Source organism: Urocitellus parryii, chromosome 9, assembly GCF_045843805.1.
Source record: "Urocitellus parryii isolate mUroPar1 chromosome 9, mUroPar1.hap1, whole genome shotgun sequence".
In the NCBI taxonomy this organism is placed as follows: domain Eukaryota; kingdom Metazoa; phylum Chordata; class Mammalia; order Rodentia; family Sciuridae; genus Urocitellus; species Urocitellus parryii.
Genome location: NC_135539.1, coordinates 38,034,549 through 38,091,008, shown reverse-complemented (window position 1 = coordinate 38,091,008; position 56,460 = coordinate 38,034,549). Strand labels below are relative to the sequence as shown.

Genomic DNA, 56,460 nt, shown 5'->3' with positions numbered 1-56,460 from the left:
AGGCAGCTCTGCTGCACAGTGGTTCCCCAACTGCCTGGCCCACAGCTCCCTGTGGATGGCTGGGGGTCCCACCAAGTTCACCCTGGAGCGCTTACAGGAGGCTTCCCCATCTCCAAGGCCACTCAGGCATCCTGGACAGCAAAGCTGGCTCTGGGCCCGGACAGGAGAGAGCGTGGAAGCCATGACACCCATGTTAAAGGGCCCCCCATTAATTAATTAGGCCCGATGCATAATGCAGGCCACCCTGGGTATATTAATAGCATATTTCGGTGGCGTGCTGAGGGTAGTATACTTTCTTGTCCGACGCTTCACAAATAATTCATGACCCTGCTCCTCCCGGCCGCCAGGAGAAGCTGGCCAGTGCTCGGGCTGGGGCTGCGGGTTGCTTCCAACAGCCAAATTTTACATTTCATTATAAATGGTTTTGCTGGGCCTGTCGGCAACTTTTACATTTCCATCCACTTTATTATTAATGGCTTTCCTGAACTGTAGCAGCCCAGCATCGCGCACAATGCGTTATAAATATTTGATCCGGCATCTATAGTCCGCCATTTATCATTTATAACGGGTTACAAAAACATTATAAAACATTTACCGCACATTTATAGATCATTTTCGGCTACCACGACGATGTGTTATAAATACATTATTAATCCTCCTCACGCCATTTATAGGAACCCCTTGTAATGGGGCCTGGCCTGTCACACTCCCAGTAAACAGAGCGCACAGGGCTGATGAAGGGGTCACCAGGCAACAGGACCCAGCGGATGGAAGCAGCTCAGCCTGCTCTGATTGCTGTGTGTCCTTGGCCAGATTACAGCGTCTCTCTGTTCATGTAATAATGGAGGCCAGGGCTGAGCAGTCCTCACAGCCACTATGCTAAAGCTCAGGTATTATCTTTATGCCCGTTTTACAGCTGCATAGGTGAACTGGCAAGCACCCTGGTGGCCTAGACTGTCTCGGGGTTGCCCACACCACTCTGACTTCAACCTGGCTGCCCCTCAGCTCCTGCAGCCATAGGCTTTGGCTGGAATCTGGACTGTGAGCCCCGGGGACACAGACGGTAAGTCAACCAGGGACCTAGCTCCCCCTCCATAGCACCTCCACTCCAGCTCAGCCTCCTAGGACCTGTGTCCTCAGGACTCGTGGCATCAGTAGGAGCCCAGGGCTAAGAGCTGCTGCTGGCCAGCTGGCCTGGGCTCTGCAACCAGAAGTTCTGCCCTGACTGCCCTGTGTGTGGCCTCAACCTCGCCCATTTTAGGAGTGCGTGGCTCCTCCCCGACTCCTGCCCCTCTGGACCCTGGTCTCCCCACCTGGAGCAGCTGGAGCCTGACCATTTGCTCCCTACTCACCTCTCAAGGTCCACGCCACTTCCTTGAGCAGCCTTTCCTGACTGCCCAGGCAGCGCTGGCACTTCCAGTGCCCAGACAGAGGCCTGTGGCATCCAACCTCTCTCCGTGGTCCCAGCTGGCCCTGGCACTGGGAAGGCGCCCTTTTGGGTCTGGACCCTTGAGGGGCTTGGGAAGACAACTAGGGCTTCTGGCTGCCCTGCCCGTCCTCCCCAGAGCTTCCTCACAGATCACCTCCCAGGAGGGCAGGGCCGAGGTCCCTGGTGGCCTCCAGCACACCCCACCCCAGACACCCAGAATGACCCCATGCCCCTAGCCAGCTCCTGCTAGGGTCAGAACTTTTGAGCTGCTTATGGGAAGAAAGGGGAGGGGCAGCATGGGACCTGGGACCCGCAGCCTCCCACCTGCTCCCCACCCCTCCTGTGACCCTGGGCCAAAGTGGGGGCCTCCCTGCCCTCATCTGCAATGTGGGACCAACGCCAGCCTCCTAGGGCATGTGCCAGGGAAATCTCATGGGTGAAGCTCAGGGCCATCTGCCTGGAGCGTTTGAAGTCCACCCAGGACTGAAAATGAAACCCAAAGGCCTACTCTGAGGCTGTGAGGGAGCCATGTGAGCCGTCAGGTGGCAACACCTCACCTGTCCCCCCCCACACACCTGAGGAAGCCCAGAGCTGGCCAGGCCACAGGGAGGGGCAGGCTGCAGTGCTGCCCTTGGGCCCCGCCTGTGCGCAGTTCAGCACCCACTGGCCTCCTCAGAATGCAGGGGACCCTGGGCTCTGCTGACCCATGTGAGGGGGACCTCGCCACAGCAGCACCACTGGAATATGCCATCCTGGAAGAGATGGCCACCTAATGCACCGGGGTCCTGTCGGGGGCCCCCATGGCTTGTGCTGGGGGTTCAGTGAGGGTGGCATGGGGAGGAGTTGGACAGGCAGAGGGTATGGACTGCACCAGCCTTGGCGGCCCTGGGCCTTCCCACATTCTGCATGACCATCCAGGGCTGGTGCCCTCTTACCACCTCCACACCTTGCCCTTGAAGCCCCCGCCACCCCACCCCCAACCAGATCTTCTGCTTACAGGTTTGAATCCACCATGGATTTGCCCACACAGGCTCAGAGCTCCCTTCCAGTCCTGCCCAGCCCTGCAGAGCCCTCCCCGCCTGAGACAGACCCTGAAGAGGCCTCCTCTTTGCTGTGGCCATGCTGGGCCATCCTCCAGGGGCTATCAAAGCTGTCCACCTGGTGTGAGTGCCAGGTGCCCTGTCTGCCCTGGGTACCATAAATGGGAGCATCAGCACCCTGGGAGCGGGGAGCACCTCTGGCAGGCACACTGTGTCCTTGCTCAGCACATGTGCTCCTCACCTGAGTGCCCATGGCCTGCCACCCTGCACCTGGCCTTTCACAGGGATGTCTTGGCTTAGCTGCCCCCTCTGCCTTGTCAGGCTGGTGTGCAGGCAGCGCATCCATGAGCGGGAAATGGACTCCAGAAAGGGAACTGAGACTAGTCCTCGGTCCTGAGCCTCCAGCCCCTTCTCCTCCCAGTGCATGGGTGCCATGAGCTGCTCTGAGCCAGGCTCAGCAGTGGCCCGTGGCTTGCCAAGGCTGCCCCTTCACCCACCAGCCCCAGGAGGCCCTGGAGCCAGCCTTGCTCCACCTCCTGGGGCAGCACACAAGCTATGCCAGCAGGTGACCAGGCTCTGAAGGAACCCCCCCCCCAGGGAGGGAAGGTCGAGTTTGGGTTTCAGTGGCAACAGGACTGGGGTGCTAAACAGGGAGAGAAGGCTCTGCTGGTGACACTCTTGGTACACACTGACCATCCCAGAGTCATGTTCTGGCCTGTGGGGCAAAGGCCCCAAGCTTAGGTCTGGGGGAGGCAGCCTGGCCACCAGGACTGGAATCTGGGCAAAGGGGACACAGTGGGCTCCAAGTTCACACCATCAGATGGGAGTGGACCACACCCCCCCAGCCAGGACTGGATACTTCTGTCCTGAGACTGGGTAAGTACAGGGACACTGAGGGGCACTCACTTCACATGCTGCCCACTGTTTGTGTGACACTGCACACACCCTAGGACTGGGAGGTGTCCGCATCACTGCCCAGCATGAGGCACAGATGGCCCCTCCCCTCAGCACAAGCCACCAGGCCCTGAGCCCAGCAGGACCAGTCCTGGGGCCTCTGGGCTCTTTCTCCCAATGCCAGGGGCAGCCCTGCCCTTCATCAGTTGGTGACCTGGCCCCACCCCCCACCTCCCTGTGCGACAGACACCAGCATGGCCTGGCCAGGTCTGAAGCAGCAGCGAGTGCTTCACGAGCACCTGCTTCGTGTCAGGCCTGCACAATGCCTGTGTCCACGGCCCCCGGCCCTCCCCTTCTGTCACACATGGAACACGTGCAGTAAGCCAGGAGCCAGGGGAGGCCAGGTCCAAGGTGGACCAGGACGAGGCCGGGCTGCTCCAGCCTTGGGATGTCTTCAGGCCTTGGTGGGATGCTGGCCTGCCCAGCGGGAGGCCCCAGCTTCCTGTCTCTGCTGCTGCCGCTACAGCCTGTTTCCCCCCTGCATGCCCATGGCATCAGGAGGGGTAAATGCTTTAGACAGAGTGATAGGGACACAGACGTGGGCTCCAACCTCAACTTCCCCACCACCATGGGCTCCAGCCTCAACTTCCCCACCACCATGTCCTCGCTGCCTTCTCAAGCTTCTGGGGACCTCTTCTCAGCCATAAGATGAAAACATGCCACCCACCCTGCCAGGTGGCTTGGTCCTGGGGGTAAGAGGACACGGCCATTATCCAAGTCCAGGGCAAAATGACGTGATGCAAAGGCAATGCCCAGCCACCAGGCTCGGGCCCTCCTTGGCAGGGCAGGAGGGCACAGGACATGGGTGGTCCGGGGAGGGGAACGGGTGGCCTCCCTGCCATGCAGCACAGGAAACCCCACCCTTCTCTGGTCTCCTCTGTACAGGGTGGGGCTGGCACTCCAATCCAGGGCAGCCGTGCCAGCCCCAGGCACCCTGGCCAGAGCCTCACAAGAATAGAGGTACCAGACAGGAAAGCCAAGAACAAGCACACACCAGAAGAGCCTGCTCCCCCCCCCAGCACGCCCATGGCTTCCAAGGGCAGCATGCAGGACTGGCAGGGCTTGGAGGGTGGACACCAGCAGCACCAGGGGCAGCCTGGCCCCCAAGTGTCACCTGGGCAGACTCTGAATGAGGCGAAGACTAAGTAGTTTGGAGCAGGAAGTGACCTCTCTACACCAGCCCCATGCCAAGTGAGCCCCCATCTTGTGGGAGGGGTGTCACCATCACCCCCAACTGTGGTGCCAGAGACCAGCTCCCACACTTGGCTGTGTAGGGGACCCTGCAGCACAGAGGGCAAGGCTGGTAGGAGGGAAACCCTGAGTGCTGGCAGTGGGGACCACTCAGCCTCTGGCCACTTGGTAGTTCTTATCCTTACTTCCTGGCCAACCTGGGTTTCCCAGAGCAACCTCCCTCCTCCAGAGCCCCAGCCCACCTCAGGTGAGCATGTTTGGGCACCCCAGACCTCAGACCCACATTGCCTTAGGAGACTCCAGAGGAGGGGTGGGCAGGCAGGTGCAATGGAGGCAGGCTAGAGGCCCTCAGGAAGTGGACATGGGAGGGAAGGCTAGGCCTGATGGCCTAACAGGATGGGCTGTGATCCTAAACCCATGTGACTGTCTTGGGACATCTCTGTGCACCTGGGTTGGGAAGGTCTCCAGACAGGACACCTCAAGAACCTCTGGCCTCTGCCAGCCAGGCTTGGGAGAGGGCCTGAGCTGCATTCTAGCCATAGCACCCCCTGGTGGCCTCAGACAGTAAACCTAAGTGGGAACCACACAGCCAGGTTGGATCTGCCTGAGTGCCGCCTGCCCTGCCCTGAGTGCTGGTGCCAAGGGGAGCCTTGGACTGGGCACACCCCTCTGGCACTCATGAGCTTCTGGCTGCTGAAGGGTGGAGGGCCGATGGCTTCAATCCTAACCCCGAAGGCAAGGAGACCACGTGGGAGAAATGCCAGGGGTACAGCTCTGAAACACAACTCTGTCATGTCCCCATACCAGCCCCACAGCCTCCCCCTGTGGACACTTGCTGAACCCCAGCTCCTCAGGCTCACTGATGAGGACAGGACAGGGCCACTGGCTATGTGGCTGCTCTGGCACCAGCTCCTTGCCCTCAGCTTCTGGAGACACACCCAAGATGAGGCTCTCAGGGCACCCCTCTGGGGCAAGAGGGGAGACTGCTCAGCTCCCTAGACCTTATGCAGCCCTGTGACCTGAAAAGGTTGATCCTGAGCACAAAACTCCAGCAGTCACACTACAGGAGGCCAAAGGCAGTGACTGGTGTGGACATATCCCCGCGGAACAGGCTGGACCATGGGGAGAGCTCTGGGGCCCAACCTTGCTCTTCACCTCCCAGGACCCTGCTCAACTGCCTGACACCTCAGTGGTGGAGAAACAAGGGCAGGGCACAGGCCCACGCTGGCCAGGGGCAACACAGGACATCAGTCAGCACACAAATTCAGAAAGCTTCATTTACAACCAGCCCTTGGAGTGCCTCGCCCAGACACTAGACTCTCCTTGGGCTGGCCCATGTCCCCTGTGGCTGTGCAGCAGAGCTATGACCTGGGAAGTGGTGTAGCCTCAGTGGACTGTCCCCAAAAGTCAGCTGCTAGCCCAACAGTGCTGCTCCAGCCCCTGCCCAGCCTTGGCCAGCTCCCAGATAAGACCACCAGTGGAGTGGGCTTCCTGAGCTTGGCCTCAGTTGCTCAGGTGCCAAGGGCACTAAGGCTGATGGACAGGTCAGGCTGCCGCAGGTTCACATCACAGCCTCCATGTGCAAGATCTTCAGGGCCTCGGAGATCTGGGCACTGGTGTCCATTTGGCCATACATGCCCACCAAAAAGGCCCGGTGCAACAACACAGCTGCATGCTCTGTAAGAGAGACATGGTCAGGCAGCTCTGGAAAAGTGAGGACTTGCCCAAGGACCTAGCATCTGGACGGGGGCACTCACCTTGGCAGAGCAGGGTGTACTCTGGCAGGTTCCTGAGAGCCGTCTGTACTACCTCAAAGTCCCGGCTGCCCAGACAGTACATAAAGGTGGGCAGGAAGTCAGCTGCAATGCTGCAAGAGATGCACTTGGCTGGGCACCTCCACTGTGCCAAGGAGCCTAGACTCTGCCTGGAGCTCCGTGGGCAGGCCCTGGCTAGACAGGGCAAACTGACCCGTCTGAAAGCCTAGTCCAACCACCAGGTGGGCCAAACGGACCTTGGCAGCAGCTTAATTCTGAAACCGTTGGGCTCACCTGGGGTTGTTCTGGATGGAGCGCAGCGCCAGGCTGAAGGCCAGGCTGCGACAGGACTCCTCAGCTGAGCTCATCAGTCGCTGCAGATTGGTCTGTACAAAGGCCAGGGTGGGGAAAGGACACAATGACCTGGGAGACCCTTGTCCAGGGCTTCCACCCTCAGCCCTCAGCCTTGGAACAGTGGCACAGCAGCCAGGGACTTCTTCCCAGGCTCCCAACACTGGATGGCAAGAGACACACATGGTCAGCAGGTCCAGCCTGGAGCAGAGGGTGGGCCCACTGTGGCCACCTGTCTATAATTGCTCAGGACAGGGACCCATCCCCGAGACCACAGGGCTCTGTGGAGCTCAAGCAGCAGAGTTCAGGGTGGCGTTCCTCCAGAGGCCCCTCCCCCTCTTCCTGGCCCTGCTGCAGTCCTGGCCCTACTCACCGAGAAAAAGCCCAGGATCTCAGGTCTCCTCCGGGACATATCGTCTATGTCACTCAGCGCCTCCAGCAGATCTAAGAGGGCACAGAGGGCCAGGCCAGGCATGCAGAAGAGCCCGTGAGGGCCAGGAGGAACTCCTTCCCCACTCCTGCACTCCTTCAAGCAATCCACAGGCAGGAGGGGACAAGTCCCCAAGCATCTCGGTTCCCTGGGAACCAAGCTCCCCAAGTGCACACCCTGAAATCTGATGGGGCCCAGGGATCTGCATCCATGCCATGCTGCACAGCTGTCCTCCACGGGACAATCCCCCAAGCTGGTGGACATTCAGCCTCATTCAGCTGGTGGGAACTGACCTCACTTCAGCTCAACACCTATGTCCAGGGTGCTCTAAGCACCACCAACCCCTTCTACCCCAGCCTTGGTTCCTTTCTAAGACTCCAGCCACCCTGCCAGCCTTACCCACCAGGCCTTTCTCCCTGGAACATCCCCTACACCTCAGGAGCCCCCAACATTCTGCTTTCCCTGGAGACTCATGCCCCAGCAGAACCTAGAGTAGAGCGGCACCCTCATGAGCACAGGACACCAAGCTGGTTTGGGAGGAGCAAGCCCCACTCACCCTCAACAGTCTGGCCCCGGGAAAGCCTCTTCATGTATGGGGCCATCTCGGCCGCCGTCAGCGGAGTGGAGAGGGAGACGCTGACCAGAGGCAGGGAGCCAGCCGAGCGCTCATCTGGAAAAGGCCCCAGTCAGTGATCAGGACAGGCTGGGGACACTGAGGCAGTGAAAATGAGGTGTCTTCCCAAGAGCATACCAGCCACTGCCCAGACCACTGAGCAGTGCTCAATAAGTGTGGGGGCACTGTGATGTTGAGGGGCTGATTTGGGGGATTCAGGACTTCCTTTTTTTTTTTTCCATTTTCCTTTTTTTTTCTTTTCTTTTTAATATTTGCTTTTTAGTTGTAGATGGACACAATATCTTTATTTAATTTTTTTTTCAAATGTGATGCTAATGATTGAATCCAGGGCCCCGCACGTGCTAGGTGAGCGCTCTACCACTGAGCCCCAGCCCCAGCCATCCATTTTCTTTCTTTTCTTTTCAGAGAAACCAAGAGATCTTTATTGCAGCAGTGTCTGATTAACAAGGAAGGAAGAGAAAAAGAGAAAGAGAACAAGGAAAGAGAAGAAAGAGCAGTGCGCGTGCGCGGGGGAGAGAGAGAGAGAGAGAGAGAGAGAGAGAGAGAGAGAGAGAGAGAGAGAGAGAGAAGAATCCACTTTCTCTCTCTCTCTCTCTCTTTTTTTTTGGTACTGGAGATCAAGCCCAAAGGCACTTTATCATCAAGCTATATCCCCTACCCTTCTTCTTCTTTTTTTTTTTCTTTTTGAGATAGGGTCTCACTAAGTTGCTTATCACCTTACATATAAGTACTGCACACTGATTGTGCCACGGGAGCTTCTGATTATGGCCTTACTAAGTTGCTAAGACTAGTCTCAAACTTGTGATCCTCCTGCCTCAGCCTCCTGAGTCACTGGGATTACAGGTGCACCTGGTGGGACTTCCGTTTCTTCACACTGCCTATAACCTGGCCCGACTAGAGCGTGCTCACTTTCTCCTCTCCCGTGGAGGTACTGCAGGAGCAGAGCTGTCCCCTCTGCAGCCCAAGGTCTGAGGCCTGCATGCCACATATGCTCAATTAACGTGCTTATGTGCCCAAGAACTGCCTAAGAGCTACTGAAAACAAGCTGGTACAACAGGGCCTGCAGAGTGGCTGTTACCAGCATCGCCAGCCTGGCTTCAGGGGCTCCTTGGAAGGGCTCTCATTTGCCACCCATCTGGTATATACTACCATTGGCCAGCAAAGCCACAGTTAGAGACGGGACAAGAACATCGAGAACCGAGGACAGCCCTGCCCAGCAAGGCTGGGGAAGTCTTCCAAGAAAATGACATCTGAGACCAGGTGACATTCTCCAAAGAGTGGGGTGCTGCTGCTCAGACCAGCTGTGGCATTAACCACACTTCAAATGTATAAAATAGGCAAGATCCCACAGCTCACTAAGTCCCACTGGACACCTTGGACCTCAACAGGACCTCCCTGCAGCCCATCCAAGATCCCAGCTGTCCACACTCACCCTCTCCCTCCTCATCCAGGCCCCGGTCAGCCCTGCCGTCCCGGCTGGGAAGGCTGAGTCCTGCAAGAAGGGACTTCAGCATCATCAGATCACTGTTGTCAAAGGATAGGTCACTGGAGAAAGAAAACATGGTTTCACCTTGGCAGAAACCTGGCAGGTAAAAGGCATGTTGATAGAGGGGAAGGTGGGAACCTGAGTGGCACAGGAGCCAGGATGCTAGGGAGGGGCAGGCAAAAGGAGTCTGTCACACACATGGAGTGAAGCCCACTGCTAGGGAGCCGACCCAAAGGCTCCCTATAGAGTAGAGGTGATGGCCGGAACCAGCCTTTGTGCCGGCCCCAGCACCCAGACAGGATCTGTTCTCAGTCGCCACCTCCCTTGGCTCTGGAGCCACAGACCTGCCCTGGTATGGCCCTCCCGGGTCCCTGCAAGTGCTCACTGGAGGGGCTCTGCGTGCTTCTGAAGAAAGGACACCGCAGCCGGGGCGCTGCAGGTTATGTACTTGTGGATGAACTGCACGAACTTGCTGATGAAGGGGGCCAGGTGGCGGGAGGACTTCCTGTAGTTCTGAAGATGGGTACAGTCACTCAGGGCTCTGCAGTCCTGGTCCCGGCCCCAACCACCCTCCCTGACCCTATTGCCATGTAGGTGTGTTAAGGGTCTGGGGTGGGCAGATTGGCTTTTGTCCTTCATGAGCTCAGCATAAATGACACATGGCAAGCTCAGCAGAGGGTCTGAGAAGTTTGACCTGGGCTTCTGAAGAACATGGGATTCCCAGGACTTGAGAAGCTGGGGAAAGGCAGGGGCCTCGCAGGGCAAGAGCTAGTTCCTGGGGCAGGAGAGGAGGCAGAAGCTATGGCACAGGTAGCCTGGCCTTGGATTGGTGCCAGGCTAAGCGGTTGGGCTCTCCCATTGCTCCTGGTTAGGAAAGACCAGGCCTGGCTTGGAAGCAGAAGGGAGATAACTGGGATGGGGGAATCTGAGCACTTCTGGGTGGGGAAGGGTCCCCACAGAATGTGCAGCCCAGGGATCCAAGGGAGACTCCAGCTGGGAGACTCCAGCTGGGACCCACCAGGAGCAACCGGATGAAAGAGAGCAGGCAGTCCCACAGCGCCCCCTGGTGCTCGCTCTGGAAGACCCGTGGCTGCAGCAGCTCCAGGATGCCCAGTACATGCATGAAGAAGGTCAGGTGGTTCTGCTGCCGGAATTCCTGGAAGTTGAGGTGCGTCCGGCCATGCAGGAGAGCAGCGATCATGGGCAGGTGTCTAGTGTGGGCAGAAGGGACCTCTGTGGTCTCTCTGCCTGGAACCAGATGTTCTTACTCCAAGAGCCCCAGCCAGACATCCAACATCCCAACTTCACACTCCCTTGTGACCCAACTCTGCACCAATGATGGCAAACCAGCCTGACTTCTGGCTCTCCTAGTGCTCGCCCACCAGCGAGGCACACTCCATGCTCACTGACCAGAAGGTGGCTGTATTTGCACCCCTGACAAGGTCCAGGTGATGCTGTCAGGGAGTGGCTTGGATCAGTGCACCAGGCTGCACCAGGTGGATCAGTGCAAGTCTGAGAGGAGCACTTCAACTATCTGTCTGAGGTCTACCCAGCTCCTCCCAACCCTCAGCCACAGGCCAGAGGTTCTTGTGCCAGACACTGAGACGGGGGCAGGGGCTGTTGTGTGCCAGCTTCCAGCTGCATATCCTTCTTAAACTCATGGCTTCAGAGGGCAGGGTTTGTAACACCCACCGAAGGACCTGCTCTGGTTCAGGAGTAGGGAAGGAAAGGGCCACACTTTGCCCTGTGGTACCTTCCAGAACACAGTCAGACCCCAGGCACCTTCCTCTCAGGCTGTCGGTGAAGAGTCTGGGCAATACCTTAGCAGTAGGATGGGGTGGGCCACAGCCAGCTTCCGACAGGCCATGTTGGCATCGGCCACTCGGCTCTCAGACGACCTGGAGTCACTGGTATCTGCGAGGAGCGTGATGAAGCGGTGAACAAGCCCATCCAGCTAAGGGGGGTGAGAAAGGGAGGCCTGAGGTTCAGGAGGTATGAACACAGCCTAACAGACTCTTGGTGATGGCTCCCACAGGCTCAAAGGGGACACATCCCAAAGGGCCCTCAACAGAAGAATGGATAACAGGTCTATCTACAGCAGACACCACTCAGCAGCAGCAAGGAACAGACTATTTATGCACACCCCACATAGACCACCTTGAAATTATGCTGGAGGACACCAAACAAGAGCACATGCTATGACCCTACTGACAGAACACTCTGGAAGATGCAAGCTAATGTATCCCGCCAGGGCGGAGAGGCACTGTGGGGAAGGGCAGGAGGAGGGCTCCAGGGACACTGTGGGGTGACGGGTGCTCCCAATCTTGCTTTGCAGGTATCACACGCCACACACACGTGCAACTTCCTGACAGTCACACCTCTGCAAGGCAGGAAAAGGTCAGGCAGATGGCTCTCCCATGCCACCGTCCAAAGGAGAGGTGAGACCAGAAAGACAGCAGAGAGGGCTCTGCCCTCAGCAAGATGGGGTTCAGGGTGCCCACACACCACATACCACTCCCTAACTTGGGATTCTACTTCGAAGTCAGTCACAGAATTCCTCATGGGGACCAGACTTCTTGGGAAAGCCAGCCTGCTAGACTGACAGCCTCTGTCCTCCCTTTCTGGTCAGGGCTGCTCAGGAAAGGCAGGGAGCAGGAAGCACCAGCTCACCTTGCAGATGCTGCTGCCAGTGGCCCCTTCACTCTGCAGCAGGACCTCAGGAACCGGTACCCGGAGCTCTGGCCGCTGCAGGTAGAGCTGCAGGAGCAGGTCTTGGCAGCGCTTGCCCAGCAAACTGGAAGAGATCAGGCAGGGTTTGCTGGGGCGTGTGAGGGCTAAGCCTGGGCCTGGGCCTGGGCCTGGACTCGCTCCATCACACCCCCAGGGCACACAGGGCTTCAGGCACCTGTCCCCCCACTGCTGGATGCAGCTTGTTAGGTACTCTGTCACTTTTCTGATGCTTTCGTCATCACCACGGCAGCAGCTGAGCAGCAGGGGCAGTCTGGCCTGGATAAGAGTCCAGGCAGTGGCATCCCCATCCTGGCTTCTGGTCTCCGCCTCAGCCAGAATCAGCTCCACCAGGCTTATGAGTTCTGGAGCCTGGACACGGAGTGCCAGCTCTTCCCGCCGCTTCTACAACCAAGTGCAAGCCAGTCAGCCCCAGGATACACCATCCCACCCTACCCCACAGGCTGGCTGCCCCCTATGGCCTACCTGTGGGGTGCGCTGGTCCCTTCCCTGCCAAATCCTTGGAACATGGATGCAGGCCCAGAGGAAATCCAGGGAGGCAGAGGGGTCAAACCTGAGAGGAAACCGAAATCCAGCTGAGCATGAGAAAATTCTGAAACCAACCAGGGAACATAGGGTAAGAGCTTCCAAGTAGAACCCCCATGGCCCTTCTGAAGAGACTGTTGGTCAGGGGCCAGTTGGTCAGAGGAGATGGCATCCCAACCTCTCCCTCCCATGGCCTTGAGCCAGGCATCCAAGAGCACATCCCACAGAGGGAACGTGAGCTCCCCCAGCCTACCCCACAGCTTTGCCAAGGGACCACCAGGCAGGCTGGGCTCTGGCACTGTGGGGTGCTACACCTCACAGACTTTTCATACCCCACTTTGGCAGCCCAGCCTGGACAAGTAACTTGGATTTTTCACAGATGAAGAACATGGTCCAAGGACAACACTTGAGGAGACTAGCCTGCCTGCATCCTTGGTAAGGGCAAGGTAGCCATGACAGCACGTTCGTGCCCCGTGGAGCAAGGGCAACTACAGAGGTGCTGCCCAGGCAAGGAGCAGGAATTCCAGCACTGGGTGTGGGGTGATGGCTAGACACCCCTGGGGCCCTCAGTGCAGAGCCTGGATCCACCTGAGGCAGCAGCAGAGTGCTGTACCTGGTGTAGCTGAGCTGACAGCTCTCAGCACAGGGATATCAGCACAAGCCCCACAGCCATCACATGGTGCCCGTGGAAGGGCCAAGGGGCCGCCCAGGGGGTACAAGGTCAAGATGCAGAAGGGCCTCACCTCTGTTCCCGGCTTTTACCCAACAGGACGCGGATGCACTGGTGCAGCGTGGACCAGCTGGACTGGTGTGTGAAGAGGGCCAGGAGGTAGGGGCGGAAGGACGGCACCTGGGGACCTGCAGGACCCTTGCCCTAGGGAAGAAGAATGAGATGGTCCCAACTGAGCTGAGACCAGCTGTTGGGTCAGATCAGCTGAGAAAGTCCTAAGAAGCCACCCAGGAACAGGCACAAGGACATTTCCAATAAGACCTGAAGCATTCCCAGGAAGCAGCCCTGAGCACCAGCCCAGGGAGCTCAGCAGACCCTGTAGGTGTGGGACTCTGTCCACTGCACAGGCCTGGTAAGGAGACAGGCCAAGCGACCCAACAGCATTGGCTATTCCTGCCAAAAAGACCACTGGCCACAGCACTTCAGGTGGCCGACTCCAGTGGTCATTGCCCACAAATAGATGAGTTGCACCATTTCCTTACTTCTCCGCACAGGAGAGCACTCAGGCTCCGTCACCCCTCACAGAGGGCCCTGGTCTCCCTGGGCTGTGCCGGGCTCCAGTTACACCAAGGAGTCCCACGCTGCTCCCCTTCTGCTGACCACAGATTCTCTGTGCTCCCCTGGAAAGACCTGGGCCCATTGGTCCACAAAGTCTGACAAGCCCCTCCCATCTGTCCTTGGAACCAGATCTGGTCACCAGTGTTGGCCTTGAGGGGACACGTGACCTGGTGTGGGACTAGAGGGTCAGGACTAGACCGACCACATCCCTCCTCTGGGGCTAAGTGGATGCAAGTTCTTGGAGTGGAGGGGCTGCTGGTGGCCACCTCACTGTTCCAGACCAGAATCTTTCCCCCATGCAATCAGGGAGTCCAGAGTACCCTCTGCCCTTGGACTGCCCTGTCACCTTCTTCCGTGAAAAGAGCAATTTCCGCTGTAGGTCGGGGCAGCTGCTGACCACCTCAGGGTCCAGCATCTCCAGCCAGTCTACCAGCAGCCCTGATGAGGGTCCCAGGCACACAGTCTCCAGGCTACAGGAAGGAAGAGACTCAGAAAAGGACCACCAGGGCTTCCTCACCCACTGGCCATGGTTCCTGGCTCACCTGTCATCTGTGTCCTGCTTCCCAGAAACAGGGGGCTCCTCCTCCTGCAGCAAGGAGCTCACCACCACGATGGCCTTGGAGGCTGGACTCGGACCAGTGGCACCCATGGTAGCTGAGAAGAGTGCTGTCAACAGCTCCTCCAGATAGGGGGATCTTACCTCGATGAGACCCTGAAGGACTGCATGAGGGACAGCAATGTCCTGTCTCACTCTGGCAGGCAGACCACTAAGTGGCAAGCCCAGGCGGGGTGTGAGTGAGCACATGCAGGACGTGCCCATGGCAAAGCACAAGTAGGCCTGGGGGGGCAGGGGTTCCTGGGGACACTATGCCATGTTGTCATTCTCCAGAGGCCCCACTTGGGCACTGGAAGAGGACTTCTATGGACACCTTCCAGGGATGACACCAAGTGATCACTACTGGTCTCCACCTGCAGCAAGGGGAGCCGTCCAGACAGGGTCTGCCCGTGGCTGGCAGCTGGAGGCTTGGGTGAGCATGTACCTTTGCTGATGAGCTCTGGCTCCACACTGCACTTCTCCCCAGATTTCAGGGTGGCAATGACAGCCCGCACAGTGGAGTTGATCACCTCTAAGTCACGACGGAAGCTCAGGGCCTCAGCCAGATGCAGGAGCCCGCTTCGCACTATAGGAGAGCCCATGTGAATACTGGGGATGTTTGACTTCTGTCCTGGCTCCTCCCAGGATCCCATCCAGGAGGCCCCCAAGCCGTGCAGGCTCAATCTTCCCTCAGGGAACCCACATTGCTCCCCAATAGCCTGGCCACATGTGTTCACACCAAGCCACCGCCAGGGATCTTGGGCGCCTGCCACTCCCTCCCACTCTTACCATCGCTGATCCTGCGTCTTGCTGAGTACTGGGTGGCGAACAGTTTGAGCTGAGCCTGGAGTGGCCCTTCCTCCACAGCAGGGCTGTCCAGCCACTGCAGGATCTGCATCAGCACTTTGAGGAAGAGGGAGGAGAAGCCAGTGTCCTGGGGCACACAGCGCTGGGGGAACAAAAGGCAACTTGTGGGTTACACTGGCCCAGGGACAACAGTGATCCTGCACAGGGCCAGGAACCCAAAGGAACCCAAAGCCCAGAAAAAGGGCCATGAAGCTGGGGCCAGGGTGGGGCCCACAGGAGTTGGTCCCTTGCAGCTGGCTCAACATCAACACATTTGCCACTCAGAATAGCGCATCTTGTCACGTGCCAGGATGACCTCGTGGGGCCTTACTTCTGCTGGCAACTTGTTTTCGTGGGATTCAGGGGAAAGGAATGGAAGTAAACATTCAGACATAAACGTGCGCACAGAGGCAGGCCAGCGAGACCACTGGGCCCGGGGGGACTGGGACTGGAAGTGTGCACAGGGGGCCATCACTGTTCCCTCATCTTCAGTAAGGAGAGGGGCCTCTGCCTCATGCCTTGGAGCGCCTGCTTTGTGCACACAGGAACCAGGAACAAAGCCCACACAGGCAGCCTCCAGATGTGCTGGGAGGGCATTGGGCCTCTAGCAGACCTGAGTGGGGCCTGGAGCTTCTATCTATTTGTCCTGCGACACTTGAGTCATCCCTCCCCTCACTCCATTGCCAGAAGCATCCACACCCGGGTACCTGATACTGGTAGAGCTGGCGCATCAGCGGACAGGACATGAAGTGGCTGCGGTGCATGGCCATGGCCAGGGCCCCACCGTGCGGGGAGCCTAGCAAGGTAGCCATGGCCTGCAGGAGGCGCACTGTGATGCCTGGCACCTCAGGGTCCCCCTGGCGGACTCGGGCCAGCTCCTGACCCAGAGCCTGCTGCAGCGCCAGGGCAAGAGGGCGGGGGCTAGAGCTCTGCCACCGGGGGTCTGGGCTCAGTGGGAAGATCTGGAATAGCAGGGGTGGGAGTCAGGAGGAGGAGCAGGTGGGACTGAGGACTCTCACAGGCTCCCGTGTCAGAGCCATGCCCTTAGTTGGATCCCTGTTTATGTGTGGCTCTATCTGTGCGCAGTGAGGGGCCCAAGCTCTTCAGGCCTGTGGAGAGGAACTCGACATCCCCAGGAGCTTCCCTTGGAGGACAATGGTATCCAGAGCCTGCCAAGTGCCCAAGGCTCTTCAGGGCTGGGGTGTGGCTCAGAGTGCTTGCCTAGCATGCACAAGCCCCTGTGTCCCACCCCCAGAGCACCTTCCTCCCAAAAAAAGGGAGGAGTAGACAGGTGGGAACCACACTGGGACACAGAACCAGCAGTGAGACCTCAGGTGAGTCCTGCAAACCTGGCTTCAAGAAGAAACCAGAGTGCTAGGCAGGGGGGAAGCTGCAAGGATGGCAGAAGCAGAGTGAGAACAGGGCTCCTCTTCCCTCTCCTCCTGCACATCTGAGCCCCAGAAATCTACCTGAGAGTGAAAGTAGAGGGCACGTGCATGTGAGAAGCACGTGTTGGGTGGGCACACACACACATCACTGAGTGAGGTGGTGAGGGACCCTCGCACAGTGGGGCCAGTACCTGTAGGAACATGCCAGCCAAGTCGTCCTCAGGGCCAAGTGCCCGGACCTGCATCCCAGCACGAGTGCAGCCCTGGCCTGGAGGGTGCTCAGGGCTGCTCTTTGGCTTTGGTGTCTCTGTGCTGTCTACAGGGAAGGGAACATCACGGCTGAAAACTTTATGACCAGCTGTAGCCAGGGATCCCTGCACACCAAGGCCAGTCCCACCCAGAGAACATCACCAGAAAGAAGAGCTGGCACCCAGGTCCCACAAAGATCCAAAACAGGGGCCCTATGCTGGCCAGAAGCCAGTGCTGACCAAGGAAGCAGTGTGGGAGTCTGTGGCCAGGAGGGACCAGTACCTCGCCTGGGAGGGAGGGAAGCCGTGAGCAGGGAATGGAAGGTCTGCCCTCCCGAGGCGCCTCTCTCGTGCTGCACTTCCACCAAGTGAGCCATGTAATCTGCAGAACAGAAATGGGTAAAATCCAGGCATGGACAGGAGCAAACACTGCCCTTTCCACAGGACTCTGGCTGGAGTTCTCATGTGAAGGCCCAGCAGGGTCCAGCAAGCAGCCTGAGGACTGCAAAAGTGAGCTATGAGATTTCCCACCAAAAGGTCAGTCAGTGTCCCCGGCAGCTCTCTAGCCTCAGAACAATTTCCAAGCGGTACCTGGTGCTGAGGCCAGAGCTCTCCTGCCACTCCAGCCTCACTGGGCTCCTGATCTAGCACCTGCTGTCCACATCCCACCTCCCGCAGCTCCCCAGTCCCTTAGTTGCCCACAGCCCCAGGGAACTCAATGAGGATCTGCTGACCAACAGGATCCTGATGCTTACTCTTGTCCATGATGTTCTGCTCCAGGGTCTGGGGGTCATGGGCCACTGCCTGGTCCAGATACTGGAGCAGTTTGCTCATGCTGGACACGGGGATGCCAAAGGACTGAACGAAGAGCAGCAGCTGTTGGGGCTCCAGGTCCTGCAGGGCTGTGGGATGCTCACTCAGCACCCCCTCTGTAAGCGTGGAGTCCTCCCGAACCCAGGCCCCCCACCCTGGAAGGCAGCTTGGAGGTGTGACTGGCAGATGCGGGAAAGGCTCGCAGCATCAGAGCCGGGTGCCCCCCACAACTGCAGGCAGGCCACTGGCTCAATCTTCATGCCACGGTGATGCAGTCACCAATATTCCCCAAGCTGACAGGAGTCCAAGGCTCCTCAGCATGTGTCTTTCAATGGGCTTCCTGAGCGAATTCACCAAAGTCCCTTTGCCCTGCCCAGGTCCCAGTCAATAGACCTGTGTTGGCCAGACCCTCGTCAGTCCCTGTTAGGGCCCTCCACTCTCCCCTGCAGTTTGCCTGATGCACACAAACCCTGCACCACCTTCCCTTCTCCCCTCCCAATCCCCAACTGCTTGGTTTCATTTCTTTCTCAGGACTGATTTCTGACCTTGTGGGCAGGGGCAGCCCAGAGCTGCGCCAGAGCTCAGTAAGCACCTGCTGGCCACAAGGACTCATGGGAGCCCTTCTGAAATCTGAGAGGCCCCTGGAGTATGCCAGGCTCACAGGCAGCAGGTGCGAGGCTGGACCCTAATTTGCTAGGCCTTCCCTCTCCAAGCCCAGCCTGCGCCCATACCAGCGTCCACCAGCCGAGGGACTTCTGAGCGGATCATCCGCAGCTTGAGCCAGTCAGGCAGCAGCAGTGCCTCCTCTGATGTGTCCACCAGGAAGGCAGTGGGCAGTGGCTTCTTCTCTGGAAACCAGATGTCCAACAGCTCGTAGAATTCGCCATCACCAGCTTCAGGAAAGACACGGGTAAGCAGCCTCCTCAACCAAAGAGCCCTGCCCTCAAGAAGGACCAAAGGCCAAGGCTGGACGAACGCCCGACCACCCAGGGTAGTTTTCCTTATGGGGAAACTGAGGCTCTGGGGGAACAGAGCAGATGAGCACAGTGCCAGACACTGGTGTGAATTAGCTGACTCAACCCTCCTGCCTGCTGCAGGGCCAGCATCCTGGCTTTATCCCACTCACAGGTAAGGAGACACATGCCAAGAAACAGCCCCACCACAGCCATGTCCTCACAGCACACCCATGCCCTCTGGGCTCAAGCTGCTTGGCTGAGCCAGTGCCATCTGACCTCAGCCTCCACAGAGCCCATGGGAACTATACAGGCTAGCCTTTCCTAAGGTGACACAGTGGCCATACACCTAGGGTAATTACCTCGCCCCCCTCCCAGTGGGTCACCATTCTGGCAGAGCCCATCACTACACACATGCAAGGGGGTCCTGTGCCCTTCAGGCATCATTAGGTATGTAATGGTGCAGTTGCGGCAGCCAGCCAGAGGTGTTAGACATGGGCTCTAGTCACAGGCTCTGCCCACGGCCAGCAAGTCCTCAGGCCACAAACATGGGCTCATGAGGACCCGGGCTCATTTGGGCAAACCAATGCTTGCACCTTTATGTAGAGAAACCCGGTTTCACTGGCTCAGCCTCCTAGCCCCTAGGGACAAGGCCTATGTCCAGGGTGGGGGAGTGGAAACTCTTGACAACAACACTCAGCACAGGCACTCATTCTCAGGGGCTCAGAGTTTCCAAGTACTGCCTGAGGACCCCGCCTGCTTCCACAGCATGCTCTAACACAAGTGGGAATGGCAGCAACATCTCCAATTTACAAAAAATATTGTGGCAAAGTGGTGAAGGGGATTTGCTCACAGTCACGGGTGGCACAGCAGTTCTTCCCACTCCCCATGAATTCTGACCAGAAGCAGAAAACCTTGGACAAATAGCCACTGGGTAAGGCTGTGAGCTGCCTGGACAGACCCATGCTGCCTCACTCACCTCGGGGCGGGCCCAGTGTCAGCAGGATGACCATGGCATGGACCACAAGGATGTGCATGGTAGCAGTCTCCCCGCTGGTCCAGCGCAGGAAAACCTGGTCCTGAGACTCTGACTGTGGGGAAAGGACAAGGAATGGGGACTGGTGGCTCAGAGGGTGGGGGGGACCAAGGCTGAGCACCACCTTACCCAGCTGTAGACCTCCTCGCCCTCCTTGCTCTTGCGCATGCGCCGCACGTAGCGGGAGAACACAGACAGCAGGGCACCCAGCACGGCGTCAGAGGCAGCGCTGCAGGACAGCTTCGAAAAGAGGTGTGCCATGATGGTGGAGCGCTCCACAACAAGCCGGGCCACATCCTGGCAAGACAACAGCCATCAGAGGTCCCACCTCCTTTCCCTTTCTCCCTGCACACCACCCAACAGCCAGAGGAAGGGCAGGCTTTTATAAACTGGCCACATCACTGAGTGACACTAGTCACATCGTGAGCCCCACCAGGAGCACTGCAGCCATCTTCAGTGATGCACCAGCTGGTGATGGCAAGAAGTGCAGCCCTCAGTGCCACAGGCCCTCACTCCACCACAGTGGGACACAGCACACAGAGCGCAGCAATGGGGAGGGAGAGCCACAAGAGCATGGCACTCAAAGAGGATGCCTTGGCCCTGAAAATGACATTATGGCCCTCAGTCTGCCACAGCATGGAGAGGAAGGGGCAGGGAGGAATGGGTCAAGGACACCACCCATGGAAGCAGAGACACGTACTTTCCATGGCCAAAAGGAAAAGGCCGTCACGACCCATCTAGACGCTCTGTGTACTTGTCAACAATGCCAAGAAGCCTGGCCGTGGGCCACGCAGCCAGACACTGGACCGGTCTCAGAGGACAAAGGCCTCAGAGGCTACTGGGCTGGCCAGGTCTGGGTTTTTAAGCCCCCTGCAAAGAACCCTGGCAGCAGAAGATCCACTGTCCCAGTGACCCTGCCACCTACTCACTGCTCATTCACTCATCTCACCAAGCCTCGGGCCTGTGACCCTGTGCTTAGGTTGCTTTACTAGGACAAGCAAAGTCAAGAAGAGATAATGGTTTAAGGAGGGCACAGGTGGCACCAAGGGCTCTGACAGTCCTCAGTGGGTGGTATGTGAGGTCGTCCTCCAACCACCAAGCCACCCCCAGAGCCTGGCACAGCAGGAGGCAACTCCTGGCTCCAGCCCCACCCCCACAACCAAGGCCCTGCTCAGTCTGGGAAAAAAATGCTCCATGGAGGGAGCAGGGACTACAGGGGACTGAGATAGCTGTGGTAACCACAAAGGCCATTCAGTGCCTCCACGTGGCACCAGGCCATGGGGAACAGGCTGGGTGTGGACACTTCAGACCCAGAGTTTGGCACCTCTGGCCCCGTCCTCTCACCAGGGCCAGGTCGCTATGTGGACCCTGCTCCTCCACCGGCGTGTGCTGGGACAGGTAGATCAGGTAGGCGCTGATAGTTTGGGGGTCGGTCTCCATGTGGATGGCCTGGGGAGGGAGGTGTGTGAGCCAGCTCCTGGGGCAGTGCTGCCGACCTCGCCCGCCCACTGCCAAGGCACAGCCCTCACCTGCTGCAGTGCCAGGGCTGTGGTGGTTCTGACGCTGTCAAACAGGGGCAACCTGGGCAAGTCCCGCAGCAGCCACTGGTAGCCCTGCAGCGCATCCACCTCCCCTGAGTCCTCCTCCATGGGAGGATCCTTCTCCTCCTTGTCCCGCAGACCACCCTCTGAGAGTACCAGCGACAGGCCCTGTGAACACACAGAGCTGGGTCAAACCATGTGCCAGCACCTGGTGGGCCCAGATACTCTCAGGCAGCACACATGTCCCTCAGAGCCCCACACAGAGAACACAGAACTTCAGGCTCAGTCAGGATTAAGGAAAGAAAAATAACTCCAGCTGGTTCCTTCAAAGCCTTTTTTCTTTTTTTTTTTTTTTAATTTTAAAACAGGGTCTCAATAAGTCATCCATGTTGACCTTGAACTTGCAATTCTGCTGCTTCAACATCTTGAGTAGCTGGGATTACAGGTGGGCACCACTGCACCAGCTCAAAACACTTTTGTTCAATACCTTTTTAAAAATACTGATGCTGGGGACGGAATCCAGGGCCCTGCACATGCTAGGCACTCGCTGCCTCTGAGCTCCGCCCCAGCCCCAGCTCAATACCTTTTAAAGACAAGAAGCTGTGGTTTGTTAAGTCACTCTGAGTTCTCCATGCCACCACCCAGAGAAGGAACACCAGAAGGCAACCGAGGCCCCATGGTTCTTCCAAACTGTGCTGGTGACATCTGTCCCTTCTACATGCAACCAGGAAAGGGTCTAGAAAGGGTGGGTAACGAGAATCAAGACCAGAGTAGGACAGTGACAGAGCCTGTGCGGAGACCAGAGGCCCTGGCCTGGCTCTCACCTTCATGGCCAGAACCCTGGAAGCCACCTGCGATGAGCCAAGACGCCGTAGGAAGTAGTCCAGCACCTCACATGTGGTCTGCTCATCAGCCTTTGGACCCAGCAGCAGGTCCTGTAGGCGGCCCAACAGCTGTCGCTGCTTCTGCTGCCTCTGAGGGACGAGAGGGCATCTCAGAGGACCCGGCTGACTGAAGAGCCTCAGTGGGGCACAGTGGGTAGGGACCTACCTGCCGCTTCTTGGCCTTCTGCTCCCTGCTCTCGCCCTCGTCCTCCTCCTCCCCAGAGGCGGGGTCGTCGGCAGCGTCGTGCAGCAGGAACTCACACAGGCACTGCACGGGCAGCACGTCCAGGGAGCCCTCGCTGGACTGCACCAGGTCGGCCAGCCAGGGCATGGACTGCGAGGAGGCCTGGGTGGACAAGAGCAGCCCACTCAACACCTTCGTGACCAAGCTTGGGCAACCCCTTCACTTATCCCACCAACACCCCAATTCCTAGAGCAGCCCCCTGGGGCCACAGGCAGACCTGCCAGGAGGCACAGCCGGCTCCAACCTGAAATCAGTGCCATCTGCTCACCTGGAATTCACATGCCTCTGAATCCCACATGCACCTGCTTCCCCTCTTCCGGCCATGACAGTCACTGCCAGGTACCACTGAGGCCTATCTTCCAAACCCACCCAGCTCTCCTCCCTCCAGGGCCTCCTGTTCCTCAGGGTAAGACTCACCTGCCTCTGGATGATGTTGAGGAGGAAGTCTGGGTTGCGGCTGCGACAAAGGAGGTGCCCGAGGCGCAGGGACTGGTTAAGACCCTTCACCTGGTCCAGGATGTGAGGAGGAGGCCTCCGAGGGGGCCCTCTGAAGGTGACAGGAACAAGAGTGTCAGAATGCTACATGTACAACGTGTCCCCAGCAACACTGATAGGTAAGGCAAGGAGCGCCCAGCCTCCCAGTCCCACTGCTGGGGGCAGCTGAGACCCTGGGACTGCTGTGACACCTCAACCCAGCTGTCCCTGGTCAGGCTCCCTCTGGAGCCTATGACATAGGAATGGATGCAGGGGGCATTTCAGTGGTGCGGTCGGCTCCACCAGCCCTCCAGCCTCTTCCCACCCAAGCTGCCCGCCTGCCCAGCAGAACAGACCACGCCAGGCCTGGGACACAGGGGTGGGGAGCGGGCCATACTGGGGATCCAGGCTTGTGAGCTGTGACAGGAGGAGGCTGCTGCTCTCAGTGATGGTCTGCTTGGTGGACGCAGCGGCCAGGTGCCCCTCAAATGCCAGGATCTCCTGTTTCTCCCGCTGGGAGATCTGCAGCTCCCGGTTAATCATCTCGGTCCGGGTTTCCTCATCCGTCAGGGTGCACGGCGGGTAGGAGTAGTTACTGGGGATCAAGAGAGGTCTTGCTGCCCTGCCCTGCCAGGCTCGCTTCTGCCAGACCATGCGTGCACACAGGGTGGACCCTCACGAGACCTGCACCTGAGAAACCACAGGCCCCAGCAGCCCACCCCCCACTTCACTGCAGCCCAAGAGCCATCTCAGCTCCAAGTCTAGCCCATGTCAGAATTCCATGGTCTCTTCCAGGACACCTACTCTGCCATGCCCTGCCATGCCAGGATCCTTGTTCAATACCAGGAACCAAACAGACTGGTATTCTAAGACCCTGGGAATCTCAGGTTGGGGGAGCACTTCCTGCTTCCAGAGGCAAGCACAGCTTTTGGGGAAGCACTAACTGTTCATCTCCTTTCATGTTTCAAAATCCATCTTCCTGTGTATCTCCTCCTGAGCTCGATCTACTCCCCACCCCTCACCACTCCCCACCTTCCGTCTACCGCTCAGTTTCAGCAGAAGACGAGAAGCTCGCCTTCCAGCTTAAGACCACACCCCCAGTCCCCACCACTCCAGTCACACACACACCCAGCCCCGGCCACAGCAAGGCCAGAGACACCCAGCTGCCCAAGGCCATGGCCACAAACATTCAGTCCACATGACACTAGAGCCAGAATCTAGCCCTACAGGCCACAGACAACCAGCCCCTACAAAATCATAGCCACGCACACCCAGCCCCCACCATATAAAACACGTACACCTGAGTCCCCCCCAACACATACACCCAGGTTCCTAAGCTGCCACAGCTCCACACACCCAGTGCCCATGCCACAGCAACATGCGCACACACACCCTACCTCCACACAGCAGTGACACGCAAAGCTAACTCCCACAATGCCTGGTTCCCTCAACACCAGTCACACGCCATAGTGCCTCCAGTGCCACAGACACACAGACACACACACACACACACACACACACACACACACACACACGTGCCAGGTCCCCACAATGCCACAGTGTCAGGCTCCATCCCAGCCTGGACAACTGCCCTTACAATATACACCTCACCCGGCTACACTGGACACCTGGCATGAGAAATACCTCACCCTGGCCTGTCTGGGCACCTTGGCTATAAAGGCACAACTCACACCGAGCTACAGTCCGTGCAGTGGCCGGCCCCTCCTGCTGACACTGTGTTGACTGTCCAGGGAGGAGGATGCCTGTGCTGACGCCAAGCACAGCCACGCTACAGCTGCCAAAACTCACCTGGTATGCCCAGTCCCTGCCTCCAATCTGCGTCCTTCCCAGTCACTGTCCACTGGTCTGACCGCTCTCTGCTCCCACTGGCAGAACACATGCTGCCCAGAATGTGCCAGGCAGGGCCCTGCCACCCTCCATGAAGGCTTCCCAGAAGCTGCCTGGCTCCGGAGCCACACTGCCACCCCATCCCTCCCCACCCCCAGTAAGGAAGAGACTAACGCGCAACAGACTTGGACTTGGAGTTCAGGGAATCACTAGCGGGTGCAGCAAGCTGGGGCAAGGCCGTGCAGCTCTGGAGTCCAGGCCCTGCTCCTCTGCTTGCCCTCCCCCAGCAAGATAAGCCCACTCACTTGGTCATCACCATCTCCATGAGCATCTTCAGGGTGGGGTACTCCTCCCAGGCAGCCAGGCCTATGGGCAAGGACACAGGTGTGGCCATCTCTGCTCCTCCTCTAGTCCCTCACAGGGCTCTAGCCCAAATCCCAACACAGATGCCCCAAAGGAAGAGCTGCCCACCCGCAGCCAGGTCTGCCCACAGCCAGGACAGCTCACCGATATTCTCCGGGTTGAATGCAGCCACAACCAGCAGCAGGGGCCATGCCTTCCAGTAGAGCGTGGAGATGGCCAGGTTCGGGGGCTGATACCTGGAAGGAGGATGGCGTCAGAGCGGCTTAGCTGCCTGAGCCCAGAGAAGAGAACTGGCCACACCAGGGCACCCCCGGCACAGCAGGCTGTGACCAACCAGCTGGGCACTGCTTTAGATGACATTGATGGTGGAGCCTCAAAAACTCCCCTCCAGGAATTCATACTCCAGCAGACCTGTCTACACCACAGGCCTGTGACCAAGCACACGCCACTACTCAGAGCCCACTGCAGGGCACACTAGGACCAAGCCCACTGTCTCTCGGCAGCTCTGAGCCCCTGGGCCTTGGGACTTATCTAAGCCTCAGTTTCCCACCCATGTAATGGGAACAATGATGATGGAGCACACACACCACAGTCCAAGAAAGAGAGTGAGAGAAAAAGTCCACAGTCATAGGCTGGAAAAAAAAAAAAGAAAAAGAAAATCCCTAGGCACAAACTTCCAAGAAAAACACTTAAGGTTTATCTAAGGAGGGCTACAGAACATGATCGACAGAAATTAAAGACCTAGATAACAGGAACCCCACGTTCATGCAGGGGAAGACTGAGTACTGTTATTTTTTAGGCAGAAACTGATGAGCTGATCTTAAAAATCAAATGGAAATGTCACGACTCAGAACAGCCAAAACCACCTAGAAAAACAACAAAGCTGGAGGACAATGAAAGGACAAGCCATAGAATCAGAGAAAATATTTGCAAAGCACAGACCTGATGAAGGTCCAGAATCTAGAACAGATAAAGAACTCTTAAAACTCAACAGCCAATTAAAAAGTCAGAAAAGGATTTGAATAGACCTTCCTCCAAAGATCTACAAACAACCCGTAAACACATGAGAAGATGTTTAGTGTCATCACTGATCAGAAAAATACAGATGAAAACAGTAAGACGCCAACTCAAACCCACCAGGATGGCAAAGAATGACGGGCAGCCATGTTGGCCAGAGTGGAAAATTGGAGTGCTCACACAGAGGTGGTGGGAATGTCACATGATGCAGCTGCCGTGGAAAAGCCTGGCAGCTCCCCCACCAAGTCAAACGTGTGACCAGCAAGTGCACTGCCAGGTATGCAGTCACACAAAAACCTGCTCACTAACGTTCTCCTAGCATCCTCACAGCAGCCAAACAGTGAATACAATCCAAGTGTCCACCAGCCCATGACTGGACAATGTGGTACTCTCCATGCAATAGTATGTCATGTATAGAAAATACCAAGTACCAGTGCACGCTACAACATACATGAACCTTGAAAACATTATGCTGAAGGGTAAAGGAAATCAGTCACAGAAAGCATATAGTGTCTGGGCACAGTGGTGCACACCTGTAATCCCAGCCACTCGGAGTCTAAGGCAGGAGGATCTCAAGATCAAGATCAGCCTCAGCAATTAATGAGGCCCTACGCAACTCAGCAAGGCCCTGTCTCTAAATAAAATGTAAAAAGGGCTATGAATGTGGCTATGTGGTTAAGCACCCTGGGGTTCAATCCCCAGTACAAAAAAAAAAAAAAAAGGAAAAAACCACACATTATACAATTCCATTTACGTGAAGTACCCCAAAAGGAAACTGATAGGAGAGCAGATGGCTGGTTGCTGGGAGGAAATCTGGGGGACAGCTTCTCTGAGGGACAAAAATGTTCTAGTTAGATTGCAGCAAAGGATGCACAACCTGTGGACATGCTAAACACTTATCAATTCTTTAAGCACATGAAGTGCATGTGAACTGTGTCTCTGCGAAGCTGCTAGTAAGTGAAGCATGTTCACCATGAAGAAACAGTGACAAGTTTTTATGGATCAGTCAAAAAATAAATTTAAGCCAGACATGGTGGTGCACACTTGTAATCCCAGCAGCTCAGGAAGCTGAGACAGAAGGATCACAGTTCAAAGCCAGCCTCAGCATGTGAGGTGCTAAGCGACTGAGAGAGACCCTATCTCTAAATAAAATACAAAATAGGGCTGGGGATGTGGCTCAGAGGTCAAGTGCCCCTGAGTTCAATCCCCAGTACCCCCCACCAAAAAAGGAAAAATAATAAACTAAAAAAGCACAAACTCATTGCTGTCTAAGAAATAAAGCATTCACACATTAACACAAAAAAAGCAAGCATAAGAGACATTAAAGAGAATAACAGAATTTACCACCCACACCCAGCAATAATGGGAAAACCGAGGTGACCCCACCCCGCAGGTCTTGAGGACAGGCTTCCTGGGTGGGCTGGGCTGAGGGGGCTCCGGCTCTTACCCAGGAGGGAGCTGGATGTTCTCGGGGTGGTGGTAGGTGCACAGATTCAGGACGGCATCGATAAGCTGGATCCGTTCCACCTTCAGCACTTCCACATCTGAAACCCCAAGCCACACCCAGAAGCCCACTCGGTTCACGCTCTGGGCATCGGGCAAAGGACTCAGCCTTGGGGCATCAGAGTGAGAAGACAGGTCTTACTCTGGGTTGAGGGCGGGATGGGAGGTGACCCAGGTACCACATGACAGGACACAAGGTGCCTGGCTCAAGGAGGGGAAGGGAGGGTCAGGGCGTCACAGCTGGACCTGGGGAGCCAGGACTATCCTGGACAGCAGTGCAGCCTGCCCAGAGGGTGTGCAACCCAGGCAGAGCAGACTCGCTGCTGCAGGGCACAGGGATGTGCACTGGCATCCTTCACGGGCTCTTGCAGGGTGGGGGAGGAGTATAGTGTGGGGGCTGTCGCCTGTGGGGGCCCAGGACAAAGACCACAGAAAAGTCCAAGGGGCATTACCATCCGCCTGCACAGCTGCAGCCCGCTTCACCAGGTGGTCAGCAAGCTCCATGGCGTCTGCAGGGCCGAGCGGGAGCTCCCGGGACAGCCCAACGACCAGGATGCGCATCAGCGTGTCCTCAAGGATGGGCACCTCTGAGCAGAGGCGCAGGAAGAAGCTGTGGGCAGCAGAGGGAGACGCTGGGCTTAGTGGGGCCCAGCCCAAACCTGCAGAGGCCAGGCGTCAAGGCCTCAGGCCAGTGGGCAGCAGCCCACCCTCCCCAGCCCTGGCAGGGCAGGAGCTGCCGCTGGCGGGCTTGTCTGGACAGAAGAGAACAGGAAGCTACCCACCCTCCTCCAAGGCCTTGGCCGCCACCCACACTGCATGGTCCAGAGCATGCAGGGTGACCAGCAGCATGGAGGGGGACAGTCAGAACAGCTGAGTGAAGAAGGACAGTGGCTGTGGCTGTTTGGGAGCACCCAAGGGCAAAGAGTGAGTGTGGGGAACGGGTGTGTGTGTGCAGAGAAAGGTGTCTATGGACATCCCAGAGAATGTCCAAGAGGCAGGAGTTTGGGGGTACCATGGGTGCAGACCCTGGTGGAACCCCAAGAAGACAAAGCCATAGGAATGAACGCAGAGTTGTTCAGACATTGTAAGGATCACTCCATCAGCGCGACATGCACCTTCTAATAGATACAATGACTATCAAAGTATTATATGTGTATGTGTGTGGGTGTGTATTACACATTTTACTTTGAATCACATTTACTATTATTATTCCTCTTAGAGGCAATGCTAAAACCAAATGTCAAACTCTAGAGGGGACAAAATTAAGCCATTTACAGTGTAATATACTTATCAAGAGTATGAAAGAAAACTTTAGTCACTCCTGACATTCATTCTCTCTGTTCCTCAGTAATAACCGTCCTGATTCTTAACTTGGCACACAGCCGTCTAGATACGCAAAGCATTATTCAGGAGCGGGGGGGGGGCCTGCAAACACCAGTGGTTTGCAGGGTGGATGGGATGGGGTCACTAAGGACAAACAGCGGCTCCATACAGTGGGCCCCAGACGGCCAAACTCCCAGAAGCTCCTCAGGCCTGAAGCACACAAGAGCCCCCGCCCTGCAGGCTTGCTCACTTGCGGTCACTTTCAGGTGGCCAGTTGTCCCACTTGTAGTAGGTCTCCGGTTGTTCTGTGAACAGCACCTTGTGGAGGCTGCGGAGGCAGAGAAGGGCTGTCAGTCAGGAAGCAGCTGCCCAGGGCGCTCACCCCACCTAGTGGGTCCCCTGCAGGCTCAACTCAATCAAAAGGTATGGACTGGAAAGTGTGCAGGGACTGCTCCTAAGCTGTCCCCTGGAGATGCCCAGAGGACTCAGCCACATCACAGCCACTGAGTGGGGACCCTTCCTCTCTCCTCAAGCTTTCTAAATCACATCCACTGGTTGAAGCAGAAGTTATCTCACGTGGTTCTCCTTGTATGCAGGAGCAGTTTACAGGATCCCAGCAGATAGGTGGCTCCCGGCTACGTGCGCCCCCCCCCCCCCCCGCTAGTGCTTATAGGCCCCCACCTCCCCCAGCCAGGGATGTGCCCAGCTCTAACACACTCAGGACCCTGCCTCCTTGGCTGAGGGAGTGCTGCTGTTCACCACCATGTCTGGCTCTTGAAAAGACTGGGGCCAGCTGGTGGTCACATCCAGAGGGGACAGGGTCCTTTCCTGCAAGCCCCTGAGTCAGCAGCTGCTGGGAAGGTGGCTGCGCAACAACACAGGGCCCGTACCAATGCACGTAGTCCTTGGGGGCAAGTTTACTGATGGAAGGGACGACCGTGTGAAGCCACCAGACGGCGTCGCGCTGGATTGCAGCAATCTGGTTCTGGAATGCCCGCAGCACTTCAAGGTCTAAGAGGGACAGGTTTAGTGGTGTGGTGTGTGTGCAGCGGCCCAGGGGACAGCAAGCACGCCCAGGGTATAGCCCAAGGCCTGTCCCAGGAGGGAGGCTGGAGTTAAGGGCTGGAGGGACCCTGGAGAGCACAGAGGAGGCGGCTGTCTGCTGAGATAATGCTCCAGGGAGTCCAGCAACCCACCCAGGGGCCCAGAGACCCCGGGACTGTAGCCTCGCTCAGTCTCATTCAGTCACCTGCTTCGGGCCCCTATGGCCAGGCCCTCCAGCAAACCAGCTCACTGGCCCTCTCCCTCCTTCCCTTCCTGTCTTTGGCTGGAAGTTCCAGCTGTGGTCCCAGAACTGGGGTGTACAGACGATGTGGCACAGCAGTGCAGGGGCAGGTCATCCCAGTCCAGACAGGCAGGACAGAGGGACAGCCACTTCCACAAGCTCCCTCAGCCTCCTCCAAGGGCCATGACAACAACCCTCCCTCCCCACCCTCTGCTGGGCCTTTCAAGGGACAGCCTCAGCGCCTGGCCCGAGACCTCTGACTGAGCAGGGCCAAGCCTGCCCACAGCCTTACTCCTCTTCTCTCCTTTGTCCCAGGCAATGCCAGCTTCCTTCACCTGAGCCGTGATGCCCAGCATCATGGACACAGCCAGCACATCCGTGATGTGAACCACAAACCGCTCCTGCAAGCACAGGACCACAGGGCTCGTATCCTGGGAGGACCTGCACCCGAGAGCCCCACACCACCCACAAGCAGACAGACAGACGTACACAGGTAGCTGAAGACAGTGGATCCAGAGCAAGCCGAGACTGCTGTGCTAAGAAAGGGCCTGGCAAGAGCAAGTCTTGGGACTTAAGAGCCACTAAACAAGGCCTGGTCAGACCCTGGAAGGTCAGCCACAGCAACTGGGCCCTGGAATCCTCCCTGACCTATGCCTTACTTCCTCCTATCCAGCATGAGCCCCCCACATCCTCAGACTGCCCACCCCAATGGCTGCAATGCCCTGTCCCTGCTCATGCTGCCGCACAGCTTCCCTGGTGGCACCAGCTACAACTCTGGCACACCCAGCCCAAGGCTGGTGACTTCCAGCACATGGTCAGCGCGTTCTCAGTCCCCACGTGAGATGGAGCCAAACGTCCCTCTGGGACTTGGTGCCACTGGTGTACTGCCTGCAGCCAGCGTGCTAGACTGGCCTGGTTGCTGGTACACCCACGAGGAGAGATGGCTGAATGTGACCCAGAGTGAAAGAGAAGCATGCAAACCCATTTGGAAAGGGAGGCACCTTGAACTCCATGTCCAGGTACTGGGGCTCCTTGCGCTCCTGCATGAGCCCAAGACAGAAAGCCTGGAAGTTGATCTCGTGCTTCGTCTGCTTGATGATTTCCCGGAGCAGGGCCCGTGAGGCCCGGAGGTAGTCATCTTTGTTGGTCAGCAGGTCCTGGAACACCATGGCCAGGAACTGGCCAGAGACAGGCCATGTGAGGTGCTGTGAACAGTGGCCGTCCAGGACAGGTACCCTTGCCACCAGCCTATCTCCTCTATCAAGCCTGCCATCAGCACCTCTCAGCCCAGCAAAAAGCCAGGAGAACACACGTCCAGGCTCCCTGAGGCACCACCAGGCTGGTCAACATGTGAAGGGCCTACAGCAGACCCCACAGGCCTGTCCCTGGGCCGTGGGGGTCTCCCCTCCATGGCTGAGCTCTGAGTGCAGGGACCGCATCCCTGGCACCTGGCTCTCAGAAGCCAAAGCTTGTCAACTGAGGGGTGGAGTAGTTAACAGATGACAGCAAAGCCACAGGAGTGAAGCTCCCCGAGCCTCCTCCCACCTCAACAAAGAAACCAAGACCCCAGTGCAGGTCTGAATGAGCCACCTCGCTTTTCTCCTCATGCGGGGCTGCAAAGATGACCAAGAGCTGGTCATCAGAAATAACAGGAGGCCAACACACAACCAAGCTGCTTAAAAGCCTGACTCTGAGCAAACCACAAGAGCACTCTTCTGGGTTTCCCTGCCCAGGAGACACTGAACCAGGAAGCCCACAGCCAGGACTCCAGGCAGCACCACAGGGCTACTCAGACTCCCGCTGAACTGGGGAAAACCTCTGCTGAGGAAGTTTGGCCTGGATCTTGGTCTAGAAACTTTGGTGGCTTTTTAAGAACTCAGTGCTGCTCCTTCAAGAAATCACATTTTCCTGGGCATGGTGGTGCACACCTGTAATCCCAGTGACTCGGGAGGCTGAGGCAGGAAGATTGTGAGTTCAAAGCCAGCCTCAGTAAAAGTGAGGCGCTATGCAACTCTGTGAGACCCTGTCTCTAAATGAAACACAAAATAGGGCTGGGGATGGGGCTCTGTGGTTAAGCAAGAGCCCCCGAGTTCAATCACTGGTACCCACCCCCTCCAAAAAAGGAAAGAAATCACATCTCAGGTTACAAGGAAAGATCGAAGTCAAACTCAATGAGATCTAAAAACTCAAGCCAGGCATGTGGCACGTGACTGTAATCCCAGCAATTCAGGAGGCTAAAGGAGGAGGACAGCGAATTGGAAGCCGGCATGGGTAACTCAGCCAGACCTCGTCTCAAATTTAAAAAAAAAATGGCTGAGGGTGTAGCCCAGTGGTGGGGTACCTGCATGATGTAAGTGGGCCCTGAGCACCATGGAACCAAACAAATCAGAACAGCTCCTGCCCACTCCCAGAGCCGGGAGCCTGTTCCCACACCGCACCACCAAACCACCCACCCTCATCCAAGCACATGAGAAGACAGGCCGTGGAGGGGTCCTCTCCAGGCTGGAGCCCCACAGCCCGTGGACAGAAGTAGAGTCCAGCTCAAGGCCGGATGGAGCAGAGGCAGCCAGCCTCCTACCTTGGGTGCCAGCTCGGCGCTGTGCTGCAGTACTGTGTAGAGGATCTGCATGTTGTTGGGGTTGCGGGCGTTAGACAGCTCGTTGAAGATCACAAACTTGATGGTGGTGCCCAGGTTGTCCTTGTGGGCATTCAGCAACTCCCTGGACACAAGCGCCAAGTCCGTGGAAAGGGGCACGGGCCAGACCACCCACCTGCCCCATCACCTTCCACCGGCCCACCGCACACACCTGAGGCAGAGCATGTAGTGGTTCAAGAGAACTTTGGGCTTGAGGCGGATCTTGATCAGGTGAGAAATGACATCCATGTCCTCTGGGCCATGCGTGTTGCAGTTCATGCAGACGGACATCAGCAGGTCCTGGGCTGGCCTGGTCAGCTGCGAGGAGGCCGGGGAAGAACCGTTGGGTGCACAGCAACAGCTGAAGGGAGTCCCCGGGAAGGCACCGCCACATGGGTCTGCCCTGGAACACGCCTCACACAGTGCCCACCTTCGGGTTCTGCAGCCACATCTCCAGCCGCTGCACAGTCAGCAGCCGCACCTCCTTGTAGCCGCAGGTGGAGGTGAGCAGCCGCAGGAGGTTCCTGGAGACGTTGTCGATGGGCTGGCGCCGATTGAGCTGGTCCCGCAGCATGTCGAGGACATACTCCTCCACGCTCTCTGCGAGGTCATCGTACCTAGGCCAGAGGGGGGAAGAAAGCCAGGAGGAAGCCATCCTCTGGACACCTACCCCACATGCCTCCCACCTCACTTGGAAGGCCCGGCCATGCAGCCACCTACCTGGGCATGAGCTGACCCTCTTGCTCAGGGCTCAGCTTCTCCTCGGCTATCAGCAGCTCTGTCTGGCTGTCCTCCTCCTCCGTGAGGGAGGGGTGCGGGCTGCTCCCTGCATGGACCATGGACAGCCCCATGAGGCCCACTTTCTACCCATTCCCCACCAATACCCAAGTTAAGCCTGAAGATGGAGGGAGGTGACCTCAGCCCTCTCCCAGGGCGGGACACCCTGTGCATGTCCCTGACAGGCCCCAGAGTTTCTTACCAGCCCCAAGGTCTCCCCCGCTGCGCCCCACCTCCCCCTGCAGCAGCATGCTCTTGGGGGGCATCCTGGTGTTAAATGCCGTCTGGATGTTGTCCACGAATGTCCTGCAGTGAGGGCTGTCCACCCAGATCCGCTCTCCCAGGGAATCTTCAATGTACACCTGCAGAGTACCACACTCTCAGGCCCAGCCAGCCACGGGGCCCCACCTGCCCCCACTGCTAACGTGTGCTTCCCTGAAGGCCCCACAGCTGCCCAGTGGGTGCCCTCACAAGGCTTCTCAGTGCAAGAGGGACAGTGGCGAGACCCCCGGGGCCATCCGACACGCCTCTTCCAGGGAATTCCCTCCGTTTGCTTCTCTCCTGCTCACGTCTCTGCTGGGCCTCCCCTGCTCCCTCCCAGGCCTCCCTACCACCAAAGTAGCTTCTCTGAGACCCCAGTGAAGGTGACTGACCTTGACAAAGATTTCAGGCCAGTTCTCATCCTCCTCATAGGCGGCCATGAGGAGGTTACAGGCCAGCACAGATACCAGGCTGTTCCCCTTGGCCTTGAAGTTGATGGAGGCATCTCGCCGCAGAAGGCTGCACAGGGCCTGCAGGGAGGCTCAGGTCAGGGTGCCCACCTGGGCCTCAGAGGAGGCACAGGTTCTGGTGCCCACATCAAGTCCTCAGTGCCCAGGTGGAGGCAATGGGGGTCCAGGGAGATGCCAGCCAGTCCTCACCTCGATGACGCCCTCAGTGGCAAAGATGTTGGGCTTGATCTTGGCCAGGTACATGAGGCTCAGGTACAGGGTGCTATCGGGCTTGGCACGCGTCACCTTCAGCTGCTTTACTGCCCCACACAGCACCCCCTCGATCCGGTCATCGTTGCCCTCCAGCTCGGCAGCTTCGATCTCATCCAGCAGCACTGTGGGCAGCACTGGACAGTCGGAGGGTCTGGTTAGAGCAGGTGGCCAGGGGCAGAAGTCACCCTCAGAGCCACAGGGACCCGGCACAGCATCAAAGTCCAGTAGACGGTCAGCTCGGAGCCCTATCCTTTCTGAACAGCTCCCCACCTTGGTACAACAGCCGTCCTGAGGGCGCAGGGCGGAGGTCCTGTCAGCCAATCAAAGCCACACAGCAAGGCTCAGGTTGGGACCCAAAGTTGCTGCAGGCCTCCATCCACAGTGCCCCACGCGGCTGCAGTCTCTGCTCACCAGACATGTTGATAGTTTTTCTACAAATTAATGGCTTTGCAGCCTGGCTCTTCTCTCTCCTTTTTGGGGGGACCAGAACGGTGGTATACACCTGTAATCCCAGCAGCTCGAGAGGCTGATAAGAAGGATCACCAGTTCAAAGCCAGCCTCAGCACTTCAGCAAGGCCCTGAGCAATTTAGCAAGACTCTGTCTCTACGTAAAATATAGAAACGGCTGGGGAGACGGCTCGGTGGCTAAGCATCCCTGGCTTCAATCCCCGTTACCAAAAAAATAAAATTAAATTAAACAAAGACAAGTTCTTGCTAAGTTGCAAGGGTCTAACTTGTTGAGGCCGGCCTCGATCTTTTGATCCCGGTCTCAGCCTCCAGAACCCTGAGCTTACTGGCTTCCACTGTGCCTGGCCTAGCTCTTCCCTTGATAGTGGCTCCACCTCGGGTTCCTTCCCACAGTCCTTGCTGCACCCCACCCCACCTCCCCGCAGGTCTGCCTGTGTTGACCCTCACTCAGCTGGCCTCCTGTGTCCCTGGCCACTGCTCCTGTCACCGGGGCTCCTCCCCATCTCCTGTGGCTCATGCATGCTCTCACGTGGGTCCCTGGGCTGTTCCTCTCAGGAGCGCCTGGGCTCTGGCCCATGTTCTCTTCTCTGACGCTCATTATCAGTCAGTTCTGGGTGTCCCCTGGTTTTCACTGTGGTTTCAGCCCAAGGGTTTTTAGGATCATGTTTTTAACCCCCCAGAGGCAGGTACTGCTGCAGGTTTAGCACTTGTCTACATCCAGGTGCAGCAACATTTACTGACACCTGATCAGCACGTGGCAGGACAGACAGATGGTCTGCGGATCCTACAGGGTCTGGCCTTAGAGGGGCTCCAATACAGAACCAGAAATAGCTGGATGCGGACTGCTGACGCCATCTGATACTACAGAGAGCTTTATCCTGTGGAACACGCTTTTCACAGTTATCTTACTTAATCCCCAGAATCACACAGGCAACGCTAATGACAAAGCGCAGCTGGCAAGAGTGACCTGCAGCCGAGTCAGGGCCTCCACCTGCTACCACCTCATCTTCACCGCACCCATCATGCTGGAGTCTGAAGCAACTGCCTCACTCCTGTCCCACCACAGCTCCAGTGTCATCCTGCCTACCCACTCTAGGCCCCACCTGCCCTGCACAGACACCACCCACAATGTCATCTGGGCTCTCACCATTGTGTGACAGCCACACCAGCCACACCAGCCCAGCCCTGCTCCCTGGTGCAGCTCCACTCTCTGCTCTGCAGAGCTCACACCCTCCATTTCAATCGACCCTCCCCCAGGACCTGCTAGGGGCTCCCTCACACTGTAGCAAGCTGGCTCCTCCTCAGAACTCCCTTGGAGCCTCTAAGCCCCCTAAGGGCAAAGGCCACAGACCACTAACCCTCAGGACCTTACACACAACACCAACAGTAAATGATGGCTGAGCTGTAACAAAACTGTCATCACTACAGTAATAGGACACTTGTTCTTTTTAAAATCTACAAAAAAACACTAAACAAATGCTCCAGCCAGGCACAGTGGTGCACACCTATAATCCCAGCAACTCAGGAGGCTGAGGCAGGAGGATCACAAATTCGAGGTCAACCTAAGCAACTTAATGAGACCCTGTCTCAAAGTAATATTTTAAAAAAGGGCTGGGGATGTAGTTCAAGCAGTAGAGCACACCCAGGTTCAATACTCTATACCAACATGGAAAAAAAAAAAAAACATAGGAAAGAAAGATAAAAAGGTCCCCAACAGGAACAAAAACACACAGAGAGCAAGGTCAGCCATGGGCTGCTACGTGCTCAGTGATGTGGATTGGTCTGGTGTTCGCAGCTCTTCTCTACAGAGCCAATAAAAATTACCCCTGGGGGAGCCGGTGCTGTGGTACATGCCTGTCATCCCAGCTGCTTGGGAGGCTGAGGCAGGAGAATTGCGAGTTCAAAGCCAGCCTCAGCAACGGTGAGGCACTAAGCAACTCAGTGAGACCCTGTCTCTAAATAGAATACAAAACAGGGCTGGGGATGTGGCTCAGTGGTCAGGGCCCCTGAGTTCAATCCCTAGTAACAGCCCCCGCCCCCGCAAAAAAAAGATCACTGGGAAAGTGACGCAGAAAAGCGGGGTGATGTTAGATGTGAACCAGGTTAGAGGTGCCCGTGAGGGCAAAGGCCTGGGTGAAGTCCTCACTGACTTCTGTCTTCAGGGATGCCGTCTGCTGCCTTTCTGCTGGACAAAGGGAGGGACAGGCTCTCCCCTGTCTGCAGCTGGAGAAAAGGCCAGCAGAGGGCAGATCAAGGGCTCCCAGGTCACAGGAGCCAGAAGGCTGCCTGGACTGTCACTACCTACGGTCCACCTCCCCCTACCAGGGCTCAGGACAGGGCCTGTCACAAAGAATGTTCAACAGCTGTCAGAAGGTCAAGGAAAGAGCCAGTTCCCACAGGTGCAGACTGCCCCCGCAGGAGCTGCTCTGAAGAACAAGTCCAAAGGGAGCCAGGGGTCCCCACAGTGATCCAGGGGTCCCCACAGTGAGCTAGGTCCTCCGGGGTGGCTGCCTGGTGCGTCTCCAGAGGACCCTGCGGTATGGACGATGCCACGTCTGGAGGTGGCCTTCCCTGGACACCTGGAGAATCACTCTGCAGAAGCCTGTCGCCTGGCCTTACCTTCAATTGGCACCACCGATGGCTCTTTAATGGAAGGAGAGATGGCGCGCTTTTCCGCCACCGCGGCCTCGGCCAGGCGCCCCAGGGCGCTCAGCGGGGGCGTGGAGGACAGCTTGGGGCGCTTGGTGAGGCCGGTCAGCGCCGAGGCGCCCGACAGAGCCGCCGCCGCGTCCCGCTTGCGCTCCGAGGGCAGGCCGGACGGCGCGGGCTTCAGCAGGGTGGACGCGGCTTTGGCCTCGCTGGCCTGACCCTTGGAGCCCAGAGCGATGAAGTCTCCGGGCGGCGGGTGGCCTGCGGGGAGGGGAGGGAAAGGCGCGACGGTCAGCCAAGGTGCGCGGGGAGGCCGGCCCCCAGGTCCTCCGCTGGCGCAGCAGAGCCGAGACTGGCAGGCGTGGGCGGCCACGGTGACAGTCCCAGGGCCAGCCACACGTCCGGCTTCCCCCTGTCACTGCAACAGGGACTGAGGCGCGGCAACCCGGCCACGGTGGCCGTCAGGTCCCAGGGCCTGTGCCTCTGCACGCCGCGGGCTCGCCGACCCAACGCGTCCCCGGGAAGTCGCCCACCGAGGCCCGCGGAGACCCGGACCCCCGCCCCCTGGCCGCGGAGGGGACGCACCTGAGGGCTTGGCCGCGGCGCTGGGCCGCCGCACGGTGGTGGGCTTGGCCCGGTTCATCACGCCGCCCTCGCTCCTTTCGGCTGGAAGTCGCTGGGTCGCTCGTCGTCGCCCCTCACGCCGCAGGCGCCGCCGGCCTGCAAGGCCGCCCAGAGTCGCGACCTGTGGCTTACAGCCCACCACTCGGGCTCCCCGCCGCCACTGCCGCTCCGGAACCAGAAACCAACCTTCCGGGAAAACCGGAAACAAAATAGCACGGCGACCGGAAGGGAAGGAGAGGGAGCCAGTGCCCACGGCGAGTGCGCAAAATCTGTAGCGCCCTCTGGAGGCAGGGATGGCTGATGCCGAGCCTTGCGGGCTGACGCTTTATTCTTGCCAAAGAAGCTGATATGTTAAGTGACACGCTCAGGGACACAGCTAGGGAGGGTGGCAGCAGGAGTCAGATCACTGCTTTTCCACTGACTGGGCACCAACTGCGTTTCTCTGTAACCAGCCGGCCACCTGGTCTCCCTCTGCCTAGGTGCTGCCTACACTGGCCTTCCGCCTGCAGGCTGCCCGCAGGACAGAACCAGATTGTCCACCTGTTGGGGGAATGTCTGGGTCCAGGCAAAGGAACCCAGCCACTGGGGCAGTGTGAAGCTCCAGGTCGATCCATGGGGTCAATGTCCCAGTCCTGAGTGCCCTGTGATAGATAATGCCACCAGCCCCACCTACCACGCCCCACCCACTCCAAGCAGGCAGCTGGGTACCCGGCAGAGGAGGGAGGATTCAATGTGTGAGTGTGTGTGTGTGTGTGAGTGTGTGTGTGTGGTGCTGGGGATGGAACCCAGGGCCTTGTGCGTGTGAGGCAGGCACTCTACCAACTGAGCTATATCCCCAGCCCCACTTCTTTTAAAATATTTTTTTTTAGTTGTCAATGGACCTTTATTTATATGCAGTGCTGATGAAGCCAGATTTAAAGTTAAGTAGTCAGTGTAGTGAGGTAAATCGGGTCCAATATCGAGTGAAATCTAAAATGGAGGCCATGTGGAGAATGAATTCCTGGAAAAGTGGAGCAACTCTCGGGATGTTAATGAAGCCCAGGAAACAGCCCCCAGCAGATCTGAAGATAGCCCATCCCAAAGAAATGTTAATGACCAGCAAACTTGAAGATGCTGATTACCGCTTCGGCCCACCTGTGTCCCACCCCTCGGGCCTTCCCACCTACATTCCATCACCGAAAACTATAAAATGGAGAGAGAGACAACCGCACTTGCACGGATTCCACCTCTTGGGTCCCCTTCTTCCTCCGGGAGAAGTCTTTTCTGCTGTCCTTTAGTAAACTTCTAATTTCTACTCTGACCTTGCCTCGGCGTGCTTCTCTGGTGTTATTCTTCAACATTGGGGAAGTAAGGACTCGTCCCCGGTCAACAGTGGTAACACTGAGACTCGAACCCAGTGCCTCACACATGCCAGGCCAGTGCTCCACCAGGGAGCCCCAGCCCCAGCCCTAGGGAGGATCCGTTTTTCACTGAAGATCTCCATTTATTTTAATAGGCAAAACCCCACAGTGGCAAAACCCTAAAGGATCCAAAGATTAAAGAGGGACGGGGCAGGGGCTGGCTCCGTGGCTAAGCGCTGGCCTGGCATGCGTGAGGCACTGGGTTCCATCCTCAGCACCACACAAAAATAAACAAATAAAAATCAAGGCACCTGTCCATCTACAGCTACCAAAAAAATAAATAAATAAAAATAGTCCCCCTTGCACCTCTGACCCCCCCCCCCCCCAGCCAGTGTCCTGCCCAGAGTTGGCTCCTGCCTCTCCTTAGCTCGCCCCTTCCAGCACATTCTACACACACCAACAACCACAGGTGTGCGTTCCCCCACCTCTGAGGGCTGAGGGTGAAGGTGGCCCGCAGCTCTGGCTGTCCCTGGGAGCTCACCCCTAAACCAAGAGCAAATCCCTTCTGCTGAGAATGGAGACCGACAGGTGCCACAGAATCTGGGAGTGGAGATGGCCCCCGGGGCCAGCCGGTCTCATTGTATGTGTGCAGGGATTTGGAAGATGGAATTTTTGGGGGGGGGCGGGGGAGGGGGGCTGGTGGCAGTGCTACCAGGGATGGAACCCAGGGACGCTTAGCCACTGAGCCACACCCCCAGCCCTTTTTGTTCAGGTCTTTTTGTTTAGGGTCTTGATAAGTGGCTGAAGCTAGCCTCATACTTTTGATCCTCCTGCCTCAACCTCCCAAACTGCTGGGATTACAGGTGTGCGCCACCACGCCCAGCTCCAGCCCTTTTTATTTTATTTTATTTTTATTTTTTATTTTTTTTAGTTTTAGGTGGACACAATGTCTTTGTTTGACATTTATGCGGTGCTGAGGATCGAACCCAGTGCCTCACTCATGCTAGGCAAGCGCTCTACCACAGAGCCATCACCCCAGCCCCCCTTTTTATTTTTTATTTTAAGTCACCGTCTCACTGAGTTGCTTAGGGTCTTGCAAAGTTGCTGAGGCTGGCCTCGAACTTCCCATCCTCCTGCCTCAGCCTCCAGAGCTACTGGGATTACAGGTGTGCTCCACTGCGCCCAGCTCTCCCTCTCTCTTTGCTGTGCGGGGTTCCCTCGCAGTGATGGCCACATCATCCACCCGAGGATGGGACTGGCGGGAGGGACGGAATGCATGTCCTGTGCCTGCAGGGGTGTCTCATGACACAGGATCACATGCTCTTCCACCTTCCGCAGGTCTTTGGTGAGCAGTCTCCAAATTTGGCCTTCAAATCCTGTGCGCTTTTTTTTTTTTTTGTATTGAACCCAGGGGGTGCGTCACCACGGAGCCACCTCCCCAGCCCTTTTTGAATTTTATTTAGAGACCGGGCTTCCTTAAGTTGCTTAGGGCCTCACTCAATGGCTGAGGCTGGCTTTGATCCTCCTGCCTGAGCCTCCCGAGCCACTGGGATTCCCGTGCTCATGGAGCTTCTCCTTAGGTTTGAGTTCTTCCCTGTCCTCTCTTCCGCATCTGGTCAATCTAACAGCTTCCTAAGGGACGCCATGTCGAAGTAGGCCCCGGGTCCCCGAGGGCTTCTCACCACCATCTCTGCGGCCTGCAGGTCCTCAGCAGCTCACCCCGCAAAAAAGGTGTCCAGGAGATTGTCCCCCACCCCCCCCGCCCCCTCCCCTGGAAGTCAAAGCAGTGTTCTGTACCCATTTCCTGTGGCTTCTGTGACAAGTCACCACAAACCTGATGGCCTGAAGCCACAGAGATTTCTTCTCTGGCAGTTCTGGAGACCAGGAGTCCAACCTCGAGGTGTGGACAGGCCCTAGGAGACTCCAGAGGCCGGTCCTTCCTGCCCCTCCAGCTCTGGGGACTCCTTGGTGGGGACCACCTCACCGTCTCAGCCTCCGTCCACACACCCACGGTCCTCTCTCTGTGTCTCCTACAAGGACTCCTGCCCAGTGGCTCCAGGGCCACCTGAACCCAGGATGGTCTCATCTCAAGATCCTGCCCTTCATCGGTGAGGACCCAGTTTCCAGTAAGCTCCCGTTTGGAGGTTGGGTGGACGGATATTCGGGGGACACCATTGACCCACTGCCACTCCACGCCAAGGACCAGGTCTGGGTGACCAACTGGCTCCCTCCGGGCCCCACTCCAGCCCCCTCTTCCTGTTTCCAGCTCTGCTGGGGGGGGCTGGCACCTGCCATGTCCCATGGTCTCCCCTTCGCCTCTGCAAACCGTGTCCTCCTTCCCCCCCTGCCACCGATGCCCAACCCCCACTGAACCGGGTGTCACCTCTGTGTCTTTCTTTGTGACACTCGCTGGCCCCTGAAATGCCCTTACAGGTGCCCTTGGGTATCCATAGGGTTTGGTTCCAGGACCCGAGGACACCAAATTCTGAGGCACTCTGGTGTCCCCTCCTGCAGAGTGGCGTGGCATATTGCAGAGGACTTACCCACCCCCCCTCCTCTCTCGTTCTATTTTTTACTTTATTTATTTATTTTTTGGTGCCAGGGATTGAACCCAAGGACGACACTCAACCTCTGAGCCACGTCCCCGGTCCTTATTTATTTACTTACTTATTTTTGCTTTGAGACAAGTTCTCGCTAAGCTGCAGAGGCTGGCTTTGAACTCGTGGTCCTCCTGCCTCAGCCTCCTAACCGGCTGGGATCGCAGGCGCGCACCACGGCACCCGGCTTCCCTTGTTCTTCAAGTCGTCTCTGGATTCCTTTTAATGCCAACGCTAAGAGAGAGCTATCCTACTGTGTCGTTTAGGGATCAGTGACAAGGGACCAAAAAAGGCTGTATCTCTTGGGACTCCTTTCTGTCCTGCCTCCCTGCCACCAGCCGCCAGGGGCTGCACACCTGTGCCACAGATTGCATGAAGGACTGGCTTAACGGCCTGGCCTAGGGCGAGGTCAGCGGAGAGCTGGGCTTCCGCTGTCAGGCAGGCCTGCACCACCCACCATCCAGGGTCCCCTTTGCTGTGAACAGAGCTGCGGGGAAGAGACACTACACCCACTCACCCACCCAAGAACCCCTGGGTGACACAGCTCAGCCTCAGGGCCCCGCTGAGGCACTTCTGGGGGAGACTGAAGCAGCCCCCAGAACCCACCAGGGCCAGGGCCTGGGACAGCCGGTGGGTGGGCAGGAAGGGGCGGCCACTGCTGGCCTGCAGCTGCGTGTGGTCTAACTGCCCTGGTGCCAGGAAGCAGCTGCTACCGTCTGCACTGTGGGTCTCAGCGCCCAGCTTGGTGGGGGACAGCGTCCCTGGGGCTCCTGGCTCCCCACCCGGGCCCAGAGCCCTGGCTCAGACCAGGCTGGCACTCCCCTAGGGAAGCCTCCCGCCCTCCCACCAGGCGGGAGGCCTCATGCTCCTGGGGCAATGTGGGCCAGGACCCAAGGCAGACCCCCAGCTGAGGCCCCGGCCGCCATACAGGGACACTTGGGCTGCAGGAGCAGAGGCCCACCTAGTCCTGCCAACCACCTGGTGACCCGGCTGCTGGGAGTCAGGGGACAGTAGGTGTGACTGAGGAAGAGGAAGGAGGCCAGGAGGTCTCTGCTGGGGACCTGGGGCGTGGCCAACTGCAGCTCCTGTGTCAGGGCCACTGCCCTGTCCTGGGGCCACCTCCTCAGCCCTCACCCTTCTGCCTCCCCTCTCCAGTGGCCTCTGCAGGACGCCCCCCCCACTCCCCCAGGTAAGTTGGAGTAGCTCCTGCGGAAGCAGATCCGCCCCTGTCCACACCACACTCTGGGCCTCCAGTCTCAGCAGGGTTCCCAGCACAAACCCTGAATCCTGACCTCTCGCTCTCCTGGCACTGTCCTGGGCACCCTCCTCCAAGTGCATGAGCGCCACCAGGCCCCAGGCTCTGCCTCAAGAACCCACTGTCGGCCACAGGATGCTCCAGGGCCTGGTGCCTCCAGTTCCCATGACGCAGCTGCTCCCACTGGCTGCTGGGTAACGAGCGACCCCCCCAAAGCCGGCGGGGCGAACCTCCACTTCATGCTCCCACAGGCACCGGGCAAGCCAAGCCAGGTTCAGAGTGTGAAGCCCCAGGAGGATTCTCCCCGTCGGGCACAGCGGCCACCACAGACGGTGGGGACTCTGAGGGTGCAGCATGGGCCTCTTCCCGTGGCTCCCAGCACCAGGACCCAACAGGAGAGGGCTGGACTTGGGGGCCAGGCCACACGGAGCGCCAGGCCCTGGCATATCTGGGGCTGGGTTCTGGCTCACCCTGTATTGGCTGTGTGATGCGATGAGCCTCGGTTTACCTACCTGGCAGATGGACACACAGGGGGCCTGCCCTCCTGGGCTTGCCAAGAAGCCTCCGCAAGAAGCTGCCTGGGCAGAATGTCCCCTGCTAGAGAACATTCCCAAGCCTACACGGGCCTGCCGGTGCACACCCGTAATGCCAGCTCCTCGGTTGGCGGAGGCAGGAGGATCCCAAGTTCAAGGCCAGCCTGGGCAACCTCGTGAGACCCTGTCTCAAAATCAGATCCAAAGGGCTGGAGAGGTCTCTTAGTGGGTACCATCCCTGGTGTTGAAAAAAGGAGAAGGAGAAGAACTTCCCTGCCCAGAGATTCACGAAAGTCTGCAGGGAACCTGTGGGCAGCTCAGGGGATCGGGGAGACCACGGCTTCCCCAGGGGCAGCCATCCTGAGAGGCCTCTGTGGCTGATATCTGAGACCCGACGGGCAGTGAGCCTCCTCCCCTGGGCAAACCTGGTGGTGAGCGGAAGCCCAGGGAGCAGCCTCTGGCCGAGCTGGGCTGTGCTTTCCAACAATTGTCCGAAAATAGCCTGGGCCGGCTCCCGAGGAAATGAGTCCCCCCGTCACGGGGACAGACTGCGGTGACAGGAAGGCTGCTTAGCTGGGAGGGAGGCTCCCAGGCTTTCTGACTCCGAGAGACCCCAGGCCCATCCATTTCTCCACCTCTGCACCCCCATACCTGAAAAGGCAGCTGAGAGCAGGGCCGGGCTGCCACCCCCAGCTTGTGCCCAGGAGGGAAAGCTGGGGTTCGGGGAGAGGGCCTTCTCCCCGGGTTGCAGGGAGCCATCAAGCCCTACCTGCCAACGGTGCCTTCTTGGCAGAGTCCCCTCCCTTCCCCAAGCCTCAGTTTCCCCTTCTGTTCCGTGAGGGTCAGGCAAGTCGCTACAGGAAGGTCCAATGTCCCAGAACCCAGCAGCTGCCTCTCTACAGACCCCAGACGCAGCCTCTGTGCCCGTCCAGTATGTGGAGGCCGACGGGGGTCCCAGGGGAGGAGAATGCGCTCGGCCCTACTCTAACATCCTTACCTTTAGTAAACCACGAAGCTACAGGATGCTCTTGTCAACCACAGAGCTCAGGGGAGATCAAAACAGGTGCCTAGTGGGGGACAGTGGCGCATGTCTGTATCCCAGCCGCTCGGGAGGCTGAGGCAGGAGGATGGCAAGTTCAAAGCCAGCCTCAGCAAAAGAGAGGCGCTAAGCAACTCAGGGAGACCCTGTCTCTCAATAAAATGCAAAATAGGGCTGGGGTTGGGGCTCAGGGGTCAAGTGCCCCTGAGTGCAATTCCTGGTAGTTGACCCGCCCCCAAAAACCAGGTGCCTAGATTGGGGGACTCGTCGCTGTGCCATAGAACACTGGGTTCTGGGGGGGCACAGCGTGAGAACCAGGTGGGGGTGAGGGAGGCGCTGAGGAGTAGGGAATCCTGAGCCCATTCCCCCCTCACCCAAATCCCTACCCTCCCTGGACAGGCTTAGGCCATGGAGCAACAGAGCCTTATTTTTTTTGTTGTTTTGGTGGCCGGTGGGAATCCCCAGGGTCAGCTGTGATGGAGAAAGAGAGGACAGAGGTCAGGCTCAGGGAGCTGGGTGGGCCTGAGGTCACAGAGATCATCAGATGGGTCTGAAAGGGGGCTGGGCCGGAAGGGTCCCATCTGCCTTCCGCTGGGACAAAGATCAAGCGCCTCCACCTCCCTGAGGGTGCCACCAGGAACTCACCAGGTCATGAGTCCTGACCTCTGGGCTCAGAAGTTACAGTCAGAGACACATTTTGCTGGTGGGGCTGTCCCTCTGTGACATCCTGAGGCTGGAGAGAGGCCTGGGGAAAAAGAGCTGAGTCTCCTAGCGACTGACATGAAGTGTGAATCTCGCATTTGTTGAGGCTGGCTTTGAACCCTCGATCCTCCTGCCTCAGCCTCCCCATCCGCTGGGATCAGAGGCGCGCGCCACCGCGCCCGACAGCTGGGCTGCTCTTCTTGGTAGGCCTGTTGTGCAGCTGCAGACTGATGTCATGGGGCCGGTGGCCTCTCACAGGCTTCCTGCAGGCTGGGCTGTCGGGACATCGCTGCCCGCATGCAGCTCACACTTCCTTACAACATGTCACCGGGGCCACCGTGAGCAGGAGGCCTGAGAAACAGAAAGCCAGGCAGTCCCCGTGTCCCCGTGTCCCCGTGCAATACAATGTACAAAAGCAAATCTGCCTCTGGTCTCCAAGGTGGCTCCCCAAGTGGTATTCACATCTCTGTCTTCACTGGAGTCTGTGCTCCTCAGGTAACCGGAGGGGCCCTAGGTCACCTAGCCCAGCATGGCCACCTGAGGAACCACCCCACCCACCACCCTGATCACCTCGGGGAGTGGACAGAGCTCTGGATCCACCAGGCCTGAGGAAGAGACCGCGACACAGACTCGGCGGGTGGGGACCTGTTCTCTCCTAGTGACAGAGCCTGCAGAGTCAGGCCACAGGGGCCAGCCCCCAGGCTGAAGCTGTCTGGGAGCCACACCCTGAGGAGCACGGGGACCCTATTTGTGGCTGGCATCTGATACAGGAGCTGTGTGGTGGGACCAAGTCCTGAACCTGTGGGCTCTGCTTACTCGGGTGGTTGTGGGAATGGAAGTGAATTGTAGGCCACCCGGCTGGTATCAGAAGTTTGGAGGATCGGTGGCTGTGACCATTTGGTGTCAGTGTGACTGGCAAAGGGCTGCCAAGATCGGCCTTTGAGTTGAGGGTGGAGCAGAGAAGACGTGCTGTCCCCACGTGGGCAGCACCGTCCCGTCCGGGAGGCCAAACAGAAGGAAGAATTCTCTCTCCTTGAGCTGGGCCGACGTCGTCTCCCGCCCTGGGACATCAGAGGACATCCGGGTCCCAGCCCTTGGCCCTCCAGGACCTACACCAGTCTCTTTCCTTCCCCAGGTCTCAGTCCTTCAGCCTGGGACTGGGATCTCCCCCAAAGCACCAGCAGCTCAGCCTTATCACCCGGAAGGTAAGGAGGGTTCTGTGAGGACGTTGTCCTGCGTGTGAGCAGGGACAGCCAGGTTTGGATGAAAGACCTGTGAGTACTGACCCTGGCCTTGACGGAAGTCGTCCCCAACCCAAACTACCCCGTGTCTCCCGTGAGCAGGTGCGGCTCACTAGTGGACGCTGACAGCCCACAGCACGGCCAGCAGCTGCGTCCCCAGCTCAGGACCGTAACACCACGAGGCCTTTTTCCAGAGATGACTGAAGCCATAACCCCCGTCCCTCTGGCTCTTTCTGCAGGGTGGCCTCGGGACTTCTCCTCTGGGATCCTCCCAGGCTTGGATCATGAGGACTTGAATCCCCAACAACCTTTCAAAGGCCCCAGAGCTTACTGCCACCCTGAGACCAATCACGATGACAGCATCTCAGCGTGTGAATGAGACGTGGGGATCCACATTCAGGCCAGAGCAGTGTAGATGGCGACCCCATCAGATATCCCAGGTGTGGGGTTCTGGTCAGACCCAAGTGGCAGGCCATGGTGACATGAACTCGGAAGCCCTAAAGTCCTGGTTGGACACAGCAGCCCTGGGCTCTCCTCGGGGAGGGGGACACTCACTCATTTCAGGACAACTGAGGATGCAGAGATGTCTCTGGGTTTGTCCCAGGGCCCCCAGGCCTGTGTCACCCCTGGGTGGGAACCACTGTCCCCGGGCTCTCTAGGTTCCTCAGCCCTTTGCAGACCCAGGTCCATCAGTGGCTGCTGTGGCTCCTGGTGGTGGAGGGAGGTGGCTCTCAGGCCCTGCCCTAGAGGCGCCTGGTGAGATGTCCAGGTGACAGCGGCTCTGTTTTCAGGGCTGTGGTCACCGCTGGCTGCCGTCTCTGGGATTCATGGGGTTTGGCCACGCTGTCTTTGAGGAATGGATCTGGGCACTCCGAGCCCAGCCACCGAGACCTAGGTGGCCTTGAGCAAATGACTTTGTCACTACGGCAGTTGAAACTGAGCCCAGACTTTCCCCTTGCCCCTGTACCTGTCTCAGCAGCTTGGGACAGGGACTGCCCTCTCCAACCCGCCCTCCTGAGACACCTGCCCCTCACCTGCCTGGGGAGAGGAGAGTTGTGACAGAGAGAGGGACTGGGGACAGATTTATTTTTTCTCTGAAAGTTTGAGGAATTGCGCTCGAGATGGGAGCACAAAGCTACTGTATCCCCTGGTGATAAACAAGCTCGCAACAATGACGATGACAGCGACGGTGACCATGGCGGTCTTTCCACACTGTTCACAAGGAACCCCCTGCACTTGCTCCTCCAATCAATGCTATTCCCATTTTAGGGATGAAGAAACAGGCTCAGAGAAGGTGGTGGATGCACCCAAGTGTGCACAGCTGCCCCATGGCCAAGGTGCATGATGACCTCTGCCTCTCTCTTCTCCGGGGACTCCTTTGCTCCCCTCTCTGCTACAAAGCCACTTCAAGATCCCTCCTCCCCAAGACAAAACCTGGCCATCTCCTTCCACCAAGCCAGGGGACAAGGTAGCGGGGTTCCCAGCCCATCCTGCGGCTGACCAGCCCATCCTGCTGACCAGCGCAACCTGCGGCTGCAGGTCCTTCCCTCAGGCAGATGGCCCCTCCACCCGGGTGAGCCAGCAGTCCCGCCTGGCCAGTGTCCACACACTGGACTCTGTCAGGGCCGCGCTGTGCACTGTAACCGTGCGCTGACGCATGAGTCATGCATTGTATGGTCAGCAAACATCCGCCCGCAACAGCTGCTCCTTTGCAGGCATGAGGGGCAAATACTGGGCCCCATCTCAGCTCCCGGAGAGCCATGCTTGGCTACCAAAGGTGGCGCTGCAGGATTCCTGAAGTCCAGCCTCTCTCAGACCCCAACACCCCGATTCTGGGGTCTGGGTCCCTGGGGGAATATTTATAGAGGTCCTGAGGGGTGGACTGCTGGAATCCTCACTCCCCTCAGGGCTAGCACTGGCTCAGTCCAGCCTGTCTTCCTGTCACAGGGTGATCAGGGGTGGCCTCCATGTTGTCCCCTTTCCCTAACCTCAGCCATGGTCATTGGAGTCCACTCCAACTCTCCAGAAGAAGGGAGGGTGGGATGGATCCTGCCCCTTCCAGGGGGTGCCCGCTCTGCTTGGCTGGGGCAAGGGCAAAGAGGGGCAGTTCATCGAGCCACAACCAACACCAACTCTGCCACAAAGCCAGAATCCAAAGGCAGTGTTATCGAGGATCATCAGGTGCCAGGGACGTCGCTGGAACTTCTCAGCGGCTTGGAAACAATGGTTCCCTCCATTTTAGCTTTCTTTTAACGTTTTTAATAATAGGTAAGTCATACAATCTGACAGTCACAAGAATGATCTAAAAGAAAATGGGTGCAGTGGTGTGTGTCTGTAATCCCAGCAACTCAGGAGGCTGAGCAGGATGGAAGTTCAAGGCCAGCCTTCGCCACTTAGTGAGGCTCTGGGTAGTTTAGTGAAAACCTCTCTCAAAATAAAAAATTAAAAATTCTGGAGATGTGGCTTAGCAGTTAAGTGGCCCTGGGCTCAATTCCTGGTACCAAAAAAGTAAAAAAAAAAAAGATAACTATATTCACACACGCATGCACACACACATTTTTAGAAGTCCTTTTTTTTTTTTTTTGTACTAGAAATTGCAAACCAGGAAGACTTAACCACTGAGCCACATCCCCAGCCCTTTTTATATTTTATTTAGAGACAGGGTCTCACTAAGTTGCTTAGGGCCTCGCTAAGTTGCCGAGGCTGGCTTTGGACTCACGAGCCTCACTTCTTCAGCCTCCAGAGCTTTGGAGTCTTTTCCATGGTAGGGAGACTACCCTTAGTGCTCAGAGTTGCAAGTGTTTTTTCCCTAGGATGTAGTTTGCGTTATGAGTTCACTTGTAACAATTTTTGCCTTAAATCTTTTTTTTTATGACATCGGGATTTTTAACAATGATTTCCTTTTATTTTTTAAAAACGTAAAAAAAAAATTGTCCTACACAAGACGGCAGGAAGACACTGACTACAGTTCAGGGCATTGCAGATGATTATGACAAAAAGAAACTTGTGAAAGCTTTCAAAAAGAAATTTGCCTGTAATGGTACTGTGATTGAACATCCTGAATACGGGGAGGTTATTCAACTTCAAGGTGACCAAAGAAAAAAACATTTGCCAGTTTCTCTTGGAGGTTGGCATTGTCAAGGAGGAGCAGCTTAAGGTTCACAGATTCTAAAATGAACCTAGATACTTGGAGAATTTCTTGAATGATTTTGTTCTCTAAAACCAGTGTGGCTGCCTTGTGAAATGATTCTCTGCAGTAAATGGACTTTTCATGTATTTAATCATTCAAACTTCCATTCACATCTGCATGATTACAGAAAACATGGGGTATGTAGGCTAGTAACACATAAAAAAATTGCAGTAAGATGGTAACAAAGCCCCGTATTCATCTTAACATGTTTCCAATGGAAAATATTTTGTTTTGAGTGTTTATTTGTTTATTGTTCAGTTTATTTTCACTTGATTAAATTTTTTGTTGTTGTAATAAACCATGTAAAAAAAAATTTGAACTCCTGGACAAAGCATCACCTCCACCCATCTCAAAAACTTTTTCACCATGTAATGGTTTCTTTTTAAAAATTTATAATTCTGGGTCCATTTAAAATATATAGTGATATACTGTGTGGGCAAACTGGGACCCAACTTTATCTTTTTCTAAGTTTTCTAATGTCTCCGCATCATTTGTTTAAAGAGTCCACATCCAGGGGCTGAGGTTGTGGCTCAGCAGTAAAGTGCTTGCCTAGCACGTGCGAGGCACTGGGTTCCATCCTCAGCACCACATAAAAATAAAAACAAATAAAAGTAAGGGTATTGTGTCCAACTACAACTACAAATTTTTTTTAAAAGCCCACATCCAACTCACTTTTTTTTTTTTTTTTGTGGTAGTGGTTCTGGGGATTGAACCCAGGATTGCTCTACCACTGAGCTACTTTTTTTTTTTTTTTTTTTGAGACAGGGTCTCACTAAGTTGCTGAGGGTCTTGCTAAATTGCTGAGGCTGGCCTAAAACTTGCAATCCTCCTGCCTCAGTCTCTCAAGTTGCTGGGATGACAGGTATGCACCACCATGCTTGGCTTTAAGCCTACTTTGAAGTCCAGGAAACTGACTCAAAGATTCAACCCTTGCCCTAAAAAGGTCATTTCCACATGTGACCTGTGTCCCCACTTGGGAAATACCTTTTAGATCCCAGGCGAGCCACTCTGAACACATTCTGCAAAGGGGAACCATTGTCACCTCTGCTGCTGTTGATCTGTACTAGCAGCCAGTGTTTGAGAGTCTTTACAAGCAGGTCTCCAAGGCTGAGTGCATCCAGTGTGAAGGACTGCCCTACCGTCCAGGGCCAGAGGAGTCTTTGGGAGTAAAAGCAGGAGGCTGATGTTCTCTGTGGCATGAGGCCATGGAACTTCCTAAAGTAGGGTCTGGGGTGGTTCTGACCACTTGAGGAGACCCACAGGCTCCTTGGCAGTTGCTCCTTTTGACCCCCAGGATGTGCGGGCAGCACCTCAGACCTGGGAAAGCAGCCTTCTAAAGGTCCTGGGCAGATGCTGCCTATGCCTGCGGGAGTCTGGGCATGCTTCCTCTTCTTCAGCTCAGACCAGGAAGGCCTCATTAGGCAGCTCCTGGTTCTCAGGGAGGGACCCAGAAACACATCTGAGTTTTTAAGCAGGGGCTGGCATGCTCATCCCAATGACTCAGAATGGCCATCCTCCAGCTCTGCCCATCTGGGGCAGGAAGAGGAGCAGTTCCCCTCTGGGGGCTCATGCCATCTGAGCATCCCTCTCAGGATTCCTAGGGCTGGAGGCACTTGCCCACCTTGGGTCTGCCTGTGCTGGGGTTTCAGGTGGGCCTGGGTTTCTCTTGCTCCTGAACACTGAGGCGGTTGGTCAATAATCATTTACAATCACATCTTTACAGTATTGTCTTTCACAAAAAAAGAAATAGTTTCCTTTATGCATTGTTAGGTCAAGTGAGAAATCAAGACAGATGAGAGTGTTGGTCAGTGGGGGACACTAGGCATCTCTTCGTCCTCTGTGGGACCCACCTGCCCTGCAGAGTGGGTACTGGGATCCTGGACCCATTCCTAGCGCCCAGACCACTTCCCCCTTGACCTATGACCTGGGCATAAGCAAACTCTTCTCCACTCCCTGTGCGAGGCTCCTAGGAACCCTCAGCAGCCTCGGCCCGCTTGGTTTGACCTTAGAACTATAGTGGGTGGCAGGGGTGTGTGTATCTCTTAGGTACGGGGCACGACATGATGCCCAGGTTGTGTGTGCCTGCGAACTGTAGGGTGTAGACACCCTGGGGTCCCTGGAGCTCGCCTGTCATCCCCCAGCCTGGTAGGGACGCAGGGTCAGGGCGCGCCTGGAGACGGGAGGGGTCACCACGAAGACACAGGTGGGCACAGGTGCCGGTCCCAGCGCGAATCCTGGCCGGTGACTAAATCGCACAAGGGCCGCCCGGCGGCAGGCGGGGGCGGAGCCCGATGGGCGTGGCCGGAGGCCGGGCGCCGGAGCGGGGCGGAGCCTCTGCGGGCGGGGCTGGGCCTGGGGGCGGGGCGGGGCGGGCGCTGACGCGCGCCGACGCGCGATCCCGGAAGCGGTGTCAGAGCTGGAGCCGGCGGCGGGCGGCGGCGGCGGCGGCGGGCGTTGGGTACTTGTTGTTCTTCGCGAAGTCCGAGCCCGTGCGCTAGCGGAGGCGGCGACCCGGGGAGCGCGAGAGCGAGAAGCGGCGAGGAGAGCGCGTGCCCGCGAGGAGCCGCCGCGCCCCGGCCGCGAGGCCAGGTGAGGGGCGGCGGCCGGGCCGCGGGACGGGACGCGACGGGGCGGGCGGGACGCGCGGCTCCGCGGGGCGGCGGGCGGCCTGGCGCTGAGTCACGGCCGCCGGGCACCGGGGCCGCCGGGACGGGCCGAGACCCGCGGGCACACCTGCCCGACGACCGCCCTCTGTCCCCGCGCACGTGCCGCCGGACCGAGCCCGGCCGTGGCGCCCGGCCGTCGGCGGGACCCGGGCTCCGCAGTACCGAGGTACCCGAGACCCGCACCGGGGCACTACCGGCACGTGTAGGAGCGCGGCGGCCGCCGCTCACCTGCAGCTGCCGCGCGGCAGGGAAGCCCGCGCTCAGACACTTCCTGAGTGGCGCGACTCGCGCCCAGGGCAGGGTGCACGTGCCCCCTGAGTGGGTAGGGGCCAGCCGGTCTCCGTCGGCCTTGGTGGCTGGTGTCACTCGCTAATCAGCTGACCTGCCAGGGGTGCCGGAAGGAAGGCCGCGATGTGGAAGCTATGGGAGGGGAGGGCGGCAGGTGACAGTCTTGGCCCGCATGTTGCTTCCGTCACTTTCCTCAGGTGTGGTCAGGGGCCAAGGTCTCCTCCAACTCCTCGTGGGCGTTCTTCTCTGCTTCTGTGGGGTTAGTCAATAGGTATGGTCTACTCTGTGGCTGGCCTGGGCACACTTCTGGGGAGCCTGGGAGCAGGGGCAAGAAATAAGGCAAGTCTAGCAAACCACAGGTCACAGAAAGCCTTCTGGTCTCTGGGGCCTGTCTTAGGTCTGCCTTAGGAAGAGCCAGTTGTCTGGCCCCGTACTCCCTGGCATCCTCACCCTGTGCAGGCACTTTGGCTCTGTGCAAGTTGCCCTATTGGGGTAGCATCCTGTGTCTAGGAAGGCTGGCAGCTAGCTCCCTGCTCTTGGATCTTGTGTTAGAGATTGTCCTGGGTTGCTTTTCATGAAGCTGGTAGCATAGGCAGAATTTGGATGCACCTAACCATTCATTCAGTTGACAGGTGTCTGGCCCCAAGAAGCAGCAGACCCTAATCCTTCCGCATGGCCTGGTAGAAGTCCCTTTACCCACCAGGATGGGCTCTAGGACCCCTTTATTAGCATTGATGAGTGACATTGGGATTGCACAGGGCATCTTGGTGAAATGCATGTGCAAGATCTGATGCACCCTGGAGCTAGGCTTCTCCAAGCCTGGTGTTTTCAGGGCCGGGAGTTTTTTGTTTTTGTTTTGGTACCAGGTATTGAATCCAGGGGTGCTTAACCACTGAGCCACATCCTTAACCTTTTAAAAATTTGTATTTTGAGATAGGGTCTTGCTAAATTGCTTAGGGCTTCACTAAGTTGCTGAGGCTGGCTTTGAACTTGAGATCCTCCTGCTTCAGCCTCCTAAGCTGCTGCAGGGAGGTTTTTTTTTTTTTTTTTTTTTTTTTTAAGGTATTAGTTGTATCAGGTGAGTGGGATCAGAGAGGTAAGGGGGCTGTGCACTATGGGTCGCCAGCACCATTCATGAGAACTCCCTCCTTAGGCAGCTCAATTAGTCTGACCTTGGCAGAGGGGGACCTGCTTTTATCACTTAAAACTAGCCCTCTCTTTATTCCAAAGCAGAATATTTAATAAGGCAAAAAGCAAACTGGGCTTTCCTCTGGAGCACATTTACTTTTATATTTGGACCAGCAAGGTCAGAGGGACTAGTTCCAAGTCCAGTGTTGCGTACTTTCCAGGTGGTTGCTGAAATGGGAGTTGGATAGAGGGTCCCTGGGAAGCCAACTTTTCCAGGGGTCGCCTTTTCCCTAGCGCCCTAGATGCTGCTGTGGAGGAAGACTGTTTACCAACCATTCTTTGTCCACAACTCTCAGCTTTCACTCTTGGAGCTGTGGGATGGCTCCAGGGTTTGTTTACAGTCCCCGTCTAGACCGAGAAGAAGTTGTGCCTGTTTCTGCCCTGGACTTTGCTGAGGCGGGAGTCTTCTGCATTGGGCTTTCTGGATTTCAGGTCCTGTCCACACGGGAAATGGAAATCCGGCCAGCTGGGAGAATTCTGTGTGGCTGCTCCTGAGAGCAGTAAACAGTGACTCACACTGCGTTCCCCACCCTCCCTGTCCCAGCTAATGGGAGATGTGTTGCTCCGTATTCACTTTTGCTTTTCATAAGTCACAGACCCCGTGTTTCCTCTTTATGGTTTAAGGAAACTGAAAGTGTTATCTGAAAATTGTAGAATTTCAGAGCAGGTAGGAATGAACCTGAGTGGTCACACACGGTCCGTCGCATCTCCCACTGTAGGTGAGGGGACTGCAACTACCAGGCATCGCTCTCTGGCCCAGGTCAGAGTCAGCCTGGTCTGGTGCTTGTCTGCTCTTCAGTGCTGCTTTCTGGTGCCCTGGGAGGTGGGTCGGATGAACACCTTACCCAGGCTCCCTGCTGGAGCCCTACCGCTGCATATGCAGCAGACCTTTCTTAATGGCTGGGTACCCTGAGGGGAACTAAAGTAAGACCTGTTCCCTGCTTGCCAGGAGCTCTCCGTGCACTGAGGAGGTCTGCCTGTCAACAGAAAGGTCTAGAACCAGCTCTTGTTCCAAGGTGATTGCTTGCCCCAAAGAACACAGCTAGGAGGACTTTCTGGAAGAAGTGTGTTGGGGAGTGAGCTGTGGTCAGCACAGCAGGGTCTATTGGGAGCCAGAAGAGGAGGGCTGAGATGGTGACAGATAGGTATTAGCTGCCCAAGAAGGACTTCAAGGTCTCCACCTGCCTGGGAGACTGTGTTTGAGGCACCAGGATCCAAGTCGGGGGTTCTGTTGAAGTGGCGCTGTTTTCAGGTAGAAGTCAGGGCCTGAGCTGAGACAGGGTGTGGGCAGGAGAACTTGAGGACTAGTCCTCAAGCCCTGGTCACAGAGCAGACAGAGCAGAGGGACTTGGGGATGATTTCACCTGATGATGTGGGGGCACTGTCATCACTAAGCTAGAGACCCAGGAGGAGGGGTTTGGGGGGAGGAAAGGCAGGTCTTTGCCCTTGGTTTTTCCCAGGGGACATCCCTGGCCCAGCCTGGAGTTGGCTGAAGCCTTAGAATGACTGGGTACAGAATAGAACCCTTAAGGGGAGCTGCTGGCAGAGGGACAACTCAGTGAGCTGGGGTGAGGGGCATAATGGTGGGGGCTGCTTGAGGGGGCGTGTTATGTAGCTGCAGCCTCTGCAGCCCTGGCTTGAGTCACCTCTGGATGTAGCTGGGATGACACAGCTTCCTGCGACTGCAGGCACAAGGTGACCAGACGTCCTCTGAGCTGGGCAGACAGTTGTGGCTTGCTGGAGGGCGGCCAGCCAGGGCCAGGCTGCAGGACAGTACTACACACCGAGGGGGCTATGTCTAGGGCAGGAGGGGCCAGTGGAGGCTTCCTGGTCTTCAGTGGGCTGAGCCATTACTAGCTCTTCTGTGGCACCAGCTGGGTTACCATTGGTTAGCACTATTGACAAGCACCCACTGGGTGCTGGCGCAATGTAGGCCCTGCCTCCCTTGTGGCTCCTCGGAAGGGCACTTGCTTTGGGTGCTTGTAGAAGTGTTTCCAGCTCCTGCGAGTGGGTAGTTGTGGCCTCGGTGGCTTCAGGTTTTGTGACTTGCACCCATTGGAGAGCAAGGGCTATTGCTATGTCCAGCTAGAGTTT

General features: G+C 57.3%; 2 protein-coding genes across 2 annotated transcripts in view; one reads left to right on the top strand and one right to left on the bottom strand.

Moving 5' to 3' along the window:
* Positions 1-5,872: 5,872 nt before the first annotated feature.
* On the bottom strand, positions 5,873-44,445 carry Ints1 (integrator complex subunit 1). The gene is made up of 48 exons (XM_026405667.2): positions 44,032-44,445; positions 38,289-38,513; positions 37,674-37,964; positions 34,524-34,720; positions 34,257-34,394; positions 33,806-33,965; positions 33,547-33,652; positions 33,257-33,443; positions 32,999-33,144; positions 32,770-32,911; positions 31,193-31,369; positions 30,484-30,592; positions 29,797-29,917; positions 29,157-29,234; positions 28,036-28,193; positions 27,528-27,624; positions 25,208-25,299; positions 25,006-25,066; positions 23,250-23,447; positions 22,796-22,925; positions 22,301-22,480; positions 22,075-22,224; positions 21,239-21,418; positions 21,054-21,158; positions 19,839-20,006; positions 19,653-19,764; positions 18,452-18,613; positions 17,663-17,809; positions 17,191-17,289; positions 16,851-16,975; positions 15,979-16,233; positions 15,215-15,374; positions 14,871-15,011; positions 14,373-14,550; positions 14,177-14,300; positions 13,286-13,416; positions 12,483-12,570; positions 12,175-12,401; positions 11,940-12,063; positions 11,090-11,223; positions 10,288-10,480; positions 9,655-9,782; positions 9,216-9,328; positions 7,706-7,819; positions 7,093-7,163; positions 6,663-6,754; positions 6,372-6,481; positions 5,873-6,291 (listed from the first exon to the last, which is right to left on the bottom strand). Exons 2-48 carry the CDS (start codon positions 38,344-38,346, stop codon positions 6,176-6,178), a joined length of 6,573 nt encoding a protein of 2,190 aa, XP_026261452.1. The 5' UTR covers positions 38,347-38,513; positions 44,032-44,445; the 3' UTR covers positions 5,873-6,175.
* An 8,176-nt stretch (positions 44,446-52,621) lies between these two features.
* Mafk (MAF bZIP transcription factor K) overlaps positions 52,622-56,460 on the top strand; it is a 12,100-nt gene continuing 8,261 nt past the window's right edge. Inside the window, exon 1 of the mRNA XM_026405712.2 lies at positions 52,622-52,813. The gene's annotated coding sequence lies outside the window, so the exon portion shown is untranslated. The remainder of the gene's footprint in view (positions 52,814-56,460) is intronic.

Excerpts from the sequence above, each read along its gene's own strand:
- Ints1 (XM_026405667.2), bottom strand. The coding sequence starts at position 38,346 with ATGAACCGGGCCAAGCCCACCACCGTGCGGCGGCCCAGCGCCGCGGCC. Across the intron at positions 19,765-19,838 it reads GCGAGGAGGTCTACAGCTGG|TCAGAGTCTCAGGACCAGGT; the intron begins GTAAGGTGGTGC and ends CTTTCCCCACAG. Across the intron at positions 12,064-12,174 it reads ATCCAGCAGTGGGGGGACAG|TTTGCTGGGCAAGCGCTGCC; the intron begins GTGCCTGAAGCC and ends GATCTCTTCCAG.